Here is a 72,089-nt window from a genome sequence, read left to right on the forward strand (position 1 = left end):
CCTTCCCCCACCCCTATTTGTTTCTTTCTGTTCTCAATATTATCTGGATTTAGGGTTTCCTGGGCTAGTCTTTTTTTTTTTTTTTTCATCTGTTCTTCTGTTTTACTTTATGGGAAATTTCTTCAGAAATTTTTATCTTCTAATTCTTCTGATCTGTTTTTTCATCTGCTATTATACATACGTATGTGTGTGTGTGTGTGTGTGTGTGTGTGTGTGTATTTAACTCCAATAGCTTATTTTGTTCTCTGAATGTTTTAATTTTGTTATAGTATCCTATTCTTGTTTCATGATTGCAATCTTTTTTTTTTTAACACTTTTAAGGATATTAATGATGTGATTTAAGTTTTTTGTTTGTTTGTTTGTTTGTTTGTTTGTTTTTGGAGTTTGATTCTCCAGGTAGGGCATGTCCAGTTTCACTCTTAACAGTAAAGGTGTGTTTCAATTAAAAGGTTCTTGCCAGTACTTCCTCATACTTTCTGGGTAGCTCTTTGGAAATTAGGGGGTTGCAGATAAGAAGGAAAACTCATTACCCGCCCTCAGAGAGTTGAGAAATAAAGTATGGGTTTGTACTACTCACAGCTCTGTCTGCAGGCTCCTGTCCTCAGCCACATAGTTAGAAGGAATATAGCCCTGCAGCAGCTGCCCAGAGCTATCTACCCTTTTCTCCAAGTGCCTGGCGAACCACCAGCCCTCCTGGGAAGTGTCCAGGACTTGGAGCTTGTCGCCTGCGAGGAATCTCAGGTCCTCTGCAGTCCGAGCCTGGTAATCAAACAGAGCCACAAAGTGGTGACCACGGCTTCTCCTGAGCTCCTGACTCTGTGACCTGCAAGCATCAGGGGAGCAGCGGGCCACTGGGTTCTCAATCACCACCGGCTTGTCGGCCTCCTGGAACAGGCATGGGAGACAGGGCTTCAAGTACGTCAAGAACCTCACACAAATGTTGCCCATGGTGCCCTGGGAGGGAGGAGAGGAGAGGGGGCTTCTCCCTCTCCTTTCAGTCTCTGCAGATCCACTCTCTTCTTCCACCGGGCAACTTGGAAGTCAGCACCAATTCATTTCCTCTAAGATGCTTTCATCTGTTTGCTTTATTTTGGTCTCTTTACCTTTCAAGTTAAAGATTTCTCTCAGATCATAAAGATAACAGGCATCTGTGTGTCAAGAGGTGTTGGGGTAGAAGTGGGAAAGTAACTTCCCAACAGTTTTACTTGAGGGTGATCTGGCTTGGCTTTTTACTTGAAGAGCCTAGAATGTCAGTATCTTTAAACCTTTTCTTCTGAGCTTATCAGACTGTGTAGGGAAAGATCTTCCAATCTCCTAGTTGAAGTTAAAAGTCTGTCAACTACTATTTTGGAAGGTAAAGAGAGTTAGGGTTTTCAGCATTTAGCATGCATATTTCTACTTATTTCCCCCACTTTCAGTATCCTGTCCTTACCTTCAACCCCCACCTAGCCAAGAGCCTATGTCTCACCCTCCTCAGAGACTAGATCTCTAGTCCTCTGCCAGGGTTGGGATGGGGGGTTGGTCTGGGGAGGAGAGGAGGCAGTGCTTTCTTGGATGCTGGGAATTGGGGACATAGTTAATGGATCTGACTGCTTTTTAACTTTGAGTGTATCCTCCTATTTTACCCACCTTCCTTCAAGCCCCATTTCCAGAGACATCTAGTATTGCCAGTCTCTACTGTAAAATTAAGTTAGTTGACAGTTTTTCTCTTTGCCAGCTTTGGATCTGTATTCTCAGGTCCATTAAGTTCTCTTTACTGCTCATCCACTTGCTTTCTAGCCTCTAGGTTGTTTGCTTATTTGCTTGCTTGTTCTTTGTTGTTGTTGTTCTGTTCTTCTGTTCTCCCTGTCCTTATTGGTTTGTGCTTCCGAGAAGTTTCTTAGTGCCATTTCTAGGGTTTGGGATGAAAATAAGAGTAGATGTATATATTCAACTTGTCATGTTTACTAGTAAGTCTGTTTACATTTTCCTGGGAAAATTTTATGGTTTGGTGGGGAGAAGATATTCCAGATACTTGCTCTACTGAAAAACAAACACACCAAAGACCCACGTGCTTAGTCTTTTGTGGGATCTAAGAAAGTACATTTCTTTTCTCCCTCAAAGCTTTGATTCAGGTCGGTAAATTGATTAAACAATTTTAGAGAATGGTTCTTTCCTCTGGGGAGATAAAGAACATTTATTTGTCAATAAATATATGGGCTCTGAAAAAAGTAAATGCCTTTTCATTGATAATTAATTTTTCATGCTCACATAAAACCAGCAACTTCACTCACCAAGAGATTATTTTGGAATACTGCTGCTTGAAGCTGAGGTTTCTCTCTGTTAAGCACTGGCTTTATTCCATTGTTGACAGCCCAGTCCATCAAACCAGAAGAGCTTCTGAGAAAGTGATGAAGAACCGGCATTGCCTTTATTTTGCTTTTAGTATTTGTTCACGCAGCAACTACCCAAAACAAAATTGAAGCCAATTTGTAGTTGTAAAAGAATATTCATAAATTAAAGAACTATCTCCCTAAAAATGTAGTCATACGTATTTGACAAGTATAAGGTTGAGAATATCACCAAAAAGAGGATCACGTTTGACATTTAAAAATCTTTTGTCTCTAGGGGCATTTTAACATCTGTTGGATTCTCTCAACATTCCTAACCTTGGCAGAAATGGCACTGCAATATTTGTTTTTATTTTAAGAACTCATGAAATTCACTTCCCTGAGCAAGGTGTCCCAATAGTGTACCCGAGGGATTTTTTTCTCTAAGTCATAAATCTCCTATGTCTCTGAGGAACGTGACCTCCTCAGATAAGCCTTTCCTGCTCTCCCTATCCCAAATAGTCTCTTGTCTGCAGCCTATAACTCTCTCTTTCGTTTTCTTTATAACACCGATTGGTATCTGAAATTACACTACTTATTATCTGCCTACATTTAACTGTGTAAATACCCCAACTAGAGGTAAACTCCACTAAGACAGGGGGCTTGTTTGTTTTGTTCTCTGCTGGACCCCCACCTCTGTACAGAAGCCTTTGTACTTTCTTCTTCGGCTCCAGCTTTCCCCCTAGCTTTTCACATTACTTGCTTCTTCACATTCTTCCTGCCCCAGTGCAAATATCACCTTCTCAGAGAGACCTCCCTGACCACTCTGTCTAAAGTTGATCTCTCCTAATTACTGTCTGTTTTCATCAGGGCCTTCGGTTGCAAGCAATCAAAGGTGACTTCAGTTGGTTGAGCAGAAAAGGAGTTTAATAAAATGATATTTTGTGGCTTACTGAATTGTTGAAAGGGATGGAGAGCTAGGCTTGAGTTAAGCTTCCAGACTGGCATCCAAAATTATGTTGCAGAACGGATTTGATAAAGGAGTAATTCCAGCCACTAAGGACAAGTGGACTCTTATGCCATGTATTACCTTGTAGCCCCAGCTACTATTACAAGAAAGAAGGAGAGGGAGGAAGAGAAATTACCTGAATTATCCTTTTTTGCATCACTAGCATCTGATTCAAATGCTCACATGGGTGTATCTAATTGTGGAACTCAAGTCATGACTATGCTCTAGTCCAGACCCAAAGGGGTACATTATAAACTATAAACTGTAGGGGGAGCTAATCTTTACCTAACACTAAACCTCAAACTGCGGAGCATTCACAAAGCTTTGAAAAGTTTTCAGATGTGTCCATCATAGTTTCATACCCAGACTGCTTTATCTGGCAAAACTCTATCAATAGCTCATAAGATAACTGGAGGGCAAGAATGCTTTACCCAGATTCATTTCTACACCTGCCCAGTGCATCATGCTGGTTTTTCTGACCTGAAAACCTGGGCCCCATATTTTCCACCTCTCCTGAACATCTGAGCCCATATCACTGGCAGTCAGATATAGATCACAGAAAAATCCTTACAAATTTGGGGATCCAGAAAATGATGGGAATCCTGAGATGGGTAATCACCTTACAAACAAACGTGAAGTGCACCCATTTCAACCAAATCATGGTATTGTGACTGCTCAGACAAGTGAAATCTCACATTTAGTATCATCCTCAGTGAAACCCTCTGGATATACCCATGGGTGTGCAAGCATGTGTAGGCAGACTGAGATCCACACAGTAATCATGACATTTCTTCCCAGAAAGTCAATTTTACTAATAGCAAGTCAATTCAAGCACTGTTTTCTTGTAAAAGAAACATGGGCCTATTATGGGGAGGCATATAACAATTACTCAAATTTTCAAAGAAAACAACCACAATAGTTTAAAGACACTTCAGACTTGCTGGTTCAGGTTACCTTTAACAGTTGCCCTATTCTCTTCCACAACTCGTGTAATTCTATTGATGAAGTTCTGCTACCCCAAACTTCCTCCTGTACCACCAGTTAGGGGGTACTTTGATGGAAAATGACAAGAAAACTGCTCTGAACCCACTTCAAATACCAGTTATCTGGCTTTGAATACAGTTTGCACAACTACGTACAATAGTCTTCCTTTTTATCTTTTAGGGCTAGAACTATCACCATGAAAGATCATTTGAAGGTGATATTTGGCAGATATCACTCAAGGCTGGTAACATCCAGAATTCTCTACTAAAGTTTATATGGTCACAAATTACTGGGTCAAGAAATTGCTACCAAAATAACTTAGGCAAAAAAGGAGATGAAGCTTTCCTTGGTCACTCTCCTACCTACTTTTCTCTACATATCCAGAACAAGGTAACCACAAACTTTCTACTCTGGTGTCACATTCTGGTATGCCCTCACAAAATTCTCCATGCTCTAAAATTACCTCTCACCTTTAATTGTTCCTCCTTGGTATATTACCCTGAATCCTTACCATAAACAATAAAACTCAGCTATTACTAATTAATATCCACCTAGAACAAAGAATCAAGAAAATTAATTATTCATCCAAAGTAATTCATACCAAAATAAGACTGGCTGATAAGTTGCTTATGTTTTGAAAGTAGAATAGTTATCCAAATTAGCTCATTCAGTAGGGTGGGTATTAGGTCTGTTTTGTTGACTCTCACGACTCTAACAAACACAGTGCCTGACAAGAAATGAGTACTAAATACTAAATATTGGTTGATTGGGAGAATACTTGGTGGGGGGTGGGGGTGGGGGGTGCCTGGGTGGCTCAGTCAGCTGAGCATTTAATTTGATTTCAGCTCAGGTCATGATCTCACAGTTTGTGAGACTGAGCCCTGCATCAGGTTCTGCACTGACAGTGTGCAGAGCCTGCTTGGGATTCTCTCTCCTCTCTCTGCCCCTCTACAGTCTCAAAATAAATAAATAAACATTAAAAAAAAAGAATATTTGGGGATGGCAGCTTTGAGTAAGGAAAACATTTTAGTGCCCCTGTTTTTCTTCAAATGTCTACATCCCTACTTAATTTTGACAGGCAGAAAAATAAGACCAGTGTTTTGGGTTTTTTTTTTTCTTTGCTACTTGTAGCTAAAAATTTGCTTGCACATCAGCACATCATCTATATTATTGTATAATAACAAATACATGGTAGGGTTGTTTGTAAAGTTTGGGTGGGGGGGCAGGCTTAACTTAGAATTTCTCCTTCCTACAAAAGATGTTTAAAAAATTTCCTTCTAGAGCTTTTGGGCACATACCCTAATGAAAGAGTAAGCCAATGAGCAGGGAATTCCAATGCGATCCTCTATAGCACTTAGCATTGACAGAATTGAATGTAGGAGACAATGTGTAGCATGCAGAGTTGGAATAAAAGTCCAAGGGTCTGATTCAGACTCAGCCAGCTGTGTGATCCCATGCAAGTCATTTAACTGCTTCCATGGGTTATTTTCTCCCACTGTATCCAAAATTTTTTTTTTTTTTAGTTTTATTTTTGAGAGGCAGACAGAGACAGAGAGCGTGTAGGGGAGGGGCAGAGAGAGAGGGAGACAGAGAATCGGACGCAGGCTCCAGGCTCTGAGCTGTCAGCACAGAGCCAGATACGGGGCCTGAACTCACGAATTGTGAAATCATGACCTGAGCCCAGGTCGGATGCTCGACCGACTGAGACACCCAGGTGCCCCTCACTATTTCCATATCTTACCCCAAACCTGCTAACCTGTGAAGCTTAAAATTTTTAATTAAAGTTGCAAAGTAGTCCCTCTTGTCAGCAGGGATTTGATCCAAGACCCCCAGCAGATTCCTGAAAGCATGGATAGTATCAGACCCTACAGATACTATGTTTCTTCCTATACATACATACCTATGACAAAATTTAATTTATAAATTAGACACAGTAAGAGATTAAGAGCAATAACTAAAAATAAAATTGAACAATTATAACGACATACTCTAGCAGAAGTGATTTGAACGTGGTCTCTTCCTCTCTCCCTTTCTCGGAATACCTTATTGTACTTACTCACCCTTCTTGTGATGATGTGAGATGATAGAATGCTGACAGATGAGATGATGTGAGGTGAGTGACGTAGGCACTGAGACCGTAAAGTTAGGCTGTTTTTGACCTTCCACTGATTTGTCACAAGGAGGATCATCCGCTTCCAGCCTACTTGTGGTTCACTACGGGTAAGTGAAACCACAGAAAGTGAAACTGTGGGTAAGGGGAGACAACTTCACAAATCTGTTTTCAGGGAAAATAAAAATGTCAACAATGACACCAATTATAGAGGTTATAAGTGTGTTACATTTCCAGAAGGAGATTTAAGATGCAATATATAAAATATCAGTTATGTAGCTGCAATGAACAATACAAGAATGTAATCCTACTATATTTTTAAGTGAGTTCATTCATGCAACTAGTAAAAGCTAAACACAGACTATAACATGGCTTCATGCTTAAGGGGAAATGCATAATAATGCCCACTGGGGAAAAAGAACAATGGAGATGTAACTCTAAGAGTGATCCTGCTTACCAGGCTTTTCCTGTCCACCTTCTGCCTTTTGTCATCCTCTTCTTCTGGGGGTACACTTTTACTGGCAAGGAGTATAAAAAGCCATTACAAAAAGAAACTGGTAAAGTGATAAAGTATTGACCCAGTGGGCAAGGAAATGAATTATATAACTATAGAATGGTGTGTGGGAAAATATGTACAGACAAGAGATGAATAAAAAGAGGCACTGTACATGTTATTAACTTGGACAGGAATAAAAGAAAAGGATCTTATCATCTCACTTTTTCTCTGCCTTATTTTTCTGGATAGATTTGACAGCACGGAATTCCTCAGTGACTTTCCCTTCTTTGTTTTACATCTTTTGGTTCATCTTTCTTCCCTTCCTCTCACAGTTTTCAAGCCCCAATCTTAAACTTAAAGAGAGAGAGAGAGAGAGAGAGAAAAGAAAAGAAAAGAAAAGAAAAGAAAAGAAAAGAAAAGAAAAGGGAAGAAAAACCCTGGACCTGGAGCTTGCTTACTTCGGAAGAGTCTCAGTTTCTCTGCCCTGTGATTCTGCATCTGTAAAGTGGGAATAATAAAGCTTGTCCCAGCCACGAAACAGGAACATGTGATTAAGAAGCAGAAGGACATTAGCAAAAATCAACCTCTCAAGCGTCATCATTGCTGATATCTCTCCTCTGACATCAGTTCTTATGCGGGAGAAGCCTTGGTGGTTCGGCACCTTCGAGGCCCGTGCCTTTTCTTCCCACAGCCACCACCACCCTTTACTCACTCCATAAACACTGTTTTACTTGCCTATTCTGGTGTCCCATTTTATTCTTTCTGTTTCTCTCACATTTTTAGTTGAAAGGAATTAATAGCTCATCAATATCTATAATCCATTTATCTATGATTTTTAAAAACACATAAAATCTTAATCCTGTGCCAGATTAAAATGCCAATTCTAATTCTTCCTTAAATTGGAACCATGGGACATTTTCTTTAAAAACCTATTAATCATATTTATCAATAAGAAAGCTTACTTTTAATATTCTTTTATATCCACTACAGTTAATGATATCTTTTTTGCTCTCTCTGACCCTTTTTTGAAACTGCCCTTTAAAAAGTCCCCACGGTATTCACAGAAATAAGGTAAGGAGGACAAATCCCAAAACTCCTAAAAATTTATGTAGGGAACAATTTTTTCTGACACTGTCCACACCAAGTGAATACCAGAAAACCTTGTTCCCTTTCATACCTACACCCTGAAGAAGAAAATAAAAAGTTCGATTCCCACATTATTCAAGAATATAAATTTTCTTGTGGGATTTGGAATTTTGTAACACCTGCTGCAACACAGTCCACACTTTTCCTTGTTTAAATCTTTACAATTATTGTTTTTAAGAAAGTAAACAAAGCAAATGGTAACACTGGACTGTAGTTCTCTAATGCAAAATTATAGATCTCAGAGGGTCTTTTAAATATGCCTTACCTAGTTGCTGTTTGTCTATTTTTTATACAAAATTTTTAAGTTTATTTATTTATTTTGAGAAAGAGAGAGAGAGAAAGAGAAAGACTGCACACTAATGGGGGAGGAGCAGAGAGAGAGGGAGACAGAAAATCCCAAGCAAGCTCTGTACTGACAGTGGAGACTGGATCCCACGAACCAGTGAGATCATGACCCGATCCAAAATCAAGACTTGGACGCACAATCCACTGAGCCACCCAGGCATCCCTCTAGTTGCTTTTCTTATCAAACATACCTAAATGTTTGTAGCGTATGAATATTTTACAGCAAACCTATCAGAATGTCTGAGTACAGAGTTAAGTCAATAGTTTGCAAACATCCCTTTGTTTCTTTATATGCATTTAGCTACTGATATATCTTTTGCAATGAATGAAGCAGACCTGAGCACATACAATAAAGGAAAGCAAAAATTACCAGGTTTGGACTTCACTTCACGGCCAGAAAGATTCTGTTGAGTCTGCCAGCAGGAGATCTTGCGTATTAATACTCTACCTGGAAGAGCTGACATGTTGAAAATGAGATTAACACCTTCCTGTTTTACATTAACTAAGGCTAAAGTGTCATTTGCCTTATCAGGAGAAAAAATTCAACACTGAAATGATAGGGTTGCCAGCAAAGTATGGTTTTAAGCAAATGTTAAAATACTAAGTGGGATTTTGTGGTGGTGGTGGTGGTGAGTCTTGGAAGATAAATACCTCATTCAAATAAAAGCCAAAATAATCAGGATGACTCCAGGACTAACTACAAACAGATGTAGCACAGGAACTCCTTTTCAGGCCAGCACTAATTGACATTTGGCTCACGGTAAACAACTTGTCAGAGCACTTAAAAAAATAAATAAATAAATGAATGCCGGATGTCAACGAGTACTGATGCCTCGGTATTTGTTGCCAATTCCAAACCAGCCTAGAAGGAGAAGAGCTAATATAAATGATTTATTTGTTCAGATATAAGATAGCACTTTTTAATTCCCTCACTTCACAATCCATCTAGTTATGTATTTACTAAAGATGAGCACTTAGATGAAAAAATATTAAAAATTCTAATGTGAGGAAGTCTCAGAATCATTGTCAAATACAAGTGGAAATGGGGTGGGAGAAGTGGGCCAGGAGTGGCTTGATTTCCCCACCTCCAGAAGTACCCCCGACAGGAATGGGTGGGCTTCTGTCGGGCTGGGAAGGCTTGGCGGTCATCCACTGTTCATCATCCTCAGGTGATAGCTCCCTTCTACTGTGCCAGACACTCTTCTAGGAGCGGCAAGAGTCCAGAAAGGAGGACATCTTTGTCCTCCAAGCCCCATAGCCTAATTTTGCAGACAGGCACTAACACTAGCTGGAGTATAACATGAACTCGGATCGGAGCAGAGGCAGAAGACCTGAAATGGGAAGTGGCGAGAGGGACGGAGAAGAAATCTCCTGGGAGGATCTGGGACTATTTCCTGGAGGAGATATGGTGTGAACTGGATCCTGCAGGAGGAAGAGGATTTTAACAGGGGGCAAGAGAAACTGGTGGAGAGGCCTTTCTAGGTAGAATGCGCCAATTCATTATATTTTGGCACCATGATCACAAAGAGCATTATGGTTAAACAGACACCTAAAATACACCAATGGAAAATATGTTATTGCAGAAAACGCTGTCAGCAATCCACTTAAAAAGAAAAAAAAAAACTACCTATACATGTGTACTGAATATACAAATGGTAACAGAAAGGGGAAAAAATGAGACTTTATTCCGCCCGCTAAATGTCTATTATTCACACCCTAAGAATAAAATATACCAGTAGCTATTGTTTCTATTCATTTCGGAGCTTCTAATTGCAGCTATCTTAGGGGGTCTCAAGGAGAAGGAGGGGGGGAGGAATGAAAATGCATGAGATTTTCAGGAATGCCAACAATGTGAAGTTGGAATCCCGATCCAAGTACTTTCATTCATTGTTCCAAAGGTGACACTGGTCCTTGTGTTCAAAGGCAGCTGGAGTTTTAAGGTAGCACAAAGGAAGGCAACTTAATGTCTCCTTCAGGAGAAGCTGCAGAGGGCTGTGCTGGTGGGGACAATGATAGTAGCAAAAACAGCAGTAAGAGAAAAAGGAGTGGGGGTGGGGTGGAGTGGGGAGTCCTGCTAACTGGGAATGAGGTAGGAGGAAGAGGCGGAGGTAACCTGCACAGGTGCTTGAAGCGGATTTGTAAGTGACACAGACCCAGGGACAACAGAAGCAGTGAGGCAGGGTGCGGGAACAGATCTGGGGAGCTCCCAGGGATAATGGAGAGCACACGTTGCATCATCAGGATCACTGAGACCCGAATCCTCTGGGGAAGTCATGTCTTTTTTGTACTAAATGTTTTGAAGCTGAGCTTGGGGGTGGAGTGAAAGAGGAGGGGAAAATCACGGGGAAAAATTAAACAGTCTGAAAGGAGTGTAAGATTATGAAGATAAATGTTTACCTCTCTGCTGCATTGTATCTCTTGAAATAAAACTGTTTTTGAATAGTGCTGCATCCGTACGGCAAGAATGTGGGCATTGTGAACAAATTGACTGTCTCAGATGATTTGACACATTTTGATTTCTGCTTAGGAAAATATCTGTTAATCCTATTAGAAAGAGAAGGAGAGGGTCCTGAGTAGGAATGTGAGAGATCAAATCACTTACCATCTTGCTCACACTCTCCCAGTGCCAAGGTCTTAAAGTCTCAGCATTTCCACAGACCTGGCGCCTCATCCCTGCCCCGCTTGGCATTGCATCAAAACCCCGTCTCCACTGCCCCATCCTCGCCATGGCACTAAAATCAAGACAAGATTGGATGGCTGCCTTGTCCCTGGCAAACGAAAGCAGAAAAGACCTTGTTTTCTGCCTTCTTTTCATGCAATTTTCCTTCTTTTCCTCCATCCTCCCTTCTATTCTCCTTTGTTTCTTCTCCCTCCCTCCTTCCCTCCCTTTCTTCTTTACAGGGTTTGCTGTTTGCTAATATCCAACTCCAGACCATTCTTTGTATTTGGCAAAGAAAGCAGTTTTATTGTTTGGTAACTCCAGGGGGGATATGGTGTCTATGATGTTGTCTAGGCCAAGCCTCCCCCAGGAGGGTTAACTACCTCTAGCTTACTCTCCAAGGGGGAAGGATGGCAACCACACACTTGAGGTACCAGCCATCCTATTTTGCCAGAAAGTGGATCTGTGCACTGGCGCCCAGGACCACTACACCTCACAATGGTGTATCTCAGTGTTGTAATGCAACTTACTGGGACCAGTTATCTGGAATCTGAATCTATACAGTACAAATTAGGAATAAGGGAAACAGAAGACATTTTCCCCCAACTACTTCCTGAAAAAGGTTCTTTTTGGAGCAACACCCAAGTCTGATCAAAGGATCTGTTCATCTGTCTCAAGAGCCAACGCTGGAGCCCAGCATGTAGCTAAAAATATGCACTCACCGTCCCAGAAAATTGTATTCATTAGACTCTACCTACAGGTCCTCACCCAGAATCTGCTCTGTGCCAAAGCAGCGTGCTGCTGTTAATCCTCCTTTATAGATTAGGCAGTAAAATAAAGAGGGTGGGGCTGAAATGCAGGGGAAGTCTGCACACGTGTTTGGAAAGGAAGAAAAGGAAAAGCACAGGGATTTCTTGTTCTCTCCTTCATGTTCTGAGTTGCCAGGGTTGTCCAGACACCACTGAGAGATGCAGGGCTTTTTCACATTTACAGTATTTTCACTTCTGCAGGGTTAGCGCTACATGAAAAATGGGAATTTAGAGACAGATCAAACAAATGCTTTTCAAACTGTGGCACATTATTATTTTTGGATCCCCCCCCCCGCCTTCTTTGTATGCCAGGGAGGAAATAATAATTGCAGCTGACATTACTGAGCACTTACTATGTGCCAAGCACTGTGGCAAGCATGTTATGCAGTTCCTTCTTCTAAGACACCTGGAAGGTAGGTCCTTCTGTCACCATCACTTTGCAGAGGATGACATTAAGGCTGTGGAAAGGTGACATAACTTGATCAAGTATGTGGCAAAGCTGGGATTTGAACCCGAAGCTTCTAAAAGTCTTGCTCTTGACATCCATGCCTTAATGTGATCTCTAAAAACTTCCTGTAAAAATATGTTTTACGGCTTTCATTTAAGATTTTGGTGACTGCACCTTAATAACAATTATGTTATTATCTTCCTCTTTATGATCTTCTGCCATCAAACGGTAGGGTTCTCTGAAGGCAGGGACTGTATCTCCCTCACCCCTGCAACCCTTAAAACAAAGTATCTCGGACAGAATAGGAGCTAGAGAATCATTTGTTGAAATGCACTTTAGATTACCTCTGTATCTAAATAAAGCCCATCTAAACAAGTCCATTTCCCAAACACTGGGGTTTTCCTCTTCTTTGTAGCCATCCTCTTCTTGTTTTGTTTTCAAAAGGTTGATTTTGAACTGGAGGGACATTGCAGTTGTCTTGTCACTTAGCGTGATTTGAAAGTGAGAGTCTGTGTAGTGCTTTAGCCTGCCCTCAGCAATCAGGCCTCACACTCACAAGGCTCTGATTGTAGGAGTTGGCTTATTTGCATTGATGAGGATGAGCCAGCTGCTAGAGCATACAGAACTGCACCTGACACAATCACCGAGTTCAGGATTAGTGCGGGGAATCAGGAATCCACTGCGCTGCATGGCAATCTCAGACCTACATTAGAGTCACTCATGCAAAATGACCCAAATTTGCAATGAGCACAATTAGCAATCCAAAGATGCATGTTAATTTGGGGGCCGATATTTTCCTACATTTGCCTAAATTAAAAATAATAAATATACTCTTTCCTAGTTGAGTCTGGGCATGAAAATAATTCAGGGGATTGTGAGTTTGTAAAAAATGTGTAAACCCCGGAAAATGTGGATTTCTTTGGGTAACTAGCCACCCCCCCACCCCACCCCACACACACCCAAGGTATTAAGTTTGGCATCAAATATGGTAAGATCTTTGTGGTGTCATGCTCCTTTTTGAATCAATAGAAAACAGCTATTTATAAGGATAAAAATCCTAAAAATAGCAATAGCTGTAATACGTGGAAAAGGAAAGTCGAAGCTCTAAAAAGGGGATTTGATATTTTATATTATGTATTAATATTTCTGAGGCTATGTTTGGGTCACACATAAGCACAGATATACTCAGTGATTTCAGGATTTTCTAAAAGTGCAAGAGATTATGTTGAATTTTTATTAAACAGAGTCTATAAATCAAATGGAACATTCTCAAACCCTGAACTGTGTTTCCATATGCCTGTAGTCTATAGGTATTGAAATGCTCACCTATACTTTAGGAAAAAAAAAAAACACAACATTTTGCAAAAATTGAATAAATGATCATTCGAAGCAAAAGCATGCAGTTCAAAAGCTAAACCTCCCATTGGAGAACAGAAAATTTAATGAGCTTTTAATGGAATGCAATGCTCAGAGTAGTAAATTATTTGTTAGTTGACGATGCAATCAGCATGCTGATTAAGGTTGCTTGGTTTTTTACTAAACATTAACTGAATGAAAACGGGTAGTCCTTGTTCTGCTTGGGGGGCTTTAAGGAAGCAAATGGACTTTCAGAACAGAGATTGTCAATAAAGGTGAGTGCACTCCAGGTGTCATTTGAATATGATGATAAAATACTTCTGATAAATATTTAAAAGCATTTTAAATCCACAATGTTCGCCTAGTGTATTGTGGACTCTGTTTAAAGAAACAGTGGGCCTTAGCAGGCCTAACAACAATCCCTCTATCTCTCTCTAGAAAGAAATATCTAGATCTGCTTTCTTTTATTGCAAAAGAGAAAAAAAAAAGGGGGGGGAGGGTGGTATGCTTTGAAAATATAAGCCAGCATGGACTCTGAGACCACGAACTGTTTGGAATGTGAACCTAAAAAAAAGACAAAAAGGACAAAAATCAAAACAAAGGAAAATATCCTGACAGCAAATAAAGGAAGAGACATCTGTTTCTCTGGATAGATGAAGATAAAATTTTAATTAAGCAGTTTCGATATTCTGATGTTTTCAAATAATTGCTGTTAGAATACATATATATTTTTAAATTTATAAATGACGGCATTCTAAGGGCAAGAAGTATTGTGAAATCGGAGTTATATCCTGTCTAATTTAGGAGGTGTGAAGGAGGGAATAAAAGAAAAAGAACAAAAATTGAAAATAAATTATGTGATGCTTCTTTTTGTTTTAAGATGGTTAATACAGAATTTACAAGGTCTATCATTTACCATATATTAATCAATATATACATTAACTTTAAATATTGTTTCTGAGAGAGATTTTGTTACTAAATCTGTTTAAATTGCTAGATTTCTTTTCCCCCTCAAAAGAAGGGTGGGTTTTTTTGTTTGTTTTTCTCTCTACCAATTGCAGAATGATGGGTTTGTAGGTTAATTTTCTTTGAACAGCTACAAAGTTCTTTTTCTATAAATCCTAATTAGTTTCATCATTGGTGATTCTCTGGCAATGATCAGGTACCCTTAATATCCGATAAATAACTACCTCTCACTTTTAACTATTCCTGTTTATGACCCAAGAGGTTAAAAGCCTTTGACTGGCATTTGACTTCTGACCTCATATAAATGTTATCTTATCAGTTCCTGCTTGTTAACTTGTATTGAGTGCTTGTCCCTGATGGCTTTTAGATAAAGGGTTGTGGGCTTTTTTCTTTTTTTTTCCTTTTTAATATATTTCCTATAGGAACTAAACCATTTGCTTTGTTCTATGCCTAGTGCACTCCAGTCTAGAGAGTAACCTGCTATAAATCTGTTATAAAGCCCCAAATATACTTTTATTTATTCTCGACATGATTTTAGTTTAGCTTTATGGGTGGGATTTTATCACTGAGAATATATATTTATTATAATTAATAGCAGTAATTACCAGTGATCTTAATCCTTTAACATGTTAGTGAGGAAGCTGGTTAGCTTGCTATTCTCTCTTTTAAAAAAATGCAAAAGTAAAAAAAAAAAAACAATTTTAGCGTTGCATTTTGTACCAGCATGAGATGAGTTAGAGAGATAATTTATGGAAATCTTGTCTCCCCAGACTTTAGAAGTCTGCCTAATGAGAGAGTCATCAGAAAGATATATCTTTTTTAAAAAATCGAATCCAGACCATGAACAGGGTATTTTCGAACCTTTGGGGAGGAAGGAGGTGGCCTGGCGCCCTCCTTTGCCCTCTGTCCTAAGAATTAAGAAGGATTTCAGCCCTTTATTCCATTTGCAGCTGTGTGTGTTGTTCATACATTCAAGTGTGTATGTGTGTGAGTCTAGCCACTGTGTACAAATCTAAATACATTTGAATGTTTGCATTTTAATCTCTCCATACCTCGATGGCATCGTGAGAGTATTCTAGGCAGATACTGGTGCCTCCGAGGCTGCCTCATTTGCAAATGACCTACAATGTGATTTCTAAACAAAATATTACATTAATTTCTATGTGGAAAATAGGCAGAAAGGAGGGGGAAGAAGGAAGAGGCAGCCATCTTGGAGTCATTTTGCCTTTTAGCCTTCTTTCTCCTCCCAAGGCTCGAGAGTTAGAATATTACCTTTATTTTTAATTGGCCTTGAACGTAGTGCAAGGAAGCACATACAAGAGACCTTTGTATTCGTGTTTGGGGTAGAAAAAAGTTGTAACCTCTTTGGACTTTAAATAATAACTGCGACTACAGACAAACTACACCTATTATTCTCAATCCTTCTAAATAAATATACATATAAATGAAGCATATGCCACAGCTTGTAAGAGACCTGTACAAAACCTATTAAGGGAAACAAATGTCTATTTGGACCATTCATTTACTACTATCTAAAGAATTAATATGTCAGTAAAGTTATCTGCCCTTCCTCCTCCCCCATTCTTTCTTTTCTCTCCAAACACACTCTCACATGCACATACACAAACACACGTATTCAGATACCCCCAATCTGGAGAAATGGCGACCTTGGAAAGTTGTTTTTTGTGTGTTTTTTTTTTTTTTTTTTTTTTAAATAGGGATTCCTTTTCTCTCAGGTCTTAAGTATTTAAGAAAGTAAAAAAAAAAAAGAAAAAAGACCAGCTTTTTATTTTTTATTTTAATTTTCTGTGTGTGGAGAGCTGCTCTGGGTCTGTAATGTCCTAACACTGCTTTCATCATGCTCATATTCTGGCAACACACAGGTTTAACACAATTTGTCCTAACTTTTCATTTCAACCATTGCTTTTCTCAAAGTGGTCAGAGTTTAAAGACTGCAAAAGCAAAGGGAAAAGAAATACCACGGCAGGGGGAAAAACAAACCAACCCCCAAACTGGTGCTGGTATTCACAGCATTGACACATTCTCAAATGTTTTCTCTGTAGTTATAACACAAAAGCGCTTTCTTCCCTGTTTTGATGTGTTAAAGACGGGAAAGAGAGAGGACACTTGGAAGTGGTAAAATAAGTATTCGGAAGCACAGAGAAGGTGTTTCTTTTCTGAATATCCAGCATGTGTCAGTAACATGTAGATGCTTATAGTTTCATATTAATTAAAAATTTTTAAACGGAGAGGGGATGAAAAGTTAAATTTAAGCAAGTTGTGTCAGATCCACTGAACTTTGAGCTATTGCCTTTCTGTGTGTAATTAGAAGTTCTGTGTGTAATTAGAAGTGCATCCGAAGCCAATCATTCTGCTATCTCTGAAATAAGGATATCCAGGATCCTAAGTCCCTCTGAAAAGGGTGTGAGGGGATCAGTAACAAATTAGTATCTAATTCTGGTATTTGGCAGAAGAAACCACAAACTTTATTTTTACTCCTTCAATGTCAGTAATCTGAACTAATTTTTCTAGCCAATATTATTTGCAGATTGTTTTACTGAGTGAAACAAATACGGATTTGAAAGACAAATAATGACCTGATTACTAAACACTCTCTCCTATTCTGACGGCCAGATTCTCTGAGTTGAATCCCAGAGTCCTTTCCTATTGTATTTTGTGTCCTGGCTTTTTTAAAAATAAGATTTAAACATGTAAGCTAGGTCATTTCAAAATTGGTATAAGTTATACTACCGCTTTTTTATATTTAATTATCAATATATAGTGATAAGTCTTGGTATACCCAACGCAAAAAAAAAAAAAAAAGTGTTTACTTACACCAGTTTCTATGCCAATCAAAATGAACTCCCCCAAACACTTTTGGTGTAGTATTTTAAATCGTAGTTAGAGGAAGAAGATGAAGGGGAATCAGGCTTTTGGTTTTTCTGTAGAGCTGCATCATCAAGATTTATGAAGTTACCTAAGGGTGTATTAAAATATATTGCTTTTGTACATTTATATGTTTATAAACTTACCTTAGGAATATATTAAGAAATACAGCCCATTTGGTTTTTTTCCCCCCCATTCCCTGCCAAAAATCAAACCTGCTCTGTCTGGAAAAAAAAAAAAAAAAACAGAGACTTCTGTGATATCATGGTCTTTTTTGTATTTCAGCAAAGAAGTAGATCACATAGAGTCAGAAATATCAACATTTTTAGGACCTAAATTATTACTGCTAAGGTTTTATTCCTTCCTTTGGCAAGACCGATGGAGACGGATTTCTAATTTCCTTGGTTTCTGTCCTCTCTTTCATGTGTTTTCTTTATTTGTATAAATTAGCTTTGTCCTTTCTTAGTAGAATGTTTAATTTGGGCACATGCTTTCCCAGATAGATTCTCATTCCCACTGCCTCCAACTTGTGTTGGTTTTGGAGTGGGAAGTGGTTTTCCTCATTTAAAAAGCTTTGTAATTCAGACTCAGAGGGCCAGGACCTCTTTCTATCCATCTGGACATGCTCAATGGGTCACACCCAAGATCAGAAGCCATGTTCCTATCTTCCTTATGGGAAAATGATAAAATAATATCCACAAGCATCTGATACCAGGGGCACAGCCTGGACACACACACCTTGCCCTCTTCCCCTTGGCCTTGCATGCCCTGAAGAATGAATACATCCATCTCCAAAGCTGATGCTTCGAAGTGACCAGTCAGATGCTCGCAGGTCAGCTGGCTGTCCTCTTGGGCAGAGGGTCCATAAATCAGAGAGATGTTGGTGTGGTTGAAAGAGGAAGGTAGTCTAGCCTGAGGGAAGCCACGTAAATCTCTCCCAGAGCATTGTTCCTGGTAGGGAGTGGGGGTGAGAGTTGGGGTAGCTCCTGGGGCCTCGAGCTGTTATTAATGCCCTGGCCCTCCTGCAGTGGGTGCTAACTTGTTGTGCATGAGAGCTGCCGCCACCCTTCCCAAACATCGGACCGCTTGGAAAAGTCAAGCACTGCTGAGCCCTGATTTTCATTTAATAGTCAAAACCAAGATGCATTTGGGCTATGATGATAGGACAGCTCCCTTGAAAAGATTATTTGAACTACAAAGGCATTCATTTAGGGCTAGCGATGTTGCAAAAGGGCCTGCTAGAAATTAGCAGCCTGTCCCGGTATTTGGAGAGCAAGAGTGACAACTTATTGGAAGTTCTCAAGGAATCATTTATATTTCACACTCCACTAGGCAGCTGATTTGAGATTGTCTGTTAGCATAACAAAGGCTCTGAGCCTGTGAACTTCAGAAACCTTTCGACCTCTTAGCTGCTGGCATGAATAGCCCCCAGTCCTGCCTATAGAGATCTCCCAAAGCTCCCCTGTTCGTGGCTAAATTGTTAATCAGGGTAATTTAATATAGTTTTCAATATGCCTCATCTCTTATTGGGAAAGGTATTCACAGCTTCCCTACCCCTGAAAAAAAGTTCTTTTATTCAAGTGTGAGAGGGGCAGCTGCAGACAGACCCCCATCCCTTGCTGCTCCCCCCACTGCTCTGTAGCAGCGGCGATGTTCCGAGCAGCAGCCCTAGCGAAAGTCCAGAAAAAGAAACTCGAACGATGATGCCTTTGCACGCACTCCAACCTGAACCTGAGATTCCAGCCTATTTACGCTAGGAACCGACAAAACAAAAACCCAAGGCTCAGCCATAACTGACATCTCAGAGCCAACACACACGCGCGCACACACACGCACACGCACACGCCACACCCCCTTCCCCTCCCTCCCTTCACCATGCTTCCCCTCCCTCCTCATCTCCCAGCTAAGCTTCTCTTCTGGCTCTCGACAAAATGCACCAGACCCCAAGGCCTGCTAATTTTCATTGCTCTCACTCTTGGAGGCAGCCCACACCGTCCTGCACGCTCCTTCATAGTCACCCTCAGCCCGGAGCCCGCATCCTTTCCCTGTGTCACATACACTTGCTCTCACCGGCTCCCTCGCACACTATCAATTCACATGCACATTAGTTAGCTGAAAAGAGCCAGAGCACAAATATATTCATTTTAATCCAGTTAAGACCTAAGAGGTCTCATAGGATATTATTCAATAGTTTGAGAATCAAGTATAAAACTCAGATTTTGCCACACTGTTTCATCTCAGAGAGGCCTACAGCCTGCCTTTCTTTCACTTTCCGCCTGTACATAATGTAAAAAAATAAAATAAAGTGATTAAAAAACAATCACAAGCAAACCACCCTGTTCTAGGCAATCACTGTTCAAATATCATTATTTTGTCTTTTTTAAACGACCTGTTTCTCATACCCATCTACAAAGTCGGAAGAAAAATATCATACAAAGAAGGAAAAAAATATGAAGTCGCTACCTTTAAAAATTAAAAATGAGAAGACACAATCTCTTAATCTTATTTTTCCACGTGAGAATTTTAAGACTTCTATAATCTTTCATCATTCATTTTTACATGAGAATTTTAAGACCTCTGTAAAATGTATCTGAATATTTCCTGATTGCTTTGGTGGTGATTTTCTGTGCAATTGTGCTCTGTCTTTGTGCGGGTTGAGGCCCTGTGTCTTGCTTCTTCCTGGAACAGCCATTTCTCGTTAGCCCAGTCTTGGTTGGTGTACCACTCTCTCAGCCTCCTAAAGTTGGATAAAGCCAGGATCTAGTGCCTGAAGTATTTTCTTTGAATTTGCTCTAGTTAGAGTGGTCCCTGATGAGGGTGCGGACTTTGTTAACTCACTTGAGATCCTAGTCTACCTAGCATCTCAAAACTGCTGACAAGGGAGACAAATTCTTTCTATAGGATCAGAGAAAGGATTACTAACCTCCAAACAGGAAGTACAAATATACACCCATAATTAATAAAACAAAACAGCCCAGCCTCTTTCTCAAGATAATTTTTCTTGGAATTAAAAAAAAATTTTAAAAATACATTTCCTGGTCAATTTTAATATCTAAACAATGCCCAGAGGTGACACTTTGGAACAGAAAATAAAGTGAGTGTATTTGGTTATTGTTTCATATGGCAATCCCAAAATCTGCATTTTTCTTGAAAATCAATCTGACCACCTAAATTTCAATGGTGTGGAAGTTTTTAGATTATAAGCATTTTCATCAATAATGTATGCATTATTCATTTTAATGATAGGATGTTTAGCTTATTTTACTCTGTAAGTAGTGCTTTTCATTTTCGTGATGTCTTAAACCAGAATATTTAGAAAATATTAATTGATAATTACCACAAGTCACTGAATCAATATTTCTGGTTTCTCCTTTAAAAAGCCAAAAAAATTGAAGCATTCATATATAAATTAACAGAAATTTAACTTTCAAAAGATGGCTAGAGACCAAAAAATATTATGGCTTTTAAACCCAAGAAAGAAAAAATACACAATTTACATTTTTTCAGTGCTTTTGCTTAACATTTTTTCATTAGCCTTTCCTTCATTAGAATTTATGATCCATGTCCATCATTACACTTTCACATCTCTGATTTCTGTTAAATTTTCTAACAAAGGTTAATAAATATAAAGGAGTAAAAAGGTCTATTTACTTTCACCTGAAGTGCTCAATATTTCAAGGTTATTTGTATTTGCATGTAAATTTTTCCATGTTCTAATTTAAATTATCAAAATTTGAGTGGAATTAATTCTGTTTGGACTTAGGAAGTAACAGGGATTTTTTTTTTTTAAGAAATTGAACAATGTGATTTTGCTAAATTATAACATTTTCTTGGTGTTGGGCCATCTAACATTCTCTCTAGCATGGCACAATTTGGGCTTCACATTTATGGAAGGAAAAGGGTTGGGGGGAGAAGGATATATATTTGGAATGGTGTTTGACAGGGGGAATGAACGCAGACACCAGAACAATTATATTACAATCCCATTGGGAATGCCAGCACCAAATTTAGCCAGACTGATGGGGTACTGTCTAGACGGTCCCTTTTGTGTATCAGCTGTTTTTTCCCTGCTTTATTGCACTGCCTGAATGTGTGAGTTGAAAATGCATATGGATCCCCAACATAACCATTCCTGCAACTATACATTGCTATTAAACTTCCTCTCATTTGGCTGAGAATCAAGGATTGTATATTCCTACTGTATTTCCTTTACAATATTTTGTAATTAAAATGCAGCTTCCAGAACTAGTGGTTTAACAAAGCTTCTAAGACAAAGTAGAAAGTGCCTAGGCTGTTTTATTATATGACAAAATAAATGTACTAGGTAAACATTTCTATCTCCTCAAACATGTCCACCTCTTTTCTACACAAGTTAAAGAAAGCCAGGAAGAAAAGAAATAAAACAATGAGAAGAAAAAGGCATAGCACATGTAAATTACCACCTTTCCTTTTGAAAAGGGCAAGGATAGAAAGAAAGAATATTTATTAAATGTTTACAGTGTAATTAATTGCAGTGTGTGTGGTTTTCCTTTTTTTTCTTTTTTTTTTTTTCTTTTCTTTCTCTCTATTTGGTAAACCAAATAGAGTTCAGTAATCAGGGTTCTTGTGAGGGCTTAGAAATAGATTCTCAAACTCTTTTAAATACATGTTTACAAGATTACTTTAGTGTTATTGGGCAGATAGGAAATCCCAGAGACCTTTCACATCTGGGCAACTGTCAGGATTTTGTTTTGTTTGTCAAGATAGTGCAGGAAGGCTACTTCTTACTTATATGTGATTACAGTCTCCACACAAAACATTCATTGTTCAAAGGAGCAAGAAGGCACCCCTAAATAGGATACATTCCATGGGTGATAGGTACTAAGGTTGGATGCCTTTGCTAACAACCAAGAATTTGAAATGAGCACAAATTAATTATTCCAATGAGAAAGTGAGAAATAGAAAAACACATAATGCTCATCAAAGTAGGTATCAGATCTACCTCTGTCTACGAAAGGTTAATCAGCAACTTTTGTCTACAGTCGCCAAGAATTGAAAGGTATAAGAAGTTGGAATTCCACAAAATACGTCAGTATAAATAAAAATCAGGACACAAATGAACCCACTGTTTAGAGAAGAGAACCCCATGTTTCATAGCGCAGATAACTTTTATTAATATGCACACACAAGCAGGAATTCTATATTCCACTTGCTGTAATTTTTTTCCCTTAACAAAAAGAGAAATGGTAAAAGTGTTTGCCCTTATTAAGGAAAACAAAACCAAAGGTAAAGATGGTGATAGAAAAAAAAAATTAATAGATACATTCTGATTTCTTGAGCTCAATTTTGTCAGTGACTAAATGATGGAATTTGGATTTAAAAAATTTTCCATACCTTACCCCTGGAATTCAATAACCACCACCTACTAAGGACAATGAAGATTTTATCCATCTTTTGAGGACTGTGCGTTGAAGAGGGCTAGAGGAAAGAGAAAGTAAATTTTATTCCCAATTTTAATGAACAGGAAAAGGCTAGAAATCACCTACTTTTTGCTTTGAAACATCAGATTACAAATCAACCATCATAAAATATGATGATGGACACAGGATTGGGGAAACTTCCTGGTTGGCAGAGGTTATGAGTCTTGACCAACTGACATTGAACATGGAGACCTTAGGTTGCACTTGTAGGTATCGATGCTAACAAACTCTGAGGCCTAAGTTTGGTATGATTGAGAAAAAGAAAATACAACCAAAGGCAGTGACAGAGAGCAAAAGAAACCAAGACTGGGAAATAAGCAAGCAAGAGAAAAATGAGATGGGCTGGGGGAGAGCGGTGGTTGGGGGTGGCGTGCAGGGTGAGTGAGAAAGAAAGAGCAAAGAATGAATATTCTAAGCATTGTTTTAATCTAAAACAGAGATGCTTCCAGGAGAATGCATTTCAATGGAGCTGAGCCAAAAATAATTATAGAGATTTTCTTGTTTTGTTTTGTGAATGAAGAGCATCTCTTTTCTCTGGAGATGCGAGAGAGAAAGGACCAGAGCCAAGAGATTGAAGTGATGCCCCTCTGCCCCTTTGCTTCCACACAGCACAGTAGCAGACCTTTCTTTCTTCCCTTTTCCAAAAGCTATTGGCACTGGATTGTGCTAGGAAGAGAGGGAAGTGGCAGCAGGCCCTCAGACCTAGCTGGGTTTTCTATTCTAACAATAGCTTGTTTACTCTGATAAGGCTGAAATATTGAAATTGGAAGTGAGATTGGGGTGGGGGGGGCAGAGATACATATTTTAGGTTCTAGAAATAAAACTGAGCTATTTACAACTAAGAATATTCCCCTGTTTGAGATACTTGAAACTTCCCTTGGGGTTTGTTTTACCAATTACATTTGTTTCCTTGTTTTTCATCATCAATAGCAAGCTACTACAGGAAATAAAGTATTCTCTCAATTTTCCTCCATTTTTTTCTGTGATGTAAAAATCTTTATCTTGGAGCCTTTTTTACAGGGAAAAAATTGTCATATGTTAAAATAGCTTGGTCTGTGACTGAATTTTTTGTGAAAGCAACATACTATACTCTTCATGAAAGCTGGAAGAAAAAATTTTAGACTAATATGAAACATACAGGATCGGGGGGAGAAACACACCAACATTAACAGACTTTTGGGAGGATGGAAGTAATTATAACTCAGAACTAATACCTAAAGACTGTTCATTTTCTTAAGTCAAATTGATTTGCGTACAAATCACACTATTAAGTACTGTCTGAACCTGAATACTCTCTCCAAATCTCTTATTTTAGCTGTTGTGCCATGCTAATGTCCCTGTTGTCATTTTTATCATTCATAGATGTTAATTCTACAAGTAGGTTTAAGGTACCACTTTTATCTTTGTATTACCTGAATTTTTAAAAAGCAATTTCAGAAACCTAAGAAGCAGTTCCTTTCCTCCACATCATATTTCACAGCTTATAAAAACTGACATTCATTCTTCATAAATATTTGACCTGTTAAATTTAACAATTTTGGCATCCAGTAGAATAGCATAGCGAGCTTAACGGGTTAACACCATATAGGTAGACTTAATGGGTTAACATCAAAATGACCTTGATGTGAATTTAAAACAAGAAAAACTATTTGTGTTGCATTAGTAGTCAAGATTATCTATTGGCTTAAGTATAAACATCTTAGATAGTAGCAAAAATGGATGTAATTTTCTTTAAAACTTTTACATGTTAAAATTGTTCTGGTTTTTCTGTCAAAAAACTATCGAAATGTATAGGAGATGGCAGTAAAGTTGTATAATTCTATTATGTTGTTAAGGGTTTTTTTTTTATTTCTTAAAGATGGAAAACACCTTCATGTACATGGGACTTTATTTAGGGATTTTCAAAACATGTTTTATATGTCACTGTGAATATATTGTGTAAATCTATGAATATGAGTTTTATAAATCCACATTTAATTTAATTAATCATATTGATTCACTTGACATTTTTCTTCTCCTAAATCTCCCTTTCCTTTTTTTCCCCCAATCTCTCTATTAAAAGCAATTCATTCACAGTGGTAGACTAATTTTTGAAGCAGATTTTACAAAATAAAACCGACGATGGTTTTGGAAGAACTTTTAAAAGCATTCAACTTAAATTTGTTAGAAGTGGTTAAAATGATTATTTAAGAATTCAAAGTACTTAATCACACTAATCTTAACATTATATTTAAAACCCAATACCCCAAATGAGCAGATCTACGTTTTTAAAAGAGCACTTGTTAATATTAAATAATCAGAAAAATCATTAACATGCTTTAAGCAAAACAAGCGATGAGATTAGCAACAAATGTTTATTTTGCCAAGTTTTAAAAGAAAACTTTACCCCTTTTAAAATAAAATAACTTGTAAAAGAGCAAAATATTTAGTGATATTTAGGATCTATTAAAAACTCCAATATACACAATTTGAGAATATATATTTGATTTTACTGCATCGTTGAAATTGTCGGTGGAAAATATTAGTCTAGCAAAACATTTAGAATATGGTGTATAATAATTTATTATTAAAGGCAAAGTGATATACCACACCAACATATGCATTTACTATCAAGCTCTAGAACTAATTAGGAAATGAAGAGATAACGACAGATTTACAATTGATAGGTGTCCCAAAGATATTAGTAATAATAAGTAAGCTAAAATGAATACAGAGCCCTAGGTACATGCATCAAGGTTTCTACATTTTCTAAGAGTATATAGATACATGTGTACAGATATGCTAAATGCAGATGTATTTGTCATTTATTTGCACTGGTCATCATATTATAAAATGGATTTTTAAAGGTCCTATCTTGACCAGTTCTTTCCTAGCCCCAAATTACTACACCAGTTTCAAAGCTTTGCTCAGAAAAGTTATATTTCACTTAAAACCAACCACAGATATTGCCCCAAAGGAAGTCTTGTTTGCTTGTTCTTTTCATTTTGTAGTGGTATGTATGGAGTCCAACAAGCAACTGTGGGGGGCGGGGAGGGGGAGGAAGCAGCAAGAAGCAATCAAAAGGATTAGGATGGAAACTTCCTCAAGCTTCACGGGCTTGTTTGCTGGCCACAGATGCCATTATGGTGTATAGATAAGATATGTTTAATATGAAGACTTTAAAAAGAGCCTTCACACTCCTGAAAATTCAGAGGCAAAGCCGAGCCTCTTTCTTTAGCCCATATACTTCACTACATTGGCCCAGGAAGCCTGGCTAAAGATAGTTTCATCCAGCTCACATGCTTGGGTTTTGTCACTTCATGTCATAACCTCCACATTACTTAAATGTAGTTTTAAAATGTGTTAAACGGAAATGCTGATATAAGCCTAAATGTAGCTGCACTTGCTGTTTCTGCTCTAAGTTCATTCATGGTAGTGGATTTAGTTAAAGGGCCCAGAACAGCCATGCTTAACATTAGGGAAACAAAATCCTCTTGGCTTCAATGGGGGCTAGGTATATGTCAGAGCAGTGGGGACTCACCGTAGATATTTGAGATAAGTACCTTCTGTAGAAATGTACACATTTCGTTGATGTCCCATATAATGTGAAGAAAAATATGCTGCATTACAAATAAAGCCCCATTAGCTTTTTTTTTTTTGATACTAAATGCTTTTGTATATATCTTGGACACAGGGAATATGCAATAACATTTGATAGTAATAGCTGACTCCAAATAAGAATGGCTAGTGATCCTAGGTGTCTATTGAATCATAATCAAGGACTACCTGGTAAGCATTAAGTGACAATAAAGGGTATTCTTACTAAAATATTAGATGAATTGATAATAAAGAAAATGGTCATTTTGACAGAAAAGCCAACAGAAAATAGCAGTAATTATGTGTGCCTTGTACACAAGCACACTGCATTACATGCAGTATGCAATGTGCTATTATAAAAAAAAAAAAAAAAAAAGCATGGTACCTCTTCTGGATGATACAGCTGCATTAGGAAGTTTTATAGAATGGTTTATTTTCCAGAACACAACATTTAGCTTTTCCACATGCTCTTTTGGTAGACTTTCTCCTCCCAGTTAAAAACTGGTTTTCATCACACAACTGCATAATTATTTTTCTGCAACTAGCGATAATTACTTGTTTTGTGTATCTCTACTAGAGTGATTCAGTGTTTGCTGTTCTACCTCATAAAATGCATCTGTATTAGAGGCATGTGAAAAGGAGTATTGACCTTATATAATATATTGCTATATTGGTAGGGGCACACAGCGCTAATTCTTTGTAAGAGGCACAAAAGTCTATATTGCTTTGAGTTTTCCTTTTTGAATGCTATGTGAGTTTTCTGACTAAAGCATAAAACTGGAGGTAACTGAAGACAAGAAACCTCACAACATGGAAATTACTCAGTACACAAAGAAATTCCCTCTCAGATAAATGTACAATGGGTGACTGAATAAAAAAGGCCGTTGGAGGGATTTGTTGATAGTGGCATCACAGAAAACTCTGGAATCAGTGTTTGTGAGATTTGTCACACCAAAAAATCAAGAACAGATTCCAAATCATTCAAGAATATCTCATCATTTTATGTCACTCACAAAGCCGTCCACAAATAAAAATGAAAATTAAGCAGAGCCCCTCCTGCCAGTCTTTTTATCTTACAACAGCCTTTCTCTTTCTCTCTTTTCCTTCCAACTCTTATGTGTCTGAGGTTCTCCTTTCTTTCAAGTTTTCTTTAATCCTTGCTTTCCCCATGTCCCTGTTTAGTCTTATTCACCAGTGATGCCAACAAAAATAAACAGTCTGTTTAAAACAAGTGAGTCAATGCCAAAAAAGACATGATTGGTGTGTAGCTTATTTGTTATTTTTATTTTTTAGTGAAACTACACCTGTGGCATTGTCTTACTTAATTTTTTCTTATCATTTAAAAAACACAACACAAAGAAAATAGCAGAGAATTGAAGGGCTATTTAATGTCTTTGGATTTATTTATAAATATATGTAATGTTAAATGCAGCGAAATCCTTGTGAGACTACTTTCGTGCTTACTGATCCCAGGGTGCAGAAAGAATTAGCTTATCCAGGAAAACTCAAAGTCATAATTAGTCTTGTGAATTATAATAATCGGGTCTCATCCTACATTTCTTTCTCATGTGGTACTCCCAGTGGGAGTTCTGCATGAAAAAGGACTACAGGATTGGGCATTAATAATGGTATACCTGCGAAATATGAGCATTTTCCTACAGTGCCAATCAATGAAATTAGAAATCTGCCCCGTCTCAGTCCTATGCCCTTCAACCAATTAGAAGATTAACATCAACAGATTTTTCAAATTTCAAAAGGAAATTTTATTCTTAGTTTTAAAAATACCTCTTAAAATTATAAAATAAAACAGAAGTTTTTCCCCCTAATGAAATATATCTTTCACTCCTGACTTACAGGTATAAGGCTGTAATTAATATTTTTATTTTTTAATTTTTATTTATTGTTTTAAATTTTTTCTTAACGTTTATTTATCTTTGAGAGAGAGAGAGAGAAAGTGGGGAGAGGCAGAGAGAGAGGGAGACACAGAATCCGAAGCAGGCTCCAGGCTCAGAGCTGGCAACACAGAGCCCGACACGGGGCTAGAACTCATGAACCCCAAGATCATGACCCGAGCTGAAGTCATACACCCAACTGACTGAGCCACCCCAGCGCCCCTAATCTTTATTTTTTAAAAAGTTACCAATGCTTACGTTTTGGATAATTTTCTCAAACAGATGGAAACAAAAGAGCAAGTAAGGGAAGAATCCATGAAACTCAGGAAAAAGCTTTAAGTAACTTGAAGTCTCAGATCAGCTATTTTTCCTAAACTGTTTCCTCAGGGTTGACTGACAGAGATGACCGATCGTTTTAGTACACAGACCTAGCCTAAATTCAAGAAAAAAAGGGTAATAGTTTACCAATCCTGAGGTGTTTATATTTTGTCACAGAAATACTTCGTATATGATTTACATTAGGATGAATTAGGCTTAAAAAAGTAGGCAGAACTCAATCACAACTGTACATGCATCTAAAGTCTAACCTGCATGGCTCTACCTTCAACAGGTGAATGAATAAACACCATAGTATATTAAAACAATGGAGTACTACACAGCAATATAAAAAAATGAATCGCTGACACATTTTCCAATATGGAAGGATTGCAACCTAAATATGCTGAGAGAAGCTAGAAAAAAAAGAGTACAAATTATTTATATAATAGTCTAGGAAATTCAAATTAATATATAGTGACAGAAAGCTGACTGGTAGTTGTCTGAAGGAGTGATCAAGAGGTGGGAATTAGAAAGAGGTATAAGGAAACTTTCAGGAGTGATGGATGTATTCATTGTCTTGACTATGGTGATGGTTTCACAGTTGTATACAAATGGAAAAACTTAAAGAATTATACAGTTAAGGGGTGCCTGGGCATCTCAGTTAAGTGTCTGATTCTTGATTTCAGCTCCAGTCATGATCTCACGGTTGATGGGTTTGAGCCCTGCATCAGGCTCTGCACTGACTGTGCGGAGCCTGCTTGGGATTTTCTCTTGTCTCCCTCTTTCTCTCTTCCCCTCCTGTGTGCTCACTCTCTCTGTCTCTCTCTCTCTCTCTCTCTCTCTCTCCCTCAACATAAATAAACTATGAAATAATTACACAGTTAAAAATAAGAAGTTTGTTATATGTTCATTTTACCTCAATAAAGCTGTTAAAAGTAAATGAACTGATTAGAATGGATATAGCAACCAATCACCAATCAGAATGGATACACCAATCAGAATTTGAACAATAGGTTTCAGGATTATCCAGGTAATTGGGACCATTTAGTTGACCATGAAGTATGTAGAGATTGGGATGGCCCTCTTCATCCCCTCCCTGATGTTTATGACCCCTGGAAAACCATTTTCCACCTTCTCTTGCTAAAGCCAATACAATTAGGAATAACGTGAGCATCACAACTTTTACATTCTACCTCGAACAGTGCCACAAGCCATGTGACTTAGGACAGGTGACAAAACTAATGTCAAAATATTACTCGACAATTGTTTGCAGTAGAGGTAAACTGCAATATATTTTCTTCTAGAGTAAATGGGATCCATCTAGAAAGTATTTCAGTTTTATAATTGTCTATTTTGCCATACCATCTCTATAAAGATTTTATCCTCCCTTTTTTTGCTATCATGCACGTGATAAAAATGGAGTGGGAAGGCGAAATTGGGGATACTGTTCTCAAAACAACATGAATGACCCAAAGATATCTGTCTCAGGTAGATAGCCTATGTGACATGATCAATTTCAACTCAATTCAGCAAAAATTTATTAAAATACACTGTAAGGTACAAAATCACCATATTCCAAAATCACTCTATCCTGGAATGGAGGACAACTGACTGAATGCCTTGTGTAGAATAAAGGATTAAGATAACTCCAGGTTATTATTTTTAACTGTTCTATTTTATTTATAGTGAATGTTGTGTTTATTTACTTACAACTGAATTTTTAGATGCATAACTTGAGTTTGACGAGAGCCCATCTCAGGGACAGAGAAAAAAATAGTCCTCCATAGTTTTTAAGACTCTCAGTGACTAAACTGAAAGAAAAACATATGGGGGGAAAAACTGGAAGCAAATTGAATACATGTGCAAAAGTGACATTTTACTAAAAGAACATGCTTAAAACTGGGTTTCTTGAACATATGTCAATGAAATTGAAAATGAAATGTAGTCAGTGAGTAGAATGTATTTCTGAATGCAGAACAACACGTGTGTTACATTACCTGAAATGGAAACGTTTTTTCATCTTGTCCCACTATGATTTTTTTATCCTAATTTTAGAGATACGATATTAAAAATATGTTAAAGAAAACAATTCTGTTTAGGGATTTAGGTACATTTTAGTCTTTAAAAATCTCCATCATTTTGCCAGGGTCAATCCTCACATCTCATAGATTTCCAAATTAAAATTTGCAAAATGAAAAATGTGCCACTGATCTTGGATTTAAACTCATAACTTATGTTAGTATGTAGCTAATTCTTGAATTTTAAACCTGTGTACAACAGCTATGGTTAAATATTTTTCTGATGTTTTTTCAAAATAGAAAAAAATAAGAGAAGTTCTACTTTGTACTTTGTTCATTTCTCCTGGTTTTCTTTTTCATGTCTTCTTTCCTCTGTTCTTCCTTCTTTTTCTGTCACTTCATTACTTAGCTTCTGATTTTTTCAGCTATTGTTAATGTGGGTCAGTGACCAAGACTTTGTCTTAACCTTGAAGATGCAATTGCTTTAGGCAAGTCCTCACGCTATTTCTCCACTGTGCTTAGACGTTAAAAGAGCTCTTCAGATACAGTGTCTGTGAGATTGTTTTCTTTTGTTACCATTCAGCACTGGATTTTAATTTAACCAGGACCAGTTTGGTGATAAAAGAATTCAAAGGGTTTTGAAGAAAAAATAATACAAAGAAAACAGTAAAATAAAATAAATAAAAAACAAACAAAAGGTTTTTAAGAGGTCCCACCACTGCCATCTCCCTACCTAATTTCTGATGTTCCATATAATCTAGTCAGATGAATACACCTTCTTCCCTTCATACTTTTTGGTAAGAATCAAAAAAAGCTGTCTGGAAGTGGATACATACAGGGGAAACCCTGTACTTAGATTCCTGGAACTGGGGACTCTTGCTAGAATAATCCAACGAACCTTTGGTATAGAGACAACTAAAAGAGCAGATTTCTTTGCTCTGTGGAATAATCTCTTGGTGTTCAGCGATGGCTGCTTGTGGTTGAGATGCTCAGTCAACTTCTATTTCTCCTGCACTCCTTACCTGAAGGGAAATTTAAAGTGACCATGGTATTTTATGGCCACATTCCAGATATCTAGGTGTTTCATCTGTATACATTGGCAAAAATCCACCCTACTCATCTCATTGTATTTTCTTTAGGGCCCAATGTGGTACTGTATGTGAAATCACTTTGCAAACTATAAAAACGTGATAAAAATGTGAGTATTGTTTACTGGAAACAATAGAACACTAGAAACTGATGTGGTATATATATAGCATTATCAGCCAGGTACATATCGATCATTTCAGGACCTTCATCTTTTAGGTCCTGACACAAACACCTTGTTTGTGCAGACAGACTTTTTTTTAGTTCACAGAAAATCAGATCATTAGGTAGGGCTAACAAGCCGCTCCTTGTGATGTTTTCCCATGTAATCTGGAGGAAGTATTGAGAGAGTCTGTCAGCACTGAACCATTTGGACATGGGAAATCTTATCAGAAAAAAAATCTTGTCTTAGAGATATGTGAAAAATGTCCATGGACAAGAGATTTAGGTGATATTGCTAATAAACCCTATCCTCTATTACTGCATACCCATTCTCCAGCAAACTTACAGACCCTCCTTTTCTCTCATTGATCCACTAACATAGTCTTTTTCTAATTCACTATTATAAGTAATTACAATTAGAATGGATTTATTAATTAATGTCTATTATAATCATTAATTAATCTGAACTATACAGTATTTCATATAATCTGTTCCATAACTCTTCATCTTTAGAAAGAGAATTCAGAGTTGCCTCTGAGACAGTGGAACTCATGAAATCAGTTAGGGACTATAGACAGAACAAAGAAATAAAACTATTTAGCACTTCAAAATGAAGAGCCAAACAGGAATTGCAAATCCCCATGTTTATTTTGCCTGCAACAGGTTAAATCACTTAAAATTGGAAAAATCAATGCAATCTTCAAATTCTACTTTGTACAGCGTTTTTATTCATCAACTATGCAAGGAATATGATAATCTCAAAGTTTTACTCAGAGATCTATAATATTTAGACAACAAAAATTTTATTTACTTTCACTCAAATTTTTGTAAAAAATAAAATCAAAGAAAGTAGTTTTTTAACTCAGAGCCTGACCCTTATTTGCAAGAAATTGATGTTGATCGGAAAACAAAATACTATTTCAATCTATGTCTGAGGTAAGTTAGGAGAGCCTTTTAGAATATCCAAGTTCCATGTATTTACTTTAAAATGGCAACCTTTGCTAACTACCTTATTTACCTGCAACGAATTATTTTTACAAGTGTTTACTGTCCTTTCCAAAGACTAACATATCATGTCAACACTTTTTCTAATATAATGTCAAGAGGCAAGAATTATACAGAATACTGTTTCAAAGTAAGCAAACTTATACTGTGGGGATGACTGATGTAACCTAAGCAGATATTATAAGCAGAGACAGATACAGGCAAAGTTTTTGCCTTAAGAGATCCTAAAATGAAGTTGGATTAGAGGAGATACAGAAGACATAAAATTACACCTGTAATTTACCTTTTCCCCAAATAACTAGCTCTGTTATTACCTTCTACTGATAATTGATTTATGTATGGCTCAATCCAATAATTTCCTACTTTTATATACAGTGGAGGGTAGTAGCTTCCTAACTTCTATATACACATATAGGGCTTGAGACCACGTATCTCAAGAACGTTGCTGCACGACATCTTTTAATATGTCATTGTTTAAGAACCAGCAAGTATGCACCTAGTCTGCTAAAAATGGCCTGGATAAGAAATGGGATATTCTGCAGAATCCTACATATCTCTCCACTGCTGCTTCCCGGGTTCTGTGTGTAGGTTACCTTGGTTGGTTTAAAAAGTCACTGATCTTTGGTTCTTGGTTTTACTTCAGTCCTTGGCATTTCCTGTATGACTCGTGGTAATCAAATTTAGGAGCCTGCCATAACCCACCTGCAACTGATCCCACATGTTCTTTAGTGGTATTCTCACTGGCTCCTCCCCACAGTCTTGCTGCACCAGTCCCATAATATGCATGGTCTGACAGCTATGTCCGGTGTTTTCTTTTATCTATGCTAGCATACGTATTTGGTCAATTCAGAAAAATAAGCAGTTTATTTTAATATTTAGTTGACCATCTGGGTGGCCAATTAGGAAATAACTGCATAAAACAGTCAAAAGACTGTAAGATTCAGAACTAAGACGATAGCAGGAGGGTGGAAATATGATGGGCTTAAGAGCTACTGAAGAGAGAGAATCAATAGGATTTGATGACTGATTGGCTGAAAGAGATAAAGGAGAGGGAAAAGCCATGGATCATACCTTATTTCTGGCTCTAGAAATGGAGGTAATCATGAAGCCATTTATTAAAATGGGAGACACAGGAGGAAAAGCAGATTTTGGGTGAAGGAGATGTGATGAATTCAGTTTTGCATAATTGAATCATAGGCTTGTCTGTAAGACATCTAAGTTGTGATACTGATGTTCAGTTTATAGTTAAATACAGGGTCTACAGATCAGGCAAGAAATCTAGCTTTGGGATGTGCATTTGAGAATACGGTATTTAAAAAAGCTAAATGGTCTAAGGTATTTTAAATAAAGTGAAGAAGTAACATACAATAAGGTTTACTACAAAAGGCTGTTGATGAATATGGCTAGTAGAGTTTTAGTAAAATGATGGAACAGAAGCCAGATTCCGATGAAGGAGGAATAAATGGAAAACAAGGGAATGGAATCCTTCATGCTTACAATGAGAACAGCTACTTTTTCTTTTTTTTAAATCTCAGGATTAGAGCCAAAATTAGTTATATATTTTCTAAAAAATTTAAAATGAAGTCTTTTACCTTTCTTTTGTATCTATTCTTTATTCTCTCAGGTATCTGTGCTGAGGTACTTTATTTTCAAGAGACAATGTATATGAAATGTTTAGCACAAAGCCAACATAGTAAATGCTCAAGTAATATAACTGCAGGTATTCCTACATATGTGATTCTAATCCACTTCTGAAAACGTGTGGGAAAGCAAAATTTTTTGTTGCAAGAGCAAATGTTTCATTATTTTAAATAGGAAAAATAATAATGCATTCTTAGTATAAGCGAAAGCCCCAACCAGTTCCCCTAAACATCATTTACACACTCTTACACATCTATATAATAATCTACTAAGGATTTATGCATTATAAAAATACATAGTTCTTGATTATTTAACATTTAATGAACACACTAGTGATTATGTTGGTGTGGATGAAAGACGTTACGAGATTACAGATTACAATTTGCTTCTACACTGCAATGAATATGCGTTCTAACGTAAATAAGCAAGAAGATACGTAAAAAAATACATATTAGATGCAAGTAACAACAAAAATATAAAGAAGACATTTTGGCTTTAAATGGTTACTCTCAGAATAAGATTCAGTGATGAGGGAGACCTTTTCGCTTAATAACGCATAACATCGTTGAACAAGGCCAATGTTTAGCACTACGCTATTCAGAGAATATCAGAGATATCAACACATTGTTTTCTGTATCCTGTGCAACTCTCTGAAAGTTACATGGAAATTCATGGTAAGAATTTTAGATTCAAACACTAAATTCGGGGTAAATGTTTTTAAAAGTTGCTCTTATAACTTTTAGTATCATGTGGACCCGTGATGTGGGTGTGCTCTTGTTATGGACATGTGCAAAGCAGAGCAGGAGTTCTCAGCTGGGAGAGATTGTGCCTCCCAGGGGATACTTGGTAATGTCTGGGGGACACTTTTGGTTGTCATAAAACAGAGGTCAGGGATACAGCTACACATCCTACAATGTACAGAACAGATCCTCATCACAAAGAATAACCCAGCCCAGAATGTCATAGTGCTGAGATGGAGAAACCCTGAAGGAGAGAGAAAAGAATGGAATCAAACCAATATTTCAGAGGGAACCTCAACTGGAACAAGGAACAGATTGAATATTGCAAAATCAGAAGTTGGAATGAGTTGATGTTATTAGCTTGGGGAACCATGAAGCTGATCTTTTCATCAACAGCACTAATAAATCTAAGAAAAGGAGCTACTTGGGGAAGGGACTGTGAGAAAAAATATTAAGTTTAGTTTTCACTATGTTATACACTTCAGGTATGGGTGAAACATTCAAATGCTTGAAATAATTTTAATTCGTGCAGGAGTTTTTGTCTAAGTTTTCTAGTCAATTATTTTTTTTAAATAAAGCATTTAAATAATCTTCAGGTTATAAGTCTGAACTCTAACTCAGTCCCATACATCATACCTTTTTCACATGTAAGCTCAGCCTTCAAGAAACTGCAGAAGAATGAGATTACTACCCCATTTAATGGATGAGAGAGATGAGGCTTAGAAAGGTTAAGCAACAAAGGTGATACAGCTACTAAATCATCATATTAAGATTTAAACCAATGTCCTCTAAGTCCCGAGCTGTTTCTAAAATAATTTTGTTTTAGTACTCAGTTGTGCTCCAATTATTTCAGACAATCCCCTGCAACTACATCTTTACTGACCTTTATAAGTAACTTCCCCCAGCTAGACACACACACACACACACACACACACACACACACACACACACACACACACACACACTCATGCACACACACTTTTAAATACATTTTTTTTTGTTCTTATAAAAGTAATATATGTCAGTGCAGAATTTTGGAAAATATAAAGAGTAAAGTCAAATGGATAAAAATCATTATTACTTCCACCACTTAGAAATATCTACTAATAAATAAATTTTAGGTAATGATTTGAATTTGTATTGTTTTTCTTTTTCTCCGTTGACGGTTTTGCTGATATCCAGTGCTATTGCTAAAATTAATCACAAGGAATTAGAAAGAGGAGATAAAGGGAAAGATGGCACACAAGCCAGAGAATTCGCTCTCAAATTCATAAAGAAGAAACTTGGGTGAGGTGGAGGTAGAGAGGGAATATCTAGAGTCTCTCTTCGCCCAAGGAGTACTAGGCACTTAATAAGTCTTAGTTATCTGTCATCTCTATGCTCCACTAATGACAAGATTAAATTGAAGCTGCACATTCCAGAGTGCTTATCATTTCCAGACTCAGTACTAAGAGCTTTATTCACATTATCTCATTTTATCCCTGCAGCAACTTCAAGTAGGATATTATTATTTCCAACTTAGAGAACAAACTTAGGCTTCAAGAGATTTTAAAAACTTGCCAAGTTCCACATCCAGTAATTGGGGAAGCAAGGATTCTACGGCAAATTTGTCTGGTCATAGAGGCAGTGTTCTTACTCTTTGCCTATGCTGCCTCCTCCCACTGCAGAAAGCCAGGTGTGGACAAATACATAATTCAGGAAAGTGAGAAGAGAGCACAGAATACTGTCTCATGGTTTCTAGTTTCAGACTTCCTTTTTTTTTCCCTCTCTCTCTCTCTCTTGATAGGAGTAGGCTGACATATGGCCTCCGGAGTATGGTTCCAGGATTCAGTCACTAGGTGTTTTAGATTTGATTCCATTGGAAAAATACAGTGTGATAAGTAACGTGCGTAAGAAGATTAGTATGTGCCCGACACAAGAGTTCGCTGAATGAATGATCAGAAGAAAGGAGCTCCACCAAACTGAAGACCATTTCTCAGGAGTAACTCTAATACCAAGTTGAGTCAGACTCCTACCAAAGTTTACCACTTATTGACTTGGAATAGTTGCATTTCAACAGAGAGATGCTGGCTGACTGACAGGACTATCACATGCTTCTTTTCTTGAGGTGAGACTACTGCTCATGGAAAAGAGAAGAATATCAGAGTTAAAAACTGCGGGATTGAAAATGAGCACATTTGGGTTTGAATTTAAAATAAATAAGCACAATTCCCTTGTTTTTGACAAATATTTGGAAAATGTAGTCTTTGGCTTTTAGTTTTAGGCTGTAGGATGGAGCTGTTGTAGAAAAGACTAAATGAGTAATATTCTGGCTGCATTTTCTCAGCCAGCTCTCCAGGTTGGGAATATTCTGTATCTGTGGAAACATGCTCTTCCTGTAAGGCTCAATGTAGATCATTGGTTTTACATGAAGGCCTCTATTAATCTAGTCATTCACAGACATTTTTATGCATAATTGTTGGGTAATAGTCTGTGTTTATTTTTATGATAAATGTTTCAAAGCTACTGTTCTCTGGGGTTCTCACATAAAGGAAAATATTTATCTCATTGGAATTTTAACCACACTACAATTAAAATGAAATGCAATCGATAAAATATTAATGCAGGTATGTTTGAAGATCAACTACTTAATGATTAGGCCCCTATCTATCATTCCCTAGCTTTCTGAAGGTCAATATATAGCAGAGTCAATGAGTTAACCAGCAAATCAGAAATACAATATCTGTCTAATTGTGGGTCTATTATTAATTTCTTAATGAAGTGTGTGACTTGTTGATGAGAGTTTATGCTGCCTATTCTTTTTAAAATATCATGCCACGCTGGGTTGTTACTTCAAAGTCTCAGATAATTGAACATTATTTTTAATGCTAGATATCACTGTAACACTATAGGAAATAGAATCATAGGATGTGAAGGGAAGAAATGGCTACATAGGTCTCTTCTCACCCTTTCTTTTGGAGAAAGTGACACTGAACATCACTAAAGACAATAGAGTTTCTCAGTATCACATGGTTAGTGGTGAAGCTGACCCAGAACCCAGGTCTCCTGATTCCCAGGCCACTGCTCTTCAAGACTCCAAGCCACTGAATTTCAAGATTCCAACCCAGGGTCTGGTTCTGCAGATGCTGTGGGTAATTTGCCGTGCAAATTATGAGCCTGGCCTTTTATTTCCTGTACTGTTTTCTAAGCAAAGTGAAGTAGGAATTAAGTAGGTAGGTAGAAAGGAGCAGCAGTTGCACTAACTGGAAATTTTGTCTCATGGTGGCAGGAGCCAGGTGCATTTTTGAGGCTACTTATGGTGAGGGTGAGCCCCCACCTTCTACTTGGAAGTGAGTATCTGAAATGACTAGCACCAACTTTAATCTTATAAAAACTACCACCTCTAGGTCTCAGGCAGAAGGAAGAACTCCTTGGAGTTCCTGCCAGGTACAAGGGATTACTGAAAAATAATGATATCTCAATTGCCATTATGGTGTTTTATGTTGGTAATAGAAGTCAAAAAATAACAATGAACTTCTCCACTAATTTTCCATGGCTACTTTCTATATGAGTCAACTTTAATAATTCATTTTACTTTGTGCTGGGTAACAAAACGGTTCTAAGTTTTGGTCATTTGTGTGACTCTAGCAGCACTCCGCAAAGGAGGAAAGAAAGTTCTTGAACTGAGGTTTTACTCTAAGTGTACAAAATTATAGCAAAAAAACAAACACAAACAAAACTCTAAACAGAAATGGCTATTCATTTCAGTTTTCACTGGTTTTCGTAAAGGGCGAGTGTGAGCAGGGGAGGGGCAGGGAGAGAGGGAGAGAAAAGAATCCCAAGCAGGCTCCACACCCAGTATGGAGCCCAACTCTGGGCTAGATCCCTTGACCCTGGGACCATGACCTCAGCTAAAATCAAAAGTCAGATGCTTAACCGACTGAGACACCCAGGCACCCCTCATTTCAGTTTTTAAAACATTTACTTTCATCATGTAAATGGTCACTGGGCAGTCAGAACAAGGTAAAGGAAATTAAGCTTGGCAATATTATCAAAACGGCATCAATTCTCTTATCAAAATAGAGTACCTTTGTTAAACTGATCCCAGAATTTGACCTTCAGCACTGCTCAAAAAAGTTTCAACTGATTTAATGACATTTTTCAATTTGATGGTTAGATAAGGGGCAACAGCCAAATCAGACGGGCCAGCTGAATCCTAATTCCTGCTCTTATCCACCCACATTTCCTCATTACCTTCTCATGTGTGAACAAGTTAGCCAGAGTCATGGAGTAGAGAGAAGAGTCAGTTCTTTCTACAAGAGGTTTGTGTCTCAGCTTTCGAAGCACCGGAAGAGAAACGTACCTCTGTGTCTTTTACATGTCTACAAACTGAAATTCCTGGTTTGCAGTATAATCAAGCGTGATAGCAGGGCACCTGGGTGGCTCAGTCGGTTAAGAGTCTGACTTCTGCTCAGGTCATGATCTCACAGTTTGTGAGTTCGAGCCCTGCATCGGGCTCTGTGCTGACAGCTCAGAGCCTGGAGCCCGCTTTGGAGTCTGTGTCTCCCTCCTTCTCTGCCCCTCACCCACTCACGCTCTCTCTCTCCTTCAAAAATAGATTAAACATTAAAAAAAGAAAAAAAAGCTATAGCTGGCAGAGGTCTTGGACAACACTCAACTCTGTGTTTCCCAGGTTGAGGGATATATATGGACCACTGGTGTATACAAGATAATTTTAGCAGGCATATCGATACCAAAGAACACAATAAGAAAGTTTGCATTATTTCAGGTTTTTTGAGACTTCTAATTATATCAGGAAGAAAGTCTCAGACTGGGGCAGACAAAGAACTCTCTACCACTTTTCTCTTGCTTTTTAAGAAACAGAAAGCAAGCCTCAGGCTCAGTCTTCAGCAGACAACCCTGTGGAGCTAGAATTTAATAACACTGTATGGTTTCCACTAAATAAATTTTGTCCATTTACTTATGGCAGAGACACAAAACTTTCTTTTAAGATACATTTAGTTAAGTTAAAAAAAAATTTTAAGTTAATTCAGGACAAAAATTAAGTAAACATTAGTTCAGAGAAGACAGCAATGCAAATATTACATAAAGGCTATAGTCACTGAAACAGTAAAAGTCACAAAGGTGCTGGGGAGCTGGAGACTGACTCACTGGATAGGTGGGAAACTCAAAGCCTTGAGAGGGCAGAAAATCCCAGTCAGGACAGTCTGTAGTCCACAGGCCATTTGCCAAGTAAATGTCACTTCTCTTTTTGAATCATTTCCAAAAAATTACTAATTTGAATCATTTTGCTTAAAATGGCTTTTCAGGGGCACCTGGGTGGCTCAGTCAGTTAAGCATCTGACTTCGGCTCAGGTCAAGATCTCGCGGTTCATGAGTTTTAACCCCATATTGGGTTCTGTGCTGACAGCTTGGAGCCTGCTTCAGATTCTGTGTCTCCCTGTCTCTCTCTGCCCCTCCCCCACTCACACTCTGCGTCTCTCCCTCTCTCTAAAATAAATAAACATTAAAAAAATAAAATAAAATGGCCTTTCGGGGCACCTGGCTGACCCAGTTGGTTCAGCATCCAACTTTGGCTCAGGTCACGGTCTTGTGGTTCATGAGTTCAAGCCCTGTGTTGGGCTCTGCTAACAGATCAGGGCCTGGAGCCTGGTTCAGACTCTGTGTCTCCCTCTCTCTCTCTCTGCCCCTCCTCCACTCATGTTCTGTCTCTCTCTGTCTCTCAAAAATGAATAAATGCCAAAAAAATTTTTTTAAATAAATAAAATAAAATGTCCTTTCCCCTATCGCTTTGTGAATACTACACATTAACTTTGAGCTTGAAAAACAATGAATGACAGGAGTGACTTGATGAGATTATTTCAGAGGAACTGTAAATATTAGGAAAATTAAACTATATTTGTGAAACATGGGCTAGCTGAGAACCAAAGTGGAGAAAAAAATTCCCCAGTATAAAACTTTTTAAGATTAAATTAAAAGCTAAACTTGTGTTTTTTCTCTTTTGAGGCTAGCGTCTGAGTAAATCAAAATATGTTTTGTTTTAAATTTACAAGTCGTAAATACTTGTAAACCTAATGACTAATTTCCTAAGCAATATATATCTTTTCACACGTATAGGGTCTCGTTGAAATACAAACCTAAATGCTACTAGAAAGAGGTTTGAATTCAGGGAAATTATGGGTCTTAAAGATCTTAAAAATATTATAGTGAAACTTGCAGTTTGAGATAAGAAATCTACATGTCTTTGTGAAATCCAGAGATTCTTGACAAAGTATTTCTGTGAGGTCTGAGGGGGATAGAGGAGCAAGTTCCTTCTACTGACCGAGACTCACGGCCTCTTAAGGTACTGGCCACTCCAGCTGAGTAGACATTCTGGAGCACAAGGAACAGAATTTCAGAATGACAGAGCGGTCACCGAACTACTGACTTATAAAAAAATAAATAAATAAAAGCTTTCCTCTTGTCCTCTTGTCCATGTATTATCTATGAACCGAAGCCAGTCTCCCAGTGGGAAAGCGGGGGAAGAGAGGAGGTGGGTAGCAGAGTCAAGCTGGTGAATTAATCATTTAGGTGTTAAAATCTATGCTGTATATAGAAAGAGGTGAAACAGAGTAAGGCATTTAATATATTTAAGAATTCCAGTCAGATGAGAACGAATTCCTTAACTTTGCTCTGCCTCAGTTTCCTTTATTCAGATGTTGGGACTAATAGGCATCTGTGTTATATATTGGGTGTCTAAAGAAGTAACTAACATCTATTAATGAAATAGAAAGTCCAAGGTCTGAAATGGGAAACAATTACACTGATTCTCTCTCTTAATGTCTAAATAACATTCAGGTTGTTTAATGAGGTAAAAATAAATTCACCACCTTTTCGAAGTTACTAATACTCTCCCAAATTGAGGATTCCCATTTTCAGACCCACTTCTGACTCTAACGTGTTCATTCTTGATTCTGAGAGCCCAGCCAAATAGCCTTTAGAGAGGCTTCAGTCTCTGAAGAATTCCAAGGGACCCCCCCCCCCGCCATTCCACGCACAGCACAATATATGTGGAAGGGAGGCTGCTCAGCATAACTCCCCAGAGAAGGAAGAAGCTGCTGCACCCTCTTTGATTGTCTTCTAAGAATTCCTGAGCAGATTCGTTTCTGATGCAGAGTACCTGAGCAGAGCGAAAATGATCACCATTTGAAATTGGGGATCACTTGCAAACCATTCTCACAAAGGCCTGGAACCCAGCTCTACAACCCCTTGGCTCACTCATGAGACTGCTGTGCATGACATGGTCTCAGGAGCATTCTGTCCTGACGCCAGGAGCATCATGTCATGCACCCTGCACCATTCAGGATTCATCTCAGGTACCCAGTCGTTATAACTTCTCTCTCACAATCCTCCCTGAAACAGGGGTAGGAGAGTAGACTAGAAGCCACACTACATGTGAAGATTCCACAATGCCTCTTTAGCAATTCATGTCAGAGTGAGTCCGTTTAGTTTATGCGACTGCAGATGGTTTTTATGACTTTGCTCTTACTTATAGGTTTCAATTGTTTTATACTTCCTGAAAAACCTCCCCATTCCATCAGTGAGGAATCAGACAGAAAGAGCTATTTACTTACCAAAACCAAGTCATCCCATAGCTGTGTGGAATCTACTCCAACATTCAGCCTCCCGTTCGAAGTATAATTCCCAGTAGGGTTCTCTCTCTTAGCTTTCCCCTTTCTAGGTGAGTTCAGAAAGGGTTGTTATCTCAGGTCTGCCGGTCCTCATCATTTATCAAGGATGTTACAGTGGTCCCATTTACAAATGAGGGCACTGAGTCTCAAGAAGACTAAAAGACATACTCTAGCTGATGGAGAAGACAGCTTAGTTAGATGTATAAGGTATTGATCCTTTTCAGTAAAAAAAAAAAAAAAATCACTTATCTTTGCTTGCAGGGTTTCTGACCCAGGGGTCTCCAATCTTTGTCAAGCCTCTTTAACTGGCCTACTTCTTGATTCCTCTACTCAACAAATATGGGTCACATGATTCAGCTGAATTGAAGTCACCTGGCAGACTGTTTCCTGCCGTCATCAATAGCACACATACCTTTGCCCTTTAACCAATCACAGAATTTTCTTATTCTTTATTATCTTTTACGTACTTAAAGAGAGCTTTAAATAATTCTTCAAAGGAAGCCACTATCATTTGCAGCTTTAATAATTCATTTATAAAAAATTAAAAATTTGTAGTGAGACATTATAAATTGAAAACGTTATTTGATCCTTTGGTTTCATCATATTTGCTTGAGGAAATGACCAGGAGCTTAAAGTCTATTCTAACATTGACAAGCTCAGATATATAACCACCATGGAAAGAGTGAAGATCTTGGAATTGTTGGCATTTGGTTTTGTGAAGACAGATGCTTTCACCTTGTGTATGTTTTTCTCTTCCTTATTAGTAGTATAAGAAGCTAATTATAATAAAATAGCCCAGTACCATGAAAATTAAATTAGCCTGAATAATAACTGTTTGATGTTTGCCGACTTTGAAAGAACAAAGATGTGACCTCTCTGAGTAAGACCCAAGGAGAAATTTTTCTTTCTTCCATCCCTCCTTAAAGAGTAGTTTCTTTAATAATAATTAAAAAAATAACAAATTTTAAGGTCACTTCCTTTTTCATGGCTTAATTCTACATTCCATTCCAGGAAGAAGGAATTGAAATCTCTGAGAGGTGGTTGCAGTCATTAATTATTTACACTTAACATAATGTTTGCTGAGTATCTACTAAGTACTAATCAGACACTCTCTTCAATATTATATAGACATGAACATGAATTAGACACAGGCCTTAGAGTTTGCCCAAGAAAATATGTAAGAAAAACCAATCACAAGCACATGTTGACAAATGTGCTTGTGACAAATGACAAAACTGGGAAACATTTCCCAGAGGAGACCACATTGGATATAGTCCCAGAAGATTTGAGTTGCTATCCCAGAGGAGCCACGAAGAACATTCCAGAAAGAGGGAACAATTATTCCGAAGTGTAGAAATAGGAAAGCTGGAGATTGTAAGTTCGGGAGGTAAATAACTCGGACTTAAAATTTGAAGTCAAAGTACATCAGAAAGGTTTTCTCTCCTCCAGTCCATTCAGGAGCCTAACTGGCTAAGATAGTGATAACACTTTAATCCAATACATCACTTAAATTGCTTTGATGAGTGGACTTAAATAGTCTTTTCACAGTATACCTCTTCCACAATCTCTGGTGGGCCAGAAAGGTGCCAAAAGAGAAGTGAGCTGACATTAGGGGGCCTGCATGGTGACAGACTGGTCACTTTCTCCAAAACACAGGTGCTCATGAAAAAGCATGTTGTAAGATGTTGAGCACTGTAGAATAGATGCTATTATAAAACCACATGGAATTGGTTAGCAAAACCTAAGGTTAGTGGGTCTAAATCTTGGGACGAAGAGGTTTTTAAACTCATATAGAATTACATACGTAAGGTGGGGAGGCGATATGAAAGTGGGGGCCAGTGTTTCTGCAAATGATTATGTGGGGTAGTGAGCTTGTCACAGAAGGACTCTATATCAGGAGCCATCTTGGCATGTCATGAAGTGGTTGTACATTTTTGAAAAGCATTAGGATTATGTTTTTTACTTTCTATACGATAGTAATTTTACATTTAGGTAATCGAGTATAACTATACACCAAATCATCTACTTTAGGTGTCTCCAGGCATTGATTCAAATTGATTCTATGGAGCACACTCTTAGGTGCTAGGGATACAAAGAAGGAAGAAAAGAGGCCACAATTCCTGCCCTTCAGGCTACTACTGTGAGATTGAGAATACGTTACTGTGCCAAAAGGCAGTCTGAAGACTATGAACCATGCTTCCTTTGGGGAGGTACTACAGCAATAGGAATGGTTAATGCTCAAAATTAAGAGAAATCATTCCAATGTAAATTGCACCCCATATAGTCATTTGAAACCTATCTCTTTTAGAAGGTGTCAACTTTTTTCTCTTTGGATTCAGGATCAGTAAAACAACAATTTAGGAAATCTCAGGAGGCTACAAAAATGGGTGTCCCAAGAACATGAGTCGAAAAATACTTGAATCCTTACACTACTCGGATACAACTAAAGAATCCACACCCTACTGCTCCTACCCCAGCCGTACCCATCAAAGTAATTCATCAGAATTAGTGCTCTTTTTGATGAGGCAATAATGAACTGACATCTAATTTTAGTATATATCATAAGTAGATTATTAGCTCATGCCAGCACAAAGAGTGTTGCCATTGCCACTGATGTTTGATTAACCTTACAAAGACCATCCACAGGCTATGTGTAGGATTTTCATGGAACTCGAGGAGTTCTTGCATCACATTTTGAGAAACACTACTTCATTTTACTTTATGCTGGTGTCGTCTTGGATACTGTTGTGTCTAGGATACACAGATGGACAGTTCATGCTTCTAGAAAGGTAAGAGATGGAAACTTTACACGTGCAACTTTCAGGAAAACTTCAGAAAACCATCAGGTTAATACATTCACACTTTACTTACTAGATTGCTTGGAATGATTTTTTGGTCAGAATAGGTTTTGGGGGGGATTTTTTTGAAAGTATAGGAAGTTGCTTTTTTTTTTTCATCTGTGATATTTAGCATTCTAGCCATATATGCACACTTTTATCAGAGATGCTTAATCATTTTTTGGTTTACTTTTCAAGAAGCCTGAAATGAGTTCGGGTTTTCTATGACTTTGGTAAATAAATATGTAGTAGAGGGAAAGTCCAACTCATTTTAAATTTGCATTTTTTCTCCACAGAGAGCATATTTACCAGTCTCTATTCTCCAATTTTTGTCATCACTGCAATAGTCTCTGGCTGGGCACATAAATAAACCACACACACACACACACACACACACACACACACACTCCCCTATGCACATCCTTTGCTACTGTGACATAAAGTTTTGGAGTTTGTCGTTCTGATGGCCACTGGTTGAAATTCCCATTTCAAAAAATTATGAAACAAATTGAAAAATCCTTAGATTTTACTTCATTCATACACCCAGCAAGAGAGAGAAACTTAATTTGAAAAAAAGGTGGTGATGGAGACTAGATTTCCTATCCAGCAGGGAGCTTTACAGCATGAATAAGATGCCAAGAAATGAACCAATAGGGTACTGTGTGTGATCATTTTAAAAGGGGAAAACTATTCTACAGGACTCATGAGCGATTACTTCAAATGTTTGTGTAATATGGTTTAGTTCATCATCACCTTTCCAATTATGCGTATGTTCAGCTCTAAAGTACAGCCGCCTCTTCCTTGTTTAAATGCCACCAACAGAACTAGCATTTTCATTAATACAATGTTTACCAATGCCCACAAATGATGGTAGGAATATAGGAGTCTTTGTTATTTGTAAACTAAACACATCTCAAGAGGTGCCCCATTAGCTTTAGCTGGCTTTTTGAACTCAGCCTTTTAAAAAATTATAATTTTTAGGTTCTTCCTGAAATTTTCAGATTTCTCTAATGATTATTATCATCACGTAAGTAAAACAATATATTTTATTCCTATATTTTATGCAATATAATTGCATACCAAAAGAGACTAGAAATTAAATCATAGTTTAATAAAAACAATTTGATTTTTCAGGTCCGTTATGGACCCACTAGTACCTGGAAGTTACCTATAAGTTTGTTTGTAGTGAAATTTTATTCTTAGAGGACTGTCAAATATTTTAACTGCATTAAAGAGTTAAGCAAGGGATCTTTGTGTAGTGGTTAAGAGCAAGGACTTGGAGGAGATGGCCTGGTTTCACTAACTACCTGCATGACTTTGGGAACCTGCCAGACCTCTCTGTGCTGTTTCTTCATCTCTAAAATGGGGATAATAATAGATCCTATCTCAGAGGTTTGTTGTGAAGGCTAAATTAATAGATATATGTTAGAAGAGTGAAACAGAAGTGTTTGCTTTTGCTAATATGGTATATCACAATAGTAAATAGGGGTTCAAGAAGGAATAAAAGGAGAACTATGTAATGTAGAGCACAAACAGAAAGAAGCCTTTGCAAACACTAGGTTTTGAAGGATGCCTTTACATCTTTGGCCCACTCCAGGAGTCAGAATGTTATCTATAAATATAATTGAGTCTTTCTGATTCAGGTATCTTTCCTTAATAATATCTGAAGACAATGTTTTTATTTTTTATTTTTTTTAATTTAATTTTAATTTTTTTTAAATATGAAATTTATTGTCAAATTGGAAGACAGTGTTTTTAACACTTAAGGGGCATCAAAAACTTGGGGCACCTCAGTGGCTCAGTGGTTGAGTGTCTGACTCTAGATTTCCGTTCAGGTCATGATCTCACAGCTCATGGGTTCCAGACCCACACTGAGCCCTACGTCAGGCTCTGCAGAAACAGTATGGGGCCTGCTTGGAATTCTCTCACTCTTCCTCCCTCTCTGCCCCTCCCCTGCTAGCATGCACACTCTCTCTACTTCTTAAAATAAATACATAACCTTAAAAAGAAAGAATAACTGAGTGCTGAGTGCCTTTGGCTTTGATTGTCACCTGTATTGTCCAGGGTCCTCTAGTCTTCAAGGTTGATATGTTTGGCATTTAAGTCTTTTTCACTCCCATGTTTAGCTATTGGCTCATTTGGGCTTTCTTTCTGTTCATTTTAATTTAGTCCCAGCTTGAATTATCATCTTTCTTCTTGGTTAGCTACTGCTTGCTGCTCTATCTGCTGCTCACCCTAGTTCCACCTTTTCCAAACTCAGAAAGATTTTTTAAAGGAATGTATGCTACCCACCTCACCTGATTGCTTATATCCAGCTGTCCTGCTTCAAAAAGCACAAGAGACACACCATGTGTCACTGGAGTGAATGATGGTTACTGCCGTGCAAGTTCTCAGTGGTAACAATCCTAGTTGATTCCTCACCAGCATCTCTAAATCAAAATAGGAAACAATGGTTTTATGGTACAATATACTAGTTTAAACACATTGGTCTGCTCTTACTGCTTAAAGTCATAGGTTAGAAGAGGAGAGAACCATATATCTTTGGATCTGAACTGGCGCCCAAGACATGAGTTCCAGCATCTGTTAAATATCCCAGAGCTATTCTAGTCCTTAAAGTGATTCCTCACTGCTCATTTGAAAACAGATGTTAAGAAGGAAAAGGACATACTGAAAACCAAGCATGAACTAAAGACCTTCAGAAAATTGCTTTAATACTTGCTCAGTGGGAAGACTTGTTCTGTTGAATCCATACTTTATCAGAATGCCTTCTCAGAAGACATTAAAAAAAAAAAAAAAAAAAAAGCCTTGTCAGCAGAAAGCATTTAGATCTAGTAAAGTCCCTTTGGAAGAGCCAAAGATGGTGTTTACTCCATGTCGCCATATCTTTTGTCCTTTTTTCACTGAAATTCACGCAAAGTAGCATGGCAGGCAGAATGTGGTGGTATACTGGAAAGGTGATGGTGATGGACTGGACTAGACTAGGTGATGAAGTCAGAATTTAAGTCCAAGATCTGTTATTTGGAAAAGCCACTGCTCTCTCTAAATGTCAACATCTATTCAGGTAAGGAGGCAATAACATCTGTCTCACAGAATGTTGTGAAGATTAAATGAGACTTTTTTATATTATTAATAGTATTATTGGGCATTATTGATTTTTTTTCTTCTTTATTATTTTTATTATTTTTTAAAATTTTTTTGAATATATGAAGTTTATTGTCAAATTGGTTTCCATACAACACCCAGTGCTCATCCCAAAAGGTGCCCTCCTCAATACCCATCACCCACCTTCCCCTCCCTCCCACCCCCCATCAACCCTCAGTTTGTTCTTAGTTTTTAAGAGTCTCTTATGCTTTGGCTCTCTTCCACTCTAACCTCTTTTTTTTCCCTTCCCCTCCCCCATGGGTTTCTGTTAAGTTTCTCAGGATCCACATAAGAGTGAAACCATGTGGTATCTGTCTTTCTCTGTATGGCTTATTTCACTTAGCATCACACTCTCCAGTTCCATCCATGTTGCTACAAAGGGCCATATTTCATTCTTTCTCATTGCCACGTAGTACTCCATTGTGTATATAAACCACAATTTCTTTTTTTTTGTTTTTTTTTTTTTGTTTCATAATGTTTTGTCATTTATTCATTCACTTGTTTATTCCTCAGTTACTGATCATCCACCAATTTATGCAAATGGCAAAAGAAGTAAGAAGAATCTAAGAATCCTAGAAATAAAAAGATCCTTCCAGATCATGAAATTCATTTTCCATTCTCCCTTCCAAGTCAGATGGGAAACGGGGCTAGGGTTTACTCTCCAGGAGCCTCTGTCAAATTGCCAATGGCCTGTAGTGTATGGAAAGGGAACAATCAAAGAGGTAAATCAGAGAGGCAGGTTGGGTTGCTAAGAACAAACTGTCAGTTTGAAGGGGCTAGCTGGGCTGAAATGGAACAGAAACCAGGGAGTGAAAGACAGGAGTGAAAATAGACAAGAAGCCTGGAGTAACTTCCTGTGCAATGGCTTTTTTTCAGACAAGAAGTGAGCAGTGAAAAGACTTCTGAATGTGAAGGAGGTAGTCCCCAAGGCCATAAACCTGGCAAGTGGCTTTCAAAAACTTCCACGAATGAAAAGTTTGTTATCTTTACATCCAAGATTTGAAAAACTTTAATTGTTAAAAAGTTCTTCCTTACGTTGAATTGGGATCAGTTAGCCATTGTTTCCAGCTCTACCCTTTCGATTTACACAGAGTATTTCACGTTGATAACTTTGTAGATGTCTGAAAGTTTTCATTTCTAATAAATCTTTCCTTTCTTTTTTTTTTTTTTTTTGTTTTTTTTTTTTTTTATTTTTTTTTTTTTTATGTTTTTTTGTATATTGGTTTCCATACAACACCCAGTGCTCATCCCAAAAGGTGCCCTCCTCAATACCCATCACCCACCCGCCCCTCCCTCCCACCCCCCATCAACCCTCAGTTTGTTCTCAGTTTTTAACAGTCTCTTATGCTTTGGCTCTCTCCCACTCTAACGTCCTTTTTTTTTTTTTTTACCTTCCCCTCCCCCATGGGTTCCTGTTAAGTTTCTCAGGATCCACATAAGAGTGAAACCATATGGTATCTGTCTTTCTCTGTATGGCTTATTTCACTTAGCATCACACTCTCCAGTTCCATCCACGTTGCTACAAAAGGCCATATTTCATTTTTTCTCATTGCCACGTAGTATTCCATTGTGTATATAAACCACAATTTCTTTATCCATTCATCAGTTGATGGACATTTAGGCTCTTTCCATAATTTGGCTATTGTTGAGAGTGCTGCTATGAACATTGGGGTACAAGTGCCCCTATGCATCAGTACTCCTGTATCCCTTGGGTAGATTCCTAGCAGTGCTATTGCTGGGTCATAGGGTAGGTCCATTTTTAATTTTCTGAGGAACCTCCACACTGCTTTCCAGAGCGGCTGCACCAATTTGCATTCCCACCAACAGTGCAAGAGGGTTCCCGTTTCTCCACATCCTCTCCAGCATCTATAGTCTCCTGATTTGTTCATTTTGGCCACTCTGACTGGCGTGAGGGGATACCTGAGTGTGGTTTTGATTTGTATTTCCCTGATAAGGAGCGACGCTGAACATCTTTTCATGTGCCTGTTGGCCATCTGGATGTCTTCTTTAGAGAAGTGTCTATTCATGTTTTCTGCCCATTTCTTCACTGGGTTATTTGTTTTCGGGTGTGGAGTTTGGTGAGCTCTTTATAGATTTAGATACTAGCCCTTTGTCCGATATGTCATTTGCAAATATCTTTTCCCATTCCGTTGGTTGCCTTTAGTTTTGTTGGTTGTTTCCTTTGCTGTGCAGAAGCTTTTTATCTTCATAAGGTCCCAGTAATTCACTTTTGCTTTTAATTCCCTTGCCTTTGGGGATGTGTCGAGTAAGAGATTGCTACGGCTGAGGTCAGAGAGGTCTTTTCCTGCTTTCTCCTCTAAGGTTCTGATGGTTTCCTGTCTCACATTTAGGTCCTTTATCCATTTTGAGTTTATTTTTGTAAATGGTGTGAGAAAGTGGTCTAGTTTCAACCTTCTGCATGTTGCTGTCCAGTTCTCCCAGCACCATTTGTTAAAAAGGCTGTCTTTTTTCCATTGGATGTTCTTTCCTGCTTTGTCAAAGATGAGTTGGCCATATGTTTGTGGGTCTAGTTCTGGGGTTTCTATTCTATTCCATTGGTCTGTGTGTCTGTTTTTGTGCCAATACCATGCTGTCTTGATGATGACAGCTTTGTAGTAGAGGCTGAAGTCTGGGATTGTGATGCCTCCTGCTTTGGTCTTCTTCAAAATTCCTTTGGCTATTCGGGGCCTTTTGTGATTCCATATGAATTTTAGGATTGCTTGTTCTAGTTTCGAGAAGAATGCTGGTGCAATTTTGATTGGGATTGCATTGAATGTGTAGATAGCTTTGGGTAGTATTGACATTTTGACAATATTTATTTTTCCAATCCATGAGCAGGGAATGTCTTTCCATTTCTTTAAATCTTCTTCAATTACCTTCATAAGCTTTCTATAGTTTCAGCATACAGATCCTTTACATCTTTGGTTAGATTTATTCCTAGGTATTTTATGCTTCTTGGTGCAATTGTGAATGGGATCAGTTTCTTTATTTGTCTTTCTGTTGCTTCATTGTTAGTGTATAAGAATGCAACTGATTTCTGTACATTGATTTTGTATCCTGCAACTTTGCTGAATTCATGTATCAGTTCTAGCAGACTTTTGGTGGAGTCTATCGGATTTTCCATGTATAATATCATGTCATCTGCAAAAAGCAAAAGCTTGACTTCATCTTTGCCAATTTTGATGCCTTTGATTTCCTTTTGTTGTCTGATTGCTGATGCTAGAACTTCCAGCACTATGTTAAACAACAACGGTGAGAGTGGGCATCCCTGTCGTGTTCCTGATCTCAGGGAAAAAGCTCTCAGTTTTTCCCCGTTGAGGATGATGTTAGCTGTGGGCTTTTCATAAATGGCTTTTATGATCTTTAAGTATGTTCCTTCTATCCCGACTTCTCAAGGGTTTTTATTAAGAAAGGGTGCTGGATTTTGTCAAAGGCCTTTTCTGCATCGATTGACAGGATCATATGGTTCTTCTCTTTTTTTTTGTTAATGTGATGGATCACGTTGATTGATTTGCGAATGTTGAACCAGCCCTGCATCCCAGGAATGAATCCCACTTGATCATGGTGAATCATTCTTTTTATATGCTGTTGAATTCGATTTGCTAGTATCTTATTGAGAATTTTGGCATCCATATTCATCAGGGATATTGGCCTGTAGTTCTCTTTTTTTACTGGGTCTCTGTCTGGTTTAGGAATCAAAGTAATACTGGCTTCATAGAATGAGTCTGGAAGTTTTCCTTCCCTTTCTATTTCTTGGAATAGCTGAGAAGGATAGGTATTATCTCTGCTTTAAACGTCTGGTAGAACTCCCCTGGGAAGCCATCTGGTCCTGGACTCTTATTTGTTGGGAGATTTTTGATAACCGATTCAATTTCTTCGCTGGTTATGGGTCTGTTCAAGCTTTCTATTTCCTCCTGATTGAGTTTTGGAAGAGTGTGGGTGTTCAGGAATTTGTCCATTTCTTCCAGGTTGTCCAATTTGTTGGCATATAATTTTTCATAGTATTCCCTGATAATTGTTTGTATCTCTGAGGGATTGGTTGTAATAATTCCATTTTCATTCATGATTTTATCTATTTGGGTCATCTCCCTTTTCTTTTTGAGAAGCCTGGCTAGAGGTTTGTCAATTTTGTTTATTTTTTCAAAAAACCAACTCTTGGTTTCGTTGATCTGCTCTACAGTTTTTTTAGATTCTATATTGTTTATTTCTGCTCTGATCTTTATTATTTCTCTTCTTCTGCTGGGTTTAGGCTGCCTTTGCTGTTCTGCTTCTATTTCCTTTAGGTGTGCTGTTAGATTTTGTATTTTCTTGTTTCTTGAGATAGGCCTGGATTGCAATGTATTTTCCTCTCAGGACTGCCTTCGCTGCGTCCCAAAGCGTTTGGATTGTTGTATTTTCATTTTCGTTTGTTTCCATATATTTTTTGATTTCTTCTCTAATTGCCTGGTTGACCCACTCATTCGTTAGTAGGGTGTTCTTTAACCTCCATGCTTTTGGAGGCTTTCCAGACTTTTTCCTGTGGTTGATTTCAAGCTTCATAGCATTGTGGTCTGAAAGTATGCATGGTATAATTTCAATTCTTGTAAACTTATGAAGGGCTGTTTTGTGACCCAGTATATGATCTATCTTGGAGAATGTCCATGTGCACTCGAGAAGAAAGTATATTCTGTTGCTTTGGGATGCAGAGTTCTAAATAGATCTGTCAAGTCCATCTGATCCAGTGTCTCATTCAGGGCCCTTGTTTCTTTATTGACCGTGTGTCTAGATGATCTATCCATTTCTGTAAGTGGGGTGTTAAAGTCCCCGCAATTACCACATTCTTATCAATAAGGTTGCTTCTGTTTATGAGTAATTGTTTTATATATTTGGGGGCTCCGGTATTCAGCGCATAGACATTTATAATTGATAGCTCTTCCTGATGGATAGACCCTGTAACTATTATATAATGTCCTTCTTCATCTCTTGTTACAGCCTTTAATTTAAAGTCTAGTTTGTCTGATATAAGTATGGCTACTCCAGCTTTCTTCTGGCTTCCAGTAGCATGATAAATAGTTCTCCATCCCCTCACTCTGAATCTAAAGGTGTCCTCAGGTCTAAAATGAGTCTCTTGTAGACAGCAAATAGATGGGTCTTGTTTTTTTATCCATTCTGATACCCTATGTCTTTTGGTTGGCGCATTTAATCCATTTACATTCAGTGTTATTATAGAAAGATACGGGTTTAGAGTCATTGTGATGTCTGTATGTTTTATGCTTGTAGTGATGTCTCTGGTACTTTGTCTCACAGGGTCCCCCTTAGGATCTCTTGTAGGGCTGGTTTAGTGGTGACAAATTCCTTCAGTTTTTGTTTGTTTGGGAAGACCTTTATCTCTCCTTCTATTCTAAATGACAGACTTGCTGGATAAAGGATTCTCGGCTGCATATTTTTGCTGTCTAGCACCCTGAAAATCTCGTGCCAATTCTTTCTGGCCTGCCAAGTTTCAAAAGAGAGATCAGTCACGAGTCTTATAGGTCTCCCTTTATATGTGAGGGCACGTTTACCCCTTGCTGCTTTCAGAATTTTCTCTTTATCCTTGTATTTTGCCAGTTTCACTATGATATGTCGTGCAGAAGATCGATTCAAGTTACGTCTGAAGGGAGTTCGCTGTGCCTCTTGGATTTCAATGCCTTTTTCCTTCCCCAGTTCAGGGAAGTTCTCAGCTATTATTTCTTCAAGTACCCCTTCAGCACCTTTCCCTCTCTCTTCCTCCTCTGGGATACCAATTATGCGTATATTATTTCTTTTTAGTGTATCACTTAGTTCTCTAATTTTCTCCTCATACTCCTGGATTTTTTTATCTCTCTTTTTCTCAGCTTCCTCTTTTTCCATAACTTTATCTTCTAGTTCACCTATTCTCTCCTCTGCCTCTTCCATCCGAGCCGTGGTGGTTTGCATTTTGTTTTCCATTTCCTTTAAAGCGTTTTTCAGCTCTTCGTGACTGTTCCTTAGTCCCCTGATTTCTGTAGCAAGAGATTCTCTGCTGTCCTGTATGCTGTTTTCCAGCCCAGCGATTAATTTTATGACTATTATTCTAAATTCACTTTCTGTTATATTATTTAAATCCTTTTTGATCAGCTCATTAGCTGTTGTTATTTCCTGGAGATTCTTCTGAGGGGAATTCTTCCGCTTGGTCATTTTGGATAGTCCCTGGTGTGGTGAGGGCCTGCAGGGCACTTCCCCTGTGCTGTGGTGTATAACTGGAGTTGGTGGGCGGGGCCGCAGTCAGACCTGATGTCTGCCCCCAGCCCACCGCTGGGGCCACAGTCAGACTGGTGTGTGCCTTCTCTTCCCCTCTCCTAGGGGCGGGATTCACTGTGGGGTGGCGTGGCCCGTCTGGGCTACTTGCACACTGCCAGGCTTGTGATGCTGGGGATCTGGCGTATTAGCTGGGGTGGGAAGGCAAGGTGCACGGCGGCAGGGGGGGCAGGCTTAGCTCGCTTCTCCTTAGGTGATCCACTTCAGGAGGGCCCTGTGGCAGCCGGAGGGAGTCAGATCGCTGCCGGAGGTTTGGCTCCGCAGAAGCACAGAGTTGGGTGTTCGCGCGGAGCGAGCAAGTTCCCTGGCAGGAACCGGTTCCCTTTGGGATTTTGGCTGGGGGATGGGCGGGGGAGATGGCGCTGCCGAGCGCCTTTGTTCCCCGCCAAACTGAGCTCTGTGGTCCGGGGGCTCCGCAGCTCACCCTCCCTTTGTCCTCCAGCCTTCCCGCTTTCCGAGCAGAGCTGTTAACTTATGACCTCCCAGACGCTAAGTCGCGCTTGCTGTCGGAACACAGTCCGTCAGGCCCCTCCGCTTTTGCAAGCCGGACTCGGGGGCTCTGCTTGGCCGGCGAGCCGCCCCTCCGCCCCGGCTCCCTCCCGCCAGTCCGTGGAGTGCGCACCGCCTCGCCGCCCTTCCTACCCTCTTCCGTGGGCCTCTCGTCTGCACTTGGGTCCGGTGACTCTGTTCTGCTAATCCTCTGGCGGTTTTCTGGGTTATTTAGGCAGGTGTAGGTGGAATCTAAGTGATCAGCAGGATGCGCGGTGAGCCCAGCGTCCTCCTACGCCGCCATCTTCCAAATCTCTAAACCACAATTTCTTTATCCATTCATCAGTTGATGGACATTTAGGCTCTTTCCATAATTTGGCTATTGTTGAGAGTGTTGCTATAAACATTGGGGTTGTGGAGGTTCCTCAAAAAATTAAAAATAGACCTACCCTATTATTGATTTTTAATAGCAATTAATAATTTTGACATTATAGATCTGAATAATTAAGGTCTCCAAACCTTGTTTTCCACCAAACTGGATGTCTGATTTCCTTTACTTTTTTCTTTTTTCTAGAAATTCATAGTCTGCATGTCTTCTGGGATGTAGTAGGTAGAGTGTGAAGAGCTCCAACACTGGAATATGAGAGATCTGAAGTCAAACTGTGATGAAGGCACTCTGCATTCATTTATTAGTGCCAATCAAGTCTTTGATGGCTGGCTTTCCTTTCATAATATGGGGCTAATGACACCTATTTTGCATAGTTGTGAAGATGATTAGTGATGATGTATAAAGGAGCCTAGCATAGGGAATAGTTCACAGTAAACAACCATTATACTATATTTTTTGTTTTTTCATGACTTCCTATTATTATGGACAATATGGGTTTACCTTTGTTCAGAATTACTTTACAAGTCTTCAAGTATTGTGCTCAATGGGTAGTAAATGCTGACAAGATTACACCTTGAAAAAGAGGAGGCTTTAGACTTGATAAATCATTAAACGGTCATATGGGGGCCTCAAAAGTTATTTTCTCTTTAAATACCTTAACTGGACATTCTTTAGAAACTCAAGTTCTTGAAGAATTAAACATTAATAAGACATGGTTACTGCCTTCAGGAAGCTTATATCCCTCTTGGAGGCATTTTTTTCACTAATATCTATGTCCAACCAAATGTTATCTTTGTATAGGGACTAGACTGTGAAGAAAAATAATGCTTTCAGAGATTAGACAGAAGTCTTTGAAGTCATCTTTCTGTCAAAGGGGATGGGTAATGGGGAGCTGGGTGGGGGGCAGAATTAAAATCTGTTAACTGTATTCTATGAGTCAGGCACAGCACCAGACAAGTTATATTCATTGTTTTAGTTAATCCCAAAACAATCCTATGAGAAGGGCTGCAAAATGTTGACTTTATATATGAAAACAACTGGTAATCTCACAGAGGTGAAACAACCTTATCTCTGGTCATACACCCAATGAGTGTTGGAAATGGGATTCCAATCATTAACAGGGGGAGGGGGTGCGAAAGTGGGTTTTGTTCAATTTCACAGAATTTTTTTTTAATCTGAGTGTCTCACCTTTTCCAAAAATGTCTTCTTTTCTCCCCTTAATTTTCTCCTTTCCTTTTCTGTTGGGCCCAACAATGAATTCAATTCTAGACTTTGGCACCCTCTGATCAGGGCTATAGCTATTCTTTCTGTGCACATAGCCCAGAGGGCTTGTCTTATTTTTTAACCTACACACTTAGAGCAAAAAGAACTGATAGCTATTTCAGATGTGCTTGTGTTTAGTATTTAAATAAAAGGAAATTCACCCAGCATTAATTTAATTGTAGAAATACAGAACAGAATATACCTCAATTAAGATATACAGCTCAATCATTTATACTTTTATTTAACAAATATTAGTGACTATTTCCCCCAGTAAGTCACAAAACTTTATAAAGCAGTTTTAGGTGATCAGTATAGTCAGCCACAAGGACCAAATTAACATGGCTTACCAGAAGGATTGTTTTTTCTTTTATGTATCAACCAATCTGAAGATGGATAATCCAGGATAGGTAAAGAAGAAGGGTGGAGGGGTGAAAGGACCAGGAGTCTGTTTTTCTTGCTCTGTGTGTGTGCATGCGTGTGTGTGGTGTACATATGTTGTATAGAATACTTAACATGGGGTTTACCCTCTTAGCTAGAGACCTACCATACCACTGAGTTTGTCTCTTTAAAAAAAAAACATTCTGCAAAACCTAGCTAGCAACTTCACCATACATCTTAGCCAGAATCTATCACACGGTCACTCCTAGGAGCAGGAAGACCTGTGTTGTGGTTCAGAATGTAAAAATTAGAAGAAAAAATATTATCAGAAAGACATAAAAAGGTCTTTGTAGAATGTGAGGAATTTTAGCCTCCATAATAGAGAAAGCAAGGTGGAAAAGGGCTACAAATAGCTTGGAAGAAGCTATCAGCTCATCTACAATGTCAGACACAGGAAGCTACTGGTCTTCCCTGAGCCATGTTTGATGCCACAAAGCACATTCTGGTTCTACTATTTACTGTGAAACTGCGTTCGAGTTTCTTGACTTCTGTCGAGCTTAGCATCCCTGTTTATAAAACACAAATAACTGAAATGTTTACTTTAAAGTATTCTTGTGACTATTTTATACAACAGTGAATTTTTTTTAATTTCATTTCAGAATTTAACTGCACAGATATATAGGATTTTTTAACCAAATATCACATTATATAGTCTGTGAACTTTTGTATTCTTTTTACTTAACATGACAATTACAGACATTACCTCATATCATGATTTTAATGGCTACATAGTGTTCTGATTATGAATTTGACATATTTCTAATTCCCAAACTATTGCCCCTGTGGAATGTTTCCATTTGTTTACTATTGTAAATAATGCTATAGTGAATATTTCTTAGATATAAATCTTTTTTTATTTGTCTTATTTTTTTGACATAATATTTTTTATTTTTTTATTGAAAAAAAATTTTTTTAATTTACATTCTAGTTAGCATATAGTGCAACAATGATTTCAGCGGTAGATTCCTTAATGCCCTTTATCCATTTAGCCCATCCCCCCCTTCCACAATCCCTACTGTAACCCTCTGTTCTCCATATTTAAGAGTCTCTTATGTTTTGTTCCCTCCATGTTTTTATGTTATTTTTGCTTCCCTTCCTTTATGTTCATCTGTTTTATACAACAGTGAATGTTAAGGGCTTAGTATTGTACCTGGCACACAGTAAACTTCAATAAATACGTGCAACTATAAAGATAATCATTGATATTGAGTATAATACTTCTACTTCTCCTTCACTAGAGAAGTGCATTATCTGCATATTGCCATTGGTTTTCTGCCTTTTTTTTCTTTCTTTCTTTTTTTTTTTTTTTTGTATTAGGAATACCCAGCCTGAGCTTTGGATGTGTCCTCTGAGGAAGTACCCATGACACAGACCACACTGGACACCAACTCTGATATCAGGGAAAGGTTCCACAACAGTTGAGTGTGAACATGGGATCACTGAGCTCCTTGGTGCAGAGCTGCTAATGTCCCCTCTTGAGCTGACGGAGGCTGGTGCTGCCTTGAAGCATGCCATGCCAATTCACAGCAAGGTCTTTATTGTTGAAACTCTTGCATAATGACATCTTTATTCATGTGAAAATACAGGATGAATTTCAACTATATGATATTGTTTATGTTCATCAGAAATGTTATTTGTCTTTACAAAGTCTGGTTTCAATGAACCGGCTATGTAATGGATATTAAATAAACATGGAATTTTACACATTCATAATATTTGGTTTCTTGTTGTGATTTTGATGAACTACACTTTCAAGCACTGTCAGTTCATCCTTATTTACAAACGAAACATTTGCTTGTAGCAGAGTGATATAGTGACTTGCTTTATTTTAAGATAAGTCAACTTTTCAATGTTTAATGTGAAACTGACTCAAAAATGTTCTTTTAGGCCACATTTACATTTCTCGCTGTATAACATGTATTATACTATTTTAACTTAATGCTGTGAGCTATATAAACCAAAGACATTCTAATTCTGTTTTTAATGTATTTTTTCCAAGATAAATAATTTATAATGTACTAATAAAACTAAGGAGCTCATATTAAAAGGCTTATATTATATGACCTACTGAAATTGATCTATGGAAATTGACTCTCTTTAAAGTAATTTTATGAAATTATTTTGTATAAAATTGACTTTCTTATATGAATTCTTGACAACAAATATAAAACAAAAAGAACTTGAAATTTCTCTCTCCATCCTTCCACACACTAAAGAGAAGTAATGAAATACCTTCTAACTTCATGATTTGGGATTTCTTAGAAAAAGAAAGCAGATGAATAAACATTTTAGTTACGCATATCAGCTTCTGGTTGCTTCTTTAGAATAAAACTCCTTTTCAAAGTATACCTAGTCTTTTCACATCTTTAAAGTGATCAAGTTTTATTTGTGGATTTATTTGTAAAATGTTTTCATTTTGCCATCTAGGGGAAGAAATGTCTTTTTTTTTTAACCTGAAAATAAATAACCCTAAGCCCACGTTCCTTCATCCTGATAACCTCTGCTCATAACAGGTACCCTAGAAGCACTCATATGTATCACGTGAGGGAAGGACAGTTCTGAAAGGACAAATGAATATTCCAAACATCAAGGTTCCGTTTACCTTGAAAGTGCTTATTTAAAATGGGTACTCATGGCATACCGTGCACAACTAACGTCATCATGTAGGCATGTATTTGACTCTGCCTTTATAGGGAGGCACCAGAAAGATACTGGAGAAGGGAAAGCTGACTAGCTTTTAGAGAGGGTTTCTAATAACAAGGTGATAGTGTCTTCATGCCTATTGTCTTGTCTTTAGTTTCGAAGGTTGGAGTGGCGGGGAGTAGGGAACTGAAGAAACGGAAAAGTAGAAATGAAGAGATGGACGAAGTCTATAGGAATTTTCATGACAGAATGCTGATTACTATAAGCATACTTCAGAGCATCTAGCCCCAGCTTGCCAAGGCCAGAGAGATTATTTAGAACTTTAAATTCCATAAAAAATGCTTTTCTATGCCATTTTGTGGATCGGGCTACTCTTGTGGGTGACTAACCTCACCCATTCCTAGGATTCTTTCCTTTTGACTAGTTCCATTTTTCAGGCATTGACCTTTCCCTGACCTCAGCCCGAAACTCTGGGTCACCTTGCTAGAGCCTTGGTGTGGCGCTGAATAGAGGGCTTACCAGATTGTTGGCACCGGATAAGTGGTACTGAGCACAATCGTCCTCTTTCATGAGCTAGAGGGAAGTTGCCTTTTCTAGGGTTCAGAGAGCTGAGCTGACTTATGCCTCCTTTTCATTCTGTTGCCCAGTAATTTTCCCTCTGGCCAGATCTGCAAACTGGTTGCCTCGCAGGAAGGTGACATGCACCACTGATGCAAAAAGGGGGGGAAAAAAAGACTACTGGCATCAGGACAACATTCAACAGTACTTCAAAAGTTTCATTTTATGGTAAAATAGGTCAATTATTCGCTCCAAATAATTAAAAAGTTTAATGGCTTAAACTTAATCTCAGATATCTTTATGTTCCTATGTTGTTATTTAATTACACTCCTCTTCTGAGTGGAATCATTATCTGAACACCTGCTTTGCCAGTTTTCCCAAATTATCCTAGAGAAGAACCTTATTGTCTTGAAAAGAAAAACAACATGTATTTCCCAAGTTTTTAAACACTAAAAAAAAAAAAAAGTCTGATTATACCTCGGAGACTCTAAATAATCTCTACCATTGGCCTCCGTGTCACCACATAGTCATGGGTTCACCACATAGTCATGGGTCCACCAGCAGGCTGGTGATTTCTGATGTTCTAGACTGTTGTGCATCTTTTCTAGGAAAAAAACCAATGGGTCTCAAAGCCGAGATTCAAAGGCTACAGTGAATAGCAAATTCTTGCCTTACGTCACACGGTAAGGCAAGTGCAACGTACCAGCCTGTCTCTGTCAAATGAATCCTATGACAATATTGATAATTCCACAGGCTAACTCTCTATATTCCGTATTTGCTCCCATTCTAAGAATGTAAGTGCCAAAAAAGGACCAAAAAATAAGAAAAAGAAACAGAAACAGAAAAAAAAAAAAGGATCTCAAAAGCTAATGGGAAACATCAAGCTAATCCCTTATCTTGCCATCCAACTTGTCAGTTCTTGGGAAAATAGGGCTTCAAATTATTTTTCAAATGAATAGACTCATGTCTTATATTTGGACATTTAGTCCTAAAGGGGGAAAATTGTGGAAGTTTTTAATACCATTTTGCTATGTAAAATACTCATGAATATTTCCACCATATTAGGTAATTCACTCTCAAATATACTTGTGATTCTGAGTGGCTTGGCCTCAGTGCCGCAGAACGCAACCATCAGTCACTGTTGGCTCCGCACAGGACGCATTGTGCCCTGTGAGCTCTAAAGCAATCAAACGAGTCTGCAAATGTTCTTCAAAGAATACATGTAGAATGTTACTTCGTTAAACATCTCCTTGGCATTCATTCTATTTTCCACTTTGAATTGCTGCATTTAGTTTTGTAATGACCTTCTATAGCAAGGAGGTTTTATTAACTCTTTGATCTTCCAGCTTTGGGATGAAAACAAAGAAAATATAAATGAGCACTTTGTACACTGTCTTCTAGAGGAGAGCAGAAGAAAAAAGGAAATATGTTTTCATCAAACAGATTGGTCTGTGTGGAGACTTTCAGCCCTTCCTGTTCTTTTCTTCCTTTAAGCAAAATGCTTATCAATGTTGTACATGTGTTTGTTTTAATGTCGTCTGTATAACTAGGTCTTTGTTTCTCTTCTTTCTAGCTCCTGTAGCCGAGGTTAGGGTCAGATATCTCTTTGTGGATTTTCTTTTTTAAGGCATTCTCCATCCTTGGTTTCCTCTAACTCTACGTGCAATTCTTGGGAAATTTGCCATCCTATTTGTGGGACACTGGCAGCCCTGCTCTGTTTCCAACTGTTCCTTTGTGTGCATCCATGTGAGTGGAGAAGGGGAGGGGATCCCTGGTCAGGTAGTTGCCCAATATTGCAATGTGAAAAAGACTGAATCTAAATCCTAGGTCTGTACACTTCATTGTGACTACGTCTATGTATTCTGGAGCATAATCCCAAAATTTAGTTATCTTGCTCCTGAAGTCCTAACCTCAATATTATTAATATATAGATAAGACACTGCCTTTCACATTGACTGTTTTTATTTTTTATTATCCTTCATTTTGCTTCATCTTACATACTCATTTGATTCTACCTTTTGAGACTTTATCACAACTTTGGAAGCAAAACTTTAGGTACAATATTATAAAATACCAGTATTTTATGTTAAAAAGTAAATCCAAAGCATGAAAATAGTTATCAGAACAAATCTTTTCCCAAAATTATAATCAGCTACTTATTACATCATAAACACTTTCTTTAGCATCTTGAGATTTGAAACTCTTATTTGTTGTTAAATCTAAAGCATCCTGAACTGAGAGACTGGAGACTTTCTGGATTTCTCAATTTAGACTCTAAAATAACAGGTGGTTTCATTGTATGCCGATAATGTTATCTGGTCCCCTTGCAGTGTCTTAGGTTCATTGGAAATGGAAACCTGTTGCTTACCTTGAAATGGATTCATTTCGTTTTGGCTAAGTTTTTCTTTTACTTAACTCATTTAACACTTACCATTTGTTGTGGTAGTGATGTGTTAAAAGTGTTCACCTATGTAATTTACCAGCCTTACTTCAGAGATGAAAAAACAATGAGTAACCGTTTACCTAGGTTCCCTGTCCAAGGAAAGGAGTCCCACCATTAGAACATCACTTTTTCATTCCTTTTCTTTCAAAGTTTTAATTTGCTTTTCTGGGTCAAAGAGTGGGAGGAAATGATCAACGACTGAAATGATCAATATTCAGCTTTTCATCCTTGGCATTTTCTCAATTGACAGTCCTGTCTCTTAAGAGAAGTTGCAACCAGCTTGGTAAACCCCTTTCTACATCCTCAATTGTTGCCTTTGGGTGGTTTTTTCCTTCTGAGAACATTCCTTCCTCATCTTAGCAATTCTATATCATTTCACATTTATTTCTTTGTTTAGTCATACTTAAAAAAAATTTTAATGTTTATTTTTGAGAGAGACAGAGACAGAGAGAGTGAGTGGCAGAGAGAGATGGAGACGTAGAATCCAAAGCAGTCTCCAGGCTGTCAGTACAGAGCCCCATGTGGGGCTTGAACCCACCAGCCATGAGATCAGAACCTGAGCAGAAATCAAGAGTTAGACGCTCAACCCACTGAGCCACTCAGGCATCCCTGTCTAGTCATACTTTAAATTATAATTTCCCAGAGATGAAACCTTGTGTATATATTCTAGAATACAGTCTAAAAATATTTTCCAATAATATCAATAACTGTAAGTTGCTGAAAACCCTGAGACTGCTTCTGTTAGGACATTTGAAATTATAGATAAATAACTTACTTTGAAAGGGTACCAGTCTGGCAGTTGTGATCAGTCTAACAGTCTAATTTGCATACACATTTGGAATATTTCTAAATATTTTATGGAAATACTTTTTAATCACAAAATAAATAACAGAGCAATCGGAATTTACATACATGCAATGCTTTAATCTTACGTACAAAAAAAGATGACAGGCAGAAAGAATAACAGAATTATTAAATGAAAATTTGATAAACATATACATTGAAGAAATGCTAAAATTTGACATTTTGAAATACTAATTGTTTTAAATGGTCCCAGAAAGACTGGAAAAGATTGATGGAAAAAAAATCAGGTTACTCACAAAATTCTTTTCTATTTTTACCTTTTGGTGGCCCATTAAAAAAAGGGGGAGTTTAAACACCATATAACATTTACTCAGTGGCTAATAGCATTTTAAACCTGTTTGATATTTTACACTTCTTTCAAAAAAATCTTAAAATATGTAATCATAGAATAATATTGTGGAGGGTATACATAGGGTGTACTATTAAACAGCTGAAGAGAAAATGCTTTATAGCAGACAATTATTTATTTAGATTTTTTCAGCCATGTTACTAGATCAAAGAGTAAATTTGTTTTTCTACTTTGCCAAATGATGGGAGAAAAAGAATGTAAGGATCAAGGGCTCTTGTGAAAAGTCTGATTGCCTTGGTGCTTTAGAGAAAAAATCCTAAGGAGCTCTTGGTTAAAAATGGTGAATTAATTACATGCACTCATCTCTTCTCCTTCTACAACCTCTGCCAAAATGATAGCAAAAGAAAAACAAAGGTATCTGCCTACAAGAAAAGGATGAAGAAAAAAAACAGAGGACATGGGATTTCAACAACTATTTAGAAAAGAAGCAGGTAGAGAAGTATAGGCAGATCAGAGGGACAAAGCCAGGAGGTTGGGTCAAAAAGTCCTGAAGGGCTGAATATAGAAGCAAGGATGAAGTGCAGGGCTAAAAACCAGAGGAGGGGTAGAAAGTGTGACTATAGACAAGATGAACCCCCCCTCCCACCCCCGCCTACACAAACACATGTATATACACACAATACACGTACACAACACACACACTACCCTGTAGGAAAGAGGGGATTATTCTCCAAGGAAAATGGACTATACTGGCCACTAGTTTTAAGGATCTCAGGCATAGCAGAGGCTGAGGCTAAAACACAGGACTAAAATAAATGAAAGTTTAGTACTAAATTGTAAAACCTCCATCCCCTTCTCTGGCTCTGCTTTCAAAATGTTGACAGCAAGGAACAGGCCTTTCTAGGTAGGAGACTTCAAGACACCTCTCTGAAAAAATTGAAAGGACCCCAAGGAAAGACTCATACAAATTGAAATCTGGGGTTCACCTAGGAAAATGCTGCCTTACTAGTCAATCTCCCTACAGTGAACTTTATCGTCAGCAAACTCTGACCGTGCTCTGAGCTTTCATTCAGCTTAATTAAGTCTCATTCTTAAAATATGATTGGTAACTAAGAATTACCAGACACAGAAGAAAAGTCTTCAACATGACAGATGAGGACAAAAAAATCTAAACTCAGAGGGAAAGATAGTGACCCAAAGAATAGAGAAAAAATTCAAAATTATCTATAGTTCTATACCTTCAGATATATGAGAAAATAATGCATCCAAAAAACAAGAACAGAATGTTATTTAAAAAGGAACAGGGGCACCTGGGTGCCTTAGTTGGTTAAGTGCCCAACTTTTGATTTCGGCTCAGGTTATGATCTCACAGTTCATGAGTTTGAGCCCCGAATCAGGCTCTGTAGTGACAGTGCAGAGCATGCTTAGGATTCTCTCTCTCCCAATCTTTCTGCCATTCCCCCTCATGCTTGCCACCCCCTCTCTCTCAAAATAAATAAACTTAAAAAAAAACTAAAAAAAAAAGAATTAGCATCTATCTCAATATAATGAACATACAAAGAAAATACATTTCTCTTGTAATTGTATTCATGAGCTAATGGTAAATATCCTGTGTGGCCAGGGTTATGATTCTCTCACAAATTTTGCAATGGAAGAAAAAAGTCCACAACTTATAATGAAGGGACTTCAAAGAGATGAGAAATGGCCAAGCTCACTATGTGCCAAACTCAGTACAGTCCAGACTTCACACAATTTCCCATAAATTCAAGGACTCCAGACTGACCCAAGTCACTCATAGTACTGAGCATTCTAGGAATGGTAGCGAATTAATCAAAGAGACTATTACAGGGATTGGGTCAACTTCAGGGTCTTAGAACCACCCAGGATCATTAATGAGATACTAAAATTCTAGGGCTTCATACATTCATCCATTCACTCCTTGATTCTTCAAACATTTAGTTACTACCATTCTTTCCTCTTCTCTGTGCTCTAAAACATTTGTCTTTAATACAAAATAACAAATAAAATTAATTATCCTTTTATTACAATAAAGTTTATTGTAACCTTTTTTGATCCTTCTATATTCTCACCACTGCATTTTATTCCCAGCTTACCCACTCCCACCTCTGCCAGAAAAAAAGTCACATTGTAAGTCTGTCTCATACAGCACTGTGTATATAGTGGTTTATTATAGTACTGTATATTCATGTCAGTAATACTTGATATTAATTTGAATACATATGGTGGCGTGTGTGCTGTTGGCCAATATTCTTCCTGTGCACACAGCAGAATTATATTTCCTTTTCCTCTTTGAAGTTAGCTATGCCCAATGGAATTTGAGCAAAAGTGAGTATAAATTGCTATAGCTTTTTCTCTTTGCCATGGTGACTGGAAATGTTCCAAGAGCTTTTATCTTAGACTTAAGTGAGGATGATACAGAGTAAACTTCCAAGTAAACCCATGGATAAGTAGAGTGAGCAAGAAATAATCTTTGTTTTATAAAATCTCTGAGATTTGAGGATTATTTACATTACAGCAAAATCCACGTTTCCTGATTGATACAAATATAATATAAATATATTCAGTTTTTTCCTCATAGCCAGTAAGCCAATATATATGATGGGTATCATTCTAAGCTTTCAGTTGGTGAGCATTCATATGCCATTTTGTGTTTTCCCTTAATGGTACTTCCCTCTGTTGTTGTTTAGTTACTCCATTAATTTAGTTCTGGTGAATAATTTTGGCCCATACTGATGATCAAATGTTGCAAATGGTTGTTCTGGAGCTTTCACCTAAAGTTCCTTCCTTTCTTCAAAGAAATAGAGGAAATAGAGGCTGAAGGCCAACAGGGAATTAGAAATTGGTGGAAGACATCTGACATTATAAAACCCAAGCAACATTGCAAGCTGGCAGATGTTACTAATAGTATAAAAAGTAGCTTCAAGAAACCATGGCCTTCATAACATGACATAATTAAGGTGTTCTGAAGAAAGAGAATATTAATTTTCTCTTGCTGTGTAACAAATCTCCCCAAATTTAGCAGAAATTCAGAAGTGGTTTAGATGGTGGTTATGGCTCAAAGTTTTTCAAGTCTGAAGAGCTCTCTGGCATAACAGTCTCATCATAGGGCTTCTTGAGTGACCTCACATTGTAACAGCCAACTTTTCCCAGAGCAAGTGATACAAGAGAACAGGATAGAAGCTTTAATGTTGTTTCTACACTTAGAAGTTATACCCTGTCATTTTCACAATATCCAGTTTGCTACACAGCCAACTCCATTCAGTATGGGATGAATCAACAGAAGGGTGTCAATACCCAAAGACAAGGATCACTGGAGGCCATCGTGGGGGCTGGCTGCTACAGTGGAAGAACCATCGTTAAAGAGGAACACAGCAACTGCATTGCATCTTGGCAAAGGGATTCTGCTACGACGGACTTGTTGTTTGTTTATTTAGTGTTCCCATTCTAGAAAAACAATCTATCCCATGCCATCTGCATTTACCCAATGGGATGTAATAAGTAAACATGTTTCAATAATATGAAAAATGATTGATTGAGACTCCTCATGAGCTACTGGCTTAAAAAGATATTTTACCCCAATATACCATAGTGTTTTCTCATCATTTGTGTAAAATTGTAAATAATTAAAAAGATTGAACTTTTGGTCTCTCAACTAAGTCTTTCTTTGTGAAAAATACTATTTTCCTATTATGTAAATATCAAGATATGTTAACCAAGTTAAATTATATTTTTTCTAATAGTAAAATCTGAAAAAATAAAGAATAATTATAACACATAGCATTTACTGCCAGCTGCAACTGTACCTTTGGAATAATTATTTCCTCAGATTATTCAGCAATGATTGATAATCACCATTTTGATTTCTCTTCTTTTCTCATGTCTTTAAAATTGGAAATATTATTTGAATTTCATTATAATGCCAAATTCATTATATACTTTAAGAATTCCTGTTTGAAGTTTTTATTATTGCATAAAAAGATGAATATAATGAAATATTTCATTTGCAAATTTTTAGTGAAGACATTACTTCCACCTTTTTTTGAAATTTTAAAATTTATGTTCATTTCTTTTTTTACATATAAAAAGCAGCAGAAAACATCTAGCATGATGGTGACAAGACCATGACCATCTAAATGGCACCGACATTCTTTTCTTCTCAAACAAAAATGTCCTCTGTTGACTTCCCTAGTTTACTGAGGGGTCTCATCTGAAAAGTTCTTTTCTAGTTTGGTTTGTTTGTAATCTGGAATGTATTTCCCATAGAAATAGTGTTAAGTATAGTAATGAAGTAAACAAATTAGTCCTCAGAAGCCCTCTTCACCAGAGAATTCCTCAATTTAGTATTCTCCACCTAGAGAATCTAATCCCCTTGTATGGAAAAGCCTAAAGACAGGGGGCTTATTGGAAGGATGTACTATAGCTTCTGTGGTTTAGAGGAAAAAACAGTGGTCATAAGCTTCTTTCATTTTCTTCCTGGTGACCTACACACGTCTTTTTTTTTTTTCCCTACTATTATTTCCTTTGCTTCCACTCAGCGTTTATGTCCTTCCTTGGTTCACAACAGACACAGAACTTTCCTCTTAGATAACCACCATCACCACCACCACCACAACAAATAGCCAACACTTACTGAGTGCTACTACAAAGTAGATGCTGGTCCAAGCATCCTGTGTGTATTCTCACTTCATCTTCACGACAACTCAGGTGGAAGGCATTCTTATTATTCCCCTTTACAGCTGAGATAACTGAGGAATACAGAAGTTGAATAACCTGTTTAGAACCATGCAGTTAGGAGATGGGATAAGAATTTAAACTTAAACAGCTTGTGGATTTCACCTCTTATTACCGTGAGAAGATAGAAAACAGACACACACACACACACACACACACGATTTTTTCTCTACTAAAACTGAAAACAAATGGAAATAAAACAATACTTAACTTATGATTTTAATTATGCAGCAGTGGGAAAAGCAAGGTCTCGGAAATCAGTGATAACTTATACATGTCATCTCCATTTCAAGGGAAAAACCTGGCTTTTTTTTTTTTTAATTTTTTTTTCAACGTTTATTTATTTTTGGGACAGAGAGAGACAGAGCATGAACGGGGGAGGGGCAGAGAGAGAGGGAGACACAGAATCGGAAACAGGCTCCAGGCTCTGAGCCATCAGCCCAGAGCCTGACGCGGGGCTCGAACTCACAGACCTCGAGATCGTGACCTGGCTAAAGTCGGACGCTTAACCGACTGGGCCACCCAGGCGCCCCAAAACCTGGCTTTTTGAAACCGAGGCAGTAGCTCTGAGTAGACAAGTAAAAAATAAGTACACTCTGACAGTGGGTTCTGGCCTGGGCATGGAAGGCACAGCAATTTGTTGGAAAGATCTGAAGGGAGCACACCTTCCTTCTCCTATTGTGGGACCATCTGGTCCTCACAAACCTTACCCTGAAGTAGCCTTCAAATATCACTGGAGAGGATAATATGGAGGCTTTTGAGTTCTGAGTTTGCCAGATTGGGAGGGAGCCCAGTGTCAGGATGCACTTAGGTTGGCAGTATGAAGAGCAAAGAAGAGGTTAAGAGGAGAGAGAAACACCAGGGAATTCATTTTGCTTCTGTCCTTTCAAAAAATAAACAACATGTAGAAAGTGAAATTTGCAGGCATAATATTTTAATAGACTGTAACTCCAAAAATTCCTAAGTTCATTTAGTGGTAATGTATTATTTCACTTCTTTAATCCATTGCTGATATCTGGGAACAGAATCAAACATCACAGACACCTCTTGAGCAAGTCATGAGTGGCTGTGAGACTAAGCTGTTCTCAGTCCCAGAAATTAGAAATCCTTTTCCATTGTGCATTCTTATATCCTTGCCAGGAAAACAGATACTTTCCCAGCTAGAAGCTGAACAAGGTCACCTTGGCCCAGGTCATCAGAAACTAAAACAGTAACAGACACTTGTCTACAGGAAGATGACAATATTGTTATTAAAAATTTCTGACATTTTTTAAAAAGGACATAGTAACATGTGGAGATTTGATTAATATCTAACAAATATGAGATGGCAATTTAGTTTATTAGTGCCAGCTAAGTATTTTTGTTGTATTAATGTTTATTTATTTTTGAAAGACAAAGCATGAGCGGGGGAGGGGCAGAGCAAGAGGGAGACACAGAAATCGAAGCAGGCTCCAGGCTCTGAGCTGTCAGCACAGAGCCTGACGCGGGGCTCGAACTCACAGACCATGAAATCATGACCTGAGCCAAAGTCGGACGCTTAACCGACCAGCCACCCAGGTGCCCCATATTGTTTTTTAAAAAAGGAGAAATGAATGAGTAAATAAATAATCAGTCCAACAGTCAAGTAGTCATTTGACTTTCTCTAGCTAGATAGAAAAGGAGAAGTTGCAATTGGAAGTAAAATCCAGATGGCAGTTGTTGGGGCATAGATAGGGACTGGGTATATTGTCATGGAAGGAGGTGTTGAGGTGGCCATTGCAGGGGAAGTAAGACATCTCTGATGAAGGTGAAAATTTTCATCAATTCAAACATTGTAGTGACAGCCTGGAATTTGGAGATTCATTGTTGATTCTGAAATGAACAGCTTTGGGACCTTGAGAAAATTAGTTTTCTTCTTTGGGTCTTGGTTTCTTCTATAAAATCAAGGAGTTGGGGGAAAAAAATCAACAACATTCCCTAAAGAGTATGCTTTCAAATAGCAGCTCTTTGGGATATAAATATACACAATAAAAAAAGCCTGAGGTTCAGTCAAATTATGTAGTAGTTAGGGCTTCTTAAGTTGCAAGTGACAAAATACCTGACTCAAGGTGGATTGAAGGGGAAATGGGAGTTATCCTCTCAATAGTTGAAGAAGTTTAGGCACAGAGCTGGCCTTTGGCATAGCTGATTCTTTGGTTTGAGTAATATCATTAGGACTTGTGCCACAGGCTGAATAATGATGCCACAAAGATGCCCATGCCCTAATCACTGGAAATTATGACTAAGTGACCTTACATGGCAAAACAGACTTTGCAGATGTGATTAAGGTTTGCAATGGGGAGATTATCCTGGGACCAATCTTACCACATGAGTCCCTAAAAGTGGCAGAGAAGAAAGGTGACATGGGAAACACTTAACCTGCTGTTGCTGGTTTTGAAGATGGAGAAAGGGGACCACAGCCAAGTACTGGGCCTCTACAAGTTGAAAACGGCCCTTGACTCAACAGTCATAAAGAAAATGAAGGCTAAACAGGCGAAGAGAAAGTACATTCTAGGGTCTCAGCTCAGGGCTCTTATCAGGCAACTTTAAACTCGCAGAAAGAAGGATTTTCAGTGAGGGGA

At 38.0% G+C, this 72,089-nt stretch overlaps 1 long non-coding RNA gene across 1 annotated transcript; it reads left to right on the forward strand.

Moving 5' to 3' along the window:
- The first annotated feature begins 13,890 nt into the window (after positions 1-13,890).
- On the forward strand, positions 13,891-59,701 carry LOC115505915. Its single transcript, XR_003966184.1, has 3 exons — positions 13,891-13,946; positions 37,207-37,527; positions 59,258-59,701. It is a non-coding gene; the product is annotated as an uncharacterized LOC115505915 (long non-coding RNA).
- Positions 59,702-72,089: the final 12,388 nt, after the last annotated feature.

The sequence above is a fragment of the Lynx canadensis genome, chromosome A1 (genome assembly GCF_007474595.2).
Source record: "Lynx canadensis isolate LIC74 chromosome A1, mLynCan4.pri.v2, whole genome shotgun sequence".
Taxonomy (NCBI): Eukaryota; Metazoa; Chordata; class Mammalia; order Carnivora; family Felidae; genus Lynx; species Lynx canadensis.